At 47.3% G+C, this 67477-nt stretch overlaps 1 protein-coding gene across 1 annotated transcript; it reads left to right on the top strand.

Annotated features, from left to right (window-relative positions):
- Window positions 1–6995: 6995 nt before the first annotated feature.
- On the top strand, window positions 6996–61153 carry LOC308224757 (gamma-aminobutyric acid receptor subunit alpha-3-like; the record flags this gene model as incomplete). Its single annotated transcript, XM_080624942.1, has 9 exons — window positions 6996–7084; window positions 10807–10928; window positions 35228–35295; window positions 38815–39035; window positions 45120–45202; window positions 48918–49061; window positions 50659–50811; window positions 53020–53231; window positions 60824–61153. 9 exons carry the CDS (start codon window positions 6996–6998, stop codon window positions 61151–61153), a joined length of 1422 nt encoding a protein of 473 aa, XP_080481068.1.
- Window positions 61154–67477: the final 6324 nt, after the last annotated feature.

Here is a 67477-nt window from a genome sequence, read left to right as displayed (position 1 = left end):
AGCCATGTCTGCACTGGTTAGGGTGCTAGCTAGTTTTCCAAAGATGAGTGTGATTGATTGCAGACTGTGGGTACTGTCAGCACGGTTGTATTTCCAGTTGTGCTTGTGAGCCTGAGTCTGTCTGCAGTTGCTTTGATTGTGAGTCAGTCTGTCTGCAGTTGCAGTAGCTGTGAATCAGTGTCTGCCTGTAATTACGTGGGTGAATCAGTGTTGGCTTGTTACACTTTGAGTGCAAATGGTTTCCCATAGCGGTTGTGGGTGTGAATCACTCTACAATCCCTCTGGATGTGTTTTTTGAGTAGAGCGATGCAACACTGGGATTAATTTTGTTTTGATGGGGAAAAACTGTCAAGCAGCTTCTCGTTTTGAAAAATTAAGGCTGAGTTGGGAGTTGGGCACCGAGCTTGTTCCTCTGTCACCAGCTTTCTACTGAAGAGATCCGCTTTAAGGCCTGCTCCCAAGGTTTCCATGTTGATCTGAACCTTTAATTGGTTTAACTTGTGCCGCTGGTCCTGGGTGTCCTCTTCTGCTGGCATCTCTTGCAGAGCTGCAGACAACACATTTGGTAACCATCACGTGTGCCTCATACCTTGTGTGTGTGGCACATTCATGGGAAGGTTGTTTATGGCTTGTGCAGTGTGTGTGTTTATGGGGACAAGCTACTGTGTGTGCCCTTGGGTAGGTAAGCACAAACATTTTCATGCTTGTGAGTTGAAGACTACGTGGTTCCTTTGCCATATGCCTCTTGCTGTGAGCCAGGGCTATCTCTCTAAGTAGATTGTAAACAGCAAGTTTGATTCAGGTAGGTGGAGGTACTGCTGCTTGTCTCTTGTTCGTGCAAAACACTGTAGTAGCTTCTGGCTTTCAGCAGCATCTGTATGGCATAGAGCAGTGCTAAACTGAGAGGCAAGTCAGAGAAATTCAGGCTACATCAGATGATGGAAGCAGAGCACTTACCTTGGTCCAGGCTAACAAACTAAGCATCTGCTGTGCTGGCTAGTGCAGGTGGAGTGTGATGCTGGCAAGGCTGGACTGCTTCCAGGACACACTGACTTGGGTGTCTCTGCCTGTGTTGCGCAGTGTATGCCTGCACCCCATTTAGCTCATTTCAGAACAAAGGGATTCAAACAATCAGTAGGACAAGGGTTTTGCAAAACACCATTGTATCTTATGCCATCATTTTCAGGCTTCCAGATGAATCTTGTCTGCTCGTTGTTGCCCCTGCCCTCAAATAAAAAGAGGTTTATTCCAAGGGACCCTTCTTTAAGCTGAAGAAGTTGAGAACTGAAGCAAAACCTCCTCAACAGGGACACAGGGTAGCATGTACATTGCCTGCATTTACTGCCACTGCACTGAGGGCTTGCTGGCTGTCTGTATCTGCAGAGAGAGCTTGGAGCTTTACCTAAAGACGTGCTAGAAGAGGCATAGCTTTGATCACCACAAGGCTGGTGTGCTCATGGAGGACCGGTGATGGCTGGACAGAGTACAGCCTGTGCAGTGTGGATGATTTTGGAATCCCTGAAAGGTGCCAGAGGACCTCTCCTGATGCCTGGGACCTGTTTTGCAGAGGCTGTAGTGCAATGAGGAAGGGCTTGAAGGAGTTTCTTGTGCTGTGTAAGTGCACCTGACTTTGGGGGTAAATATGCAGGTGTTGTGAGGTCACCTACAGTGCTGTGCTCAGATGTGTTACTGCGCAGGTGGATGGATGTGTTTGTCATCCACAGGGTCAAGATCGCCCTCTTATCCCTGCATGGAAGTGCTTGTAGCTGGGCTCTTGCACTGAGGCTGCCTCTAATTTCCAGTTTGTTTTCCAGCTGCTTCCCAGCATCAGCTCCTCATTGCACAGCCCTCTCTGAGATACCTCAGTTGGCAAAGAAGTGGAGCAGCTGCAGGGGCTGGGGGCTGAGTGACAGCTTTGAGAGCTCAGCACTTCTTCAGCTGATGCCACTGGTGTTGGTTCATGGTGTGTGGGCATGCTGACCTACTGATGCTGCAGGTACACAGCATCTCTGGGTGCAGCGATGGGGTAAAAATGTCCTTTGGGCTGCTTCATGAATGCCGCCTGCATTATTAGACTGCTGCTAAGTGAATCAGATTGTTCCCTTGACTGTGCATGTTCCAAGGAGGCAATAATTTGAGAGAGGTATTGATGTGGCTCTCACAAGTGAACACAGGTGGGTTTATGTGTCTTTTCTTTCTTCATTCCCTCTCTGATGCTTGCTGTTCTCCCAGGTTTTATTGCAAACTTTACTTTTCTCCACCTCCAGAGCTCTATCTGTCTTTCCCTTGTCAGCAGCAAGCTTGTGCTAATCACTCATTCCTAAGAAGGCATTTCAGAATATCTAATCCTTATAGAATAAGGTTTTATGAAAAGATCAAGCTCATTATGACAAGTCGGGAGGTACCCTAGTAACTATGTTAACTTTGGGTACCATGCTGACCTGGAAGGTGTCATCACCTTCTTGGTTCCCAAACCCACCTCAGTAGGAACAGGGGCTGGAGCATGTTAGTGTCTTGAGGACGATAAAGGTTTTCCAAATCCTCATTCCAAAACTGCCCATCCAACAGGAAGGCTGTATTTCTGGGGAGTGTTGTTATGCTATGATGCTCTGGAGATTGGACAGACTGAGTGTGCTTGAGAGGAGTGGGTATGTTTATGATGCCTTTAGTATGTGGTTATAAAGACACCTGCCAAAATCCAGAGTGCACAGAATTGTAAACCTCAAGTATTGCTGGATTCCAGCTGCAAAGTGTTAGCTGGGCTCCTTAGAAAATCTGCATTGAATTCAGCTGTGGAGGTTACCAGCAACTGCAGAATTAGTGATGAATGCGTTCACTAACTGTGCCATTAAGAAATGAGCAATGGACAGATGGAAGAAGGAAGTGCAGAGCTCTTTCGAACACGAACAATCCCTATAGGCTCCATCTTGCATAGGCGTAGATGAGCACCAAAAGCTAGAGAGTGATGTTCTTTACCTTATGTGAAAGAGAGGTCAGTCTGAGTTGTATCACTGTTTTCCAAGCATATAAATCTTTGTATTCTGCTTTTTTTCTTAATGGATACTGTGCTTGGTTCCTTTCCACAAGACCTAGTAAGAAATCTTGGATTTTTTTTTCTTCTTTGAGACTATTGCCATCCAACTAACATTCCTAAACCCTCACTCATTTACATGCAGTTACGTGTGTGTTGCCTGCATCCTCCCCCCCTTCCAAGAGGATCAGAGGTCCCTGAAAGTATTCAGATCAAGACATTGTTTCAGTGCCTTCCTGAGTGGTAAGTGACAGCTGAATAGCATTTTGCTTAAGCACCTTCTGCAGGGGCAGCACCAGTTCATAGTTCAAGCTGGAGTAGCCCCAGTTTTCCTTTCCCTGGGTGTTTCCATTCCTTTCCTTTGCTCAAGATGGTGTTGCACACCAAGGGACCCCTTTCTCCCTGCAGTAACCGCTATGGGGCAGACAGACCTCTGCAAGGGTGACCTTTTAGTGCTGCAATCTAAGGAGCTCCATTACTGAGCTGTTGAAACCAGGACTGGTTTTACCAGCCTGCCAACCCAGAAACCTTTTTGTTAGAGAGGCTGTGTGGCCAGTAGCTATTAGGCTTATAAAGCCCTTGCTGTGACTGATATTTTTCATGTCCCTGTGGTTGGTGCTTGGCCTGGATAAGCAAAAGCCCCAGGAAAGGGGAGAGGTGATGCTGAGAACTGTTGTGCCGTGGGGACCACACTAGGCTCTGGCTATGGGGAACTTTGGAAGATCCTTTGAGCTGTATGAAGGGTGAAGCCACTTCCTTTGCAAAATCTTCCTTACATCCTTCAGAGAAATGCTTTCTGCCTGGCAATAGGGTAATGAGCATCAGTGCTGGAAAGGGGTTGTTCTTTCTGCTGCTGCCCTAGCACCCCCTAGCCAGCCCTGGCTCAGTATCACAAGGCTACCAGGGTTCATCACCAACAGTTTAAGCCCCTGTGTTAATCAGGAATGTCAATCACAGTCCTCAGGACCAGATCTGCTTCTTGAATCAAAGGAGGCAAAAGCCAGGAAAAATGCTGTGCATCCTCTTGTATCCAGCTCCCTGGGAAAAATACAAGAACCAAAGGAAAATGATAGGAAACAGTGCCAAGTTATTTTCCATGCTGTGTTGTCCTTCCCAAGTCCCTAAATGCAGCCATAGCAAACCAGCCATGCATGTACTCTCACACCCCATTTGGGGGGCATTCTGTGCACCAGCAAACTGAGCCATTGCTGGCAAAATAATCACTTGGGCAAGTAGTGAAACAAGATTTTTCCTCCCAGTGCAGGTGTACAGAACTGGTTCTGATGCTTGAAATAAGACTTAAGCATGTATTTAACTTTATTCGAGCAGCCCTGTTATCCTTGGCTAGCACCTTCCTCAATAGAATTATCCAAGTAGAAAATTAGCCCTTCATCTCCATATAATATTGAAGGAATTAAAAAAGGGTTTGGTAAGAATGTGGCTGTTTAGAGCTTCTTGGCACAGACAGGCACATCTTACACACACCTACATGGAAAGTGTGCTTCTGGCTTTTGTCATTGTTCCTGACCCTGTCTCTTTCTGAATTATCTTGCCGCTCTGTTTTCTGGTCCTCTTTTCTTCAGCTCCTCTGTCCCACCTTTGGTGTGTAATCTCCCCAGTCTCTGGTCTCACCAATCTAATAAAGATGCTCCAAAACGTTCTAGAGGAGTCAGAAGGGTTCCTGCAGAGCCAGGAGGCACCCGCTGCAAACCCAAAGAGTTCTTATTTGTGTGGGTATCTCTGCTCAAAAACTGCTGGCAGGGCAAATTCTGCCAAAACAAACTGTTTATTGAATTCAGCAATTGAATGGGAAAGTGTTGATTTCAGTGAGGTTTTTCAGTGGTGGTGTGGGCAGGGGAGAGGGAAACAGCAATGGTGGGATTTTGGCTTTTGGCTCATGTTTGAAATCGCCTTAATAAAAAAAAATCAAATCCTATTGTATAATTTGCAAGTATAAGTGAAATGAAAGGGAAACGTTGAAAGGAAATCTGTTGAGGAGCTTCTAATTGAAGGAGGTTTGAATTTGCCTTGTAGAAAACATCAACATTTTAGCTGTCCTTGTTGTGATTTGGAATGAGTCTCCCCAAACTGCTGGAATTTCCCACAGAACAGATGTTCAGCCTCTTAATTTGTGCTTCATCAGCAAATACGTGAATTTCCAAGGCTGTGTGTCCCTTCTCAGCTGGAGGGTGGCAGGAACCAGAGGAGGGCTTGTCTCACCAGAGGTGTAGGTGAGTCTTTGCCAGAAGGCTCCTGCAGCCTCTGGTGTATGCTGCTTTGGTGGGAAGGCTGCACTTCCCTAGGTAGCATCCGGATTAAATAAGGCCTGAGAACACCTACGAATGATCTCATGCACAAAATTAATCCATGCACTGATAGTTGCAAGGATTTTCGGTAATAGGGAGGAAGATAAAGGTAATGTGTCTGAAGTATGAATGTGCTTTATGCAAGGCAATGCTATTTTTTCCTTCTGTGCCTGCCATAAGTGAGCATATTGCCAGAACAAAAGCTGTGGTGGATGGATAAGGACTTGTAGTGTCTGGCTCTTTCCTTCTGCTTTTGTGGCAGCTTATGTCCTCCTGGAGCTGTACTGAGCTAAAAAGAAAGGATCAGACACAGCATCCAGAAGACTGTAAGGTCAAAATGATGTGGGTGACCAGGGTTAGCTAGTTGCAGAATCCTGCTTGGGGCTGAGCTCTCAGCTCTCTGCATGGGATTTATGCTGCAGGTTCCTGCCTCCAAGTCTGTCTGCAGAAGCCTCTGCTCACTGAGAGCACTTGCACTAAGATCTCACCTGCCCTCTTCATCCTGAGCACCCTCTGCCAGCTGAGAAATGCCCTTCAAGTGGTGGGGTTTGGCTTTCAACCCAGCATCTCCTTCCTTCGTGCTGGAAGTTGCTGCCTGAGGCTCTGCGATATTGGTGCCTATTGAGTGGGGAAATCCAGAAGTCAGCTTTGGCTGGCAACAACATCGTGCCCTTTCGTGATCAAAGAGAGCCTTCATTTATGGCTTTGGAGGCGCACACTGGCCATTTGTGCCTGGCTACCAAGGTGCTGCGCTGCTGCTGTGCTAAATCTCCTGTGTGCCAGACATGGTGTCGTGCTGGTGAGACGTCACGACAAGCTGTATTTATACAGGCTGTTGCTTGGCAGTGCTGTTCCAAGGTGCATCAACATAATGAGATACATAAAAGGGGAAGGCAGTTAAATGTGCAATAACATCACAATAAAAGTAAAACTGAGCATTAATGAAAAATCTGAGCACACTAAGTGCAGCACAGCCGAGCACTCCCACTACCTTGGGCCTCAGTGCCCGAACTTAATAATAATTTCTGGCAGTGTCATTACCAGAATTAAATGAGGGCCTAACTGCTCAGAAAAAGGCGTTTGGGGAAAAGTGGGTCTTGAGGCTTTGCAAGCGGTTCTGCTGTGTGGGTGTCCCCAAGGCAGCGCAGGTAGCAGGGAGCTGGGAACTGCTGCGAGGTGAGGGCAGTGACTGAGAGTATGGGTTGAGAAGGAAGAGATGGGTGGAAGAACCAACAGCGCTGTCATTTTGGAAGTGGAGCTCTGCACTCGCTGAAGTAACTGCGAAGCTGCCGGATGCTCTGTGAAGATGGGGTGAGGGTTTGTATGTGTATAAACATGCGTGGCTCTGACCCCACGCTGGGACTTCCCCAGGGCCAGGGCACTGCAGGGGATGCTGCTGCCCTTGGTCCTAGTGGGGTCTCTGGGATTTCAAATATTAAATATTCAATTAATTAATTAATGTTATTATTATTAATTAATAATAATTACCCCAGCAATACGAACTGCTGGTTAACATGGATAAACTGCTGCAAATAAACAAACTGAGCAGATTGCTTTTCTCCTAATAAATAAAACCTATTTTCTCTTCTGTCCTTCCCCTCTGTGCCTACCCTGGCAGGTCTTGGAGGCTAGTGTGATGTTCACTGCGTGCTGACACCATGGCGCTGAGGCTCCTGGAAATGGGCTCACTCTCCTTTGTTAGCCTTGGAGTCCTAGTCCTGGTTTTGGCTCTCCCTGCTGATGCTGGGTAAGGTGGTGAATGCTGAGGCTGTTGGGCAAAACTGCAGTCCTCTTGCTATGCTTAAATATCCCAGGTCCAGTACCTATGTGAAGCAGCCCAGGGCAAAGTGCTACGAAGAGTCTGTACTGTGTTTGACCCTCCACTTGTCCTCATCCCCATGCCTTTCACCCCAGGGATTGTACAGTACCTCATGGCTGAGCTGACTGATTACATTAGTGTTATTTGAGGTCTTCTCACTAAGGACAGTTGTCAGCATTTTTTGCAACAAAACCAGTTTTAAGATTTGGCCTCTTCACAGTTCACTCTGGGCAAGGACTTGGAAGGGAGATTCCACACCACCACCACCACCACCCCCGCCTTTAATTTCTGAATACTTTTAAAAAAAAGAAAATGAAACTGCTTCAGTTGTTGAGCTTTTTGTGGTATAAGGACCTGCGAGCAGCACACTTGATGTGCTGCAGTATGGGGCAGGATTCTGGCCAGCCCTGGCTGGGCACTCTGCACTGTGTCGAGGCTGTCCCGGCACAGGGAACGCTGCTGCCAGCCTCTGGGAGCTGTCAGGAGAAGACAAAGCCTGTTAGCCTTTGACAGGCTCTGCTGCCCTCCTCTGCATCCCACTGGAGCCTCTGCTGAGGCTTGGGGAGCTCAGAGAGCCCTTCAAGGCAGGGGAGCAAAGACACCACCAACACAACCACGGGGAGAGATGAGCTTTGCACAGAGGGGGAGAAATGCAAATAACACATGACTCCTATGAAAAATTTAGGAAAGCCTTTAGAGCACCAGGTATGGACGTTGAGGTGCTGCTGCTGCTGAGTTACAAGTCCAGCAGCAACCAGGGATTTCTATGCATGAAATGATGTTATTGCTGTCACTCATACTTCACCCCTCTGCGTGGAGCTGTTTACCCAGATGCATGCTCCTGCCTTGTCCTGCCCATCCCACTTCACCCGCTTGGATCTAACTCTGCATAAGCAAATGTGTCCCGAGCATGCCTTGACATGCCTCTGCCTCTCCCAGTGCTGCCCTTTTGCTTCCCATCACATAGTCACTGATGATGCTGCTGCTACCTCACTGCCTGCCATGTGGGTATCGCTCTTGTCCACAGGAAGATTTGCTTCCTAAATTGCATACAAGGGGACCTTTGTTTGGAGCTGGTGTGCTGATGTGGCAGCCAGCTCTCCAGAGAGCATGTGCACAGGGACGGGTGGTGAGGTAATGACTTTTCCTCAAGCCTATCCTAATTAAATTTGCTGTAAACCTCTGCCTTCTCTGCCTAAAGGCTTTTAATTATCTCTAAAACCATGATCCCCACATGTCTTTGGAATTCCTTTACACCTTACTACAGGGCAGCTTTAGCTTGATGTTAAGGTTACAGGTGAGCCAGCCCAGACCTTGGCTGGACTGGGGAATTAGCCGCAATCAGTGCCAGTCAGAGGTGCTGCCTGCACCCTTACCTTGCCCTGCCCATGCTGCTCTTTCCTCCTCAGTGAATTCCATGCTGCTCACACTGAAGTTGAAACCTCAAATGTCAGGCTAAGTAAAACGGCTTTGAAATTTGTAAACTCATTTTTCCCATCACCGCTGAGCCTCCGCCAGGAATTCCTTCACAAAAATCTGTCCTCCCGCTCTTTATATTGCGGGTGATTTTTAAAGATAGCTTATAAAACATTAATGAATGAGCTTTCATGAGCACCGTAGCTATTCATAAGTTATAGATGGTTTTATACCCATCAGCAGACACTGGTACAGATTGCTTTTAAGCATGACATCTATTGAAAGCTGTTACAATTGAAAGTCACTAATTACAGCAGGCATTTGTTAAATTCTTCAAAATTCTGCTTTTCTGCAGGGAGTTCAGCTATTTCAAATATTTCAAGTCCAGATGAAAACCAAAACCACTGTTTTGATTGGAATGCAAAGGCCTGAAGGCTGTGATGCAGTTTGTAGTATCAGTGATGGTTTGGTGGTTTTGATCTGACAAGTGGCATTAGGGTTGGGATGGGTGTTTTCTCTACCATACCTCACTCCCCATCCCCTATGGGAACTGCAGTTTAAGCACTTTATTACCCTCTTAGGCTCTTATAAAGCCAAGCTTACTGGCTTGACCTCTTCTCCCATGCTACCAGGTATTGGTTTGCTAAAACCAGAGGTTAAGGAGCCTTGTGGGAGATGGGATCCAATCCCTGGAGAAGTAAACCTCAAGCACTTGAAATGCAATTTCCCAGAGTGTTTGGTTATTGATGCCAACGCGAATTAATGTCAAAATTGCCCAAAATGGAATATTTCAATTAGCTGCCACATGCTGTATAGTATTGATTCAGCCTGGCTCTAAAAATACTCATACCCTGCTCTCGATTTTTCCTCTTTTGCTAGAAAACACTTTTTGCTCTAATTTATCTTGGACAAGTGGGGGTTTCTGCTAGGAGAACATTCTGATAGAGAACTCCAAGCCAGCTCTGCTACTTGTCACCCTACTGACCCTTCACAGGGTATTTACAAATAGACTCATAGTGTCACGGGCGATGTGTCTAACCAGATAGGATGCAGCAGGATTAAGCTTTAAACCCTATAAATGATATTCCTCTTTCTGTTTGGTTTTGTTTGCTTGGGGGGGGGGTTGTGGGGATTTTTTGTGGGGTTTTTTGTTTTGGGGTTGGTTTTTTTTTCCACCAATTACTTTCTGGGCACTTTTAAACCATTGGCTGCACACATCAACTGGAGCAAGAGAAAGGGGCAGGAGAAGGAAAGAAAGGTAGGAGGAGAAGGTAAGGGGTGGAAGAGTTAGAAACCAACAATTTAGGGGCTTCTCTTGCCCCAGCTGTGGGGAGTATTCCTTCAGTGCATCATAGGTGCCTCCCCTGGCAATTGCATCTACATCTCACACCACTAGAATGTTTCTAGTTTGCTGTGTCTGTGGTCTTCATATGGGCTCCCTCATCACCCATCTCTCTGTTTAGTGGCACAGGGCTGCTTTGCCAGTTGGGTTACCTGGTGCCATTGCTGAGGATCCCTCTGCTCTATCAGCCTTTCCTGCCTTGCCTGGTTGGGCTTCCTTAGCCATCCTGCTGCCCGTTTGTGCCTCTTAATCTCTCTTTGGCTTCATTGGTGTCTCTTTTATTTCCTCTTCCATTTTCCTTGCAATCTCTGCAATCTATAGATTTTTCTTTTGTTTTTTCTTACTTAATCTCCTGCTTTTCCATTTGTTTTGGTCCTAACAGCTATTTCTGCTGGGGAAAGCTGTGCTTAGAGCCACAGCACTGGTACTCTGTGTTGTCTGAAATCTCTTTTTGAGGAAAGCCAGTTTCAGAAGCATTCTCAGGCTCCTTCTCTGTTGATTGAAAGGGAGATGAGAAATGCAAATTATTGGCAAATATCAAATCAAATGTATTATTTGCGTCCCTTGGGCTTGCAAAACTGCATTGAGGATTTTGTTTAGGAAGATCAGCTTTTCTTGAGAAATTTACTACTTATTTTATTCCACCTGGGGCACCAAATGCCCCGAGGAAATCATCTTCTTTGGAGGATTCCAGGCTTCTTGCATTGAGCAGAGTTAGGAACATGAGAATTCATTTGGTTTCATTGCCTTATGAACATGCATGCACCACTGCAGCACAGGCTGGAGCATGAGCTGACATCCCTTCATTTCCAGTAACTGCTCAGAGCGTGGAAAGAGTAGGTTTCTCTTCTGATGATGTTTTTATCTCCTTTTTTCCCCTTTTACACACCAGGCTTTCTCAGAAACATGTTTCAGACGTCGTCGATGACAGCAAAGACAACATCACCATTTTCACCCGCATCCTGGACAGGCTGTTGGATGGATACGACAACCGCCTCAGACCCGGACTTGGAGGTCAGCTGGGACAGACAGATGATGTTTTCCACAGCTGTGTAGCTTTAGAAATGAGAGGTTGCACAGAAGACTTCTTACAAAGGCCGATGTGGTCAGGGGAGGTTGGTTCAGTGCCAGAGTCAGTCTGTTGCCAGTTTCCCCATTTTGAGTCTGTGCTACCTTTTTTGGTGGTTTGTGAGATGAGAGCTACAAGTCTGACTGCTGTGATCTTCTGTGACATTACATTGATAGGCCTGTAGATGGAGCAAATATAATTAAACTTATTTCTGCTTTTATAGGCATTACCACTTCAGAAATGATGAAACTACCAGTTTGCAGGACCTTCAACTCATGCTGTTGGTTGTTAGCCAGTGGGCTTTGCTATAGAGCTTCTATCTTGACATCTTCTCAGTTATTTCCCATGTAGCTGTCACTGGGCAAGGTCTTCTGTGTGCTCTGGTCTGGGCATCAGGCAGTCAGGCAGGCTTTGTTGCCCCCTGAGCTGCTTTTAACACTGCTGCTATCAGAGCTTCTGCTGCTGACTTGGTCTCCAAGCACCTACAGTTGTTTAAGATGCTTTAGAAAGCAAAATCACAGTAGTACCCTCCCTTCCTAATGCTTATGGCATACATGTAGTGGGACGTAAAGGGGCAGAAGCAACAGGGAGATCTGTGGGGAAGACAGACATGAGCTTACTTAGTGAGCTGGGGGAGTCATAAACTGTATGGTTTCTTGGTGAGCTGTTGTCAAGGAGTGTTGCTGTGGCAGAGATGATGACCCCTCTCAGGTGCTGGCAGCCCTGTGCCATGGGGGCTGCTGGGGTGATGTCTCCACACTGCTCTGAGCTTTCCTGCTCGGCTGCAAAGGTGTGCTGCTGGACCACGATTCCCACCCAAAGCTGCAGTCACTGTGTGCTCCACTCTTCTGGAAGGTCCAGCTGCCAAGGGAAGTTGGGAATGAGCTTTCCCAACCTCTTGCATGCTGATGGGGGCTCCAGTGATACAGTGCTAGCCTGGAATTGCCTCCACCATTCCTCTTGTCTCTTCCCAGGCCCATGTCCACCTCTGTGCCATGGCCCTCTGCCCTGCTAAAGTCCAGTACTTTGTTCCCAAACAGAAACCATGCAAAATATGGGAAGGAGGGCTTTTCCAGTGGGCACCTCACCTCTGATGGGCTGCGAGGACCCAAGCAGGAAAGGGTTACTGTGTCTGCATAAGCCACTCATCAGTTTTATTGCTTTTGTTGCTTATTTCTTTCCCCTAGAATTAACTGCAGTCCTGCTAATAGCTTTGCTTCCTCAAGTCTCCCCAATGGCTGTATTGATTTAACTGAAATGAGTTCTGAAAGGGGACTGAGGGGGCATTTATGTTCACTGTAGGCTTGGTTGCAGACAACCCCATGCAAAGTATTAACAAGAGGACTCCCAGGAGCCCCTTGCTGGAGGAGTTAAAGCCTTTGTTGGAATATCTCTACTCTGTTGCTTTAGATCATTTAATAACATGTTTAACATAATAAATTGCCTTTGCCTGGACCAGACATTGCATGTTTAGAGATTGCTTTCATCTCTGATTTCCCCTCATGGGGCACTCCTCTGGAACCAGGTGGGAAGTTTTAAAAAGGGCTACAGGTTTTGGGGGCTCTTGACTGGTAATGAGTTGTCTTCAGTGTGTAGTGTATGGGGCAGCCTGGTGACCCAGGCTTTCCCCACCTATAGCTGGACCTGTTTATTGCAGGTCTTTTATTCCTTGGAGCAGAAGGGCTGTCAGGGCTGCTATGAAGAAGAACATTAAAGGGAAAGACTTCCTAGTGTTGCCGGTGGCCAAAGAAGCAGAAATGGTCCTGCTGCAGACTTCAGACTTAGGGGTTAATCAAATGGCCTGGGGTGATAGACAGCAAGTGATGGGTTACATGAGATCTCTGAAAGGGATTGCTTTGCTTCAAATCAGCAGCTGTGCTGCTGGGTGATTCAGGGTATATTGGTTTTCCTGCGAGATCACTTGGCAGTCCCTGTAGACCCAGTGCTAGCTTTCTCCATTTGCATCAAGAATATCTTCCCTTTGCTTTTCTGAAGGTATCAGGTGAAAGCATCCATTAGCACCACACAGTCCTGCCTTGGTGTCTGTGGAAAGGACAGACTGGGTGGTATTGTACCCACACACACAATAGGTGTCTAAATTGTGGATCACAAGGAACCAGGACACGCAGCCCTCCTTCTTGGCCTCACTTTCCTTGCTCTGTATGAAACAGGTCCCCCCAAAACACTGGGTTGGGGTATGGAGGGCTGCAGCACATCTCAGGGCTGTGCAGTGCGGTGTGTGCCCAGGTGCCTGTCCCCAGCACTTGGCAGAGCCATTTCCTTGTGTACTGGGAACCGAGCAGTGTTTGTTTAGGCTTTGGGAAAAGAGACTGTGTAAGCAACAGAGTGTTGATGTGGTGACTTCTCCCCTCAAGATAGCCTCTTTGTATTTATTTTCTTATCCCCTCTGTTTTCACCATCTGCTGCCACCCACTCTAATAGCTCCCATGCCAGAGCTCCTCTTCCTACGAGGATGCTGCAGACACAAACTGAAGCAAACCAGTGACAAGGCTGCTCAGGAGTGCCCAGTGCTGCAGAGTCAGGCTCCAGGCAAGGATATTCCTGTGCCTTGCTGCTGCTCCTGCCTCCCGGAGCTCTCCAGCAAAGAGTCCTTGTAGTCTTGATGGCAAGTAGAGGTTCGTGAGCATACTCCAGGATAGCTTAGAAGAGGAAAGGTGGAGGGGAAAGGGGAAGGTGGCTTTCAGACCTCTCATTCTGCAGGTGTGCCACATAGTACACTACCATTGCTGTCACAGAAGTCTTCTGTGATTGGTAGGAGGTTTCTCCCTTTTTCTGCCAGGTGAGTGAGGACTGGCTTGGGTTTAGGGACAGAAGTTAGTCTTTTGTTTGGCCCCATACCACTAAAATAGAGTCTGGGCTTAGGGAAGGGGTAGCTGCATAAACATCATGTTATAGAACTCAGAGAGCCATCAGCAGATAACCCATGTTTGCCTTAGGAAAACACAAGGCAGATTGGTTATTAAGTCAGAAGAGGAACAGAAATGGAGCCCGAGGGGATGGAGGCATCTGTTGTCGTGGCCAACTTTGTAAGATAAGAAAATCTCCTATTGAGAGTGTTCTTACGGACAGCACTGGCCACCACTCCTGATCTGGAGCTGTGAAATTGCACAGATCCTCTGCCCAGCCCTGCAGGGGCTGTGATTAGGGGCATCTATTTATAGCTCTCAAATTCTCTTTGCTGGGGCTTCCTACAGAGCTGCTGTGTGGAGAGGCCTCACTCAGTTTTGAACCTGGAGCTTGCCTTGCTTGCAGAAGTAGGAGAGAGGAGATATGGCCAGGAGAAAGAGAGAAAACTGGCTGACAAAGAGAGAGACATCGTATACCCAAAAAGAAGAGATGCTCAAGGAGTGGGATGTGAGTGATGGAGCTATGAGTGATCCTCCAAGAATGACTGATGCACAAAAATACCTTGCATGTCTTTGTGCTGCTTACTCTGAAGAGTGAGTGGAGTTCTGCAATCCTTACACAGGCACCGTGATGCCCAGCACACGAGAGGTGTGGGTGGCTGGGTTGTCTGAGGTTCAGTGATGGTCCCTGTGCAGCTGTACCTCCTGCAGCCTTATTTCCTGTCTGATGAAGTTTGGGTCCATTGGGCTGCAACCCAAACACAACCACCTTGTGAGTGCCTGGGGAGGGAAAAGCGAGGAGGTTTCCAGACTTGCCCCAACCTTTTCTATCCTTACAGCCTCAAGAATCCTTTTAACATGCTTTGGCAATACAAAGCGACTGGGGAGCATCTTACTGCTCATGGAGGAGGCATAGGGTGCCTTTCTGTAGCTGTTCGCACAACAGGATAGGGATTTCTTCCAGTTCAGCCAGAGACTGACTGCGTCCTGGGGGACACGGTGTGTCTGAGGTGCTATTTAGCTTAAGAATGAGGAACCCAGAGGGCATCTGGAGCAGTGATGGACAAAGTCTCTGTATTGGGTGTCTGGGGAGACCTGTGCTCCAGAAAGCTGTTGGCCTTTTCCAGGGGATGCTGAGGAGGAAAAGATTTTTCACCAGGGAAGAGGAGGAGAGAGTAGGCTGCTCAGTTTTCTAAAAGATGGGCTGTGAACTTTCTAGGTAAGCTACTTTCTCCGACTCCAATTAAAAAGCAATTTGTACCATGTTAAGCAGCTAGGCGAGGATCAATCGGTGTTATCCCTCCTGGATGCAGCATTGCTTAGCTTACCACTCACAGTATTTCCTTGAAGCTTCTACCACATGTCTCTGGGGTCCCTAAATGGCTGACTCGGCCCCGCTGAGGGCTGGTGAGCATCCTGCTGGTCTGACTGCATGATGTGCTTCTGGACAGTTATGGGTTAGGAGCCTACTGAAGTTTTCAAAGCATGGGGTTTACTGAGACCAGCAAACAGAGGCAGCTGAATTAAAGCAATGCAATTTCCTGGGCAGAACAAGGCACTTGGCCCCTTTGGTTTATTCTTCCTTGAGGACAAGGCATGGTGCCTGATCCTTGTCCTCAGGGTTGGCACTAAGAGGGTCCTATGCAGGCAGAGGGGAAGCCACTGTTTGTACCTTCACAACTGGCATATCCAGAGAGTAAAAGCAATCCAGGCTGGTGGCTGCCTCCTCTTCCTCATCTCCACTGGGCTGCTCTTTGTGGCTTAGTGTCAGCTTCTCCCTGCCCACACTGGGGTCAAGCATATTTTGGTGCAGTCAGGCTCTGCTCACAATAAGACTCAAATCAGGGATGCCCAGCATGGACCTATGGTGCCTTTCGTCTGGCCTCACTATGTCAGCTCTGCCCTGCTAATGGTTTTGATCTGCTGCCACCTGTTAATATTTATCCTGCTGATGTATTCCCTTTATTCTTTAGTGAGTACTCCTTGGTTGGAGTTTTTCCTGTCTCTTCTTTCTGTGGTGCAGTGTTTCTTCCTGCTTTTCTAATGATGGTGTAGTTTGGCAGGATGGCTTCTGAGCAAGCGAGAAACATCTGTATCCCTGCCTTGCCACGTGTACATCACTGATGCAAGTGCTGATGGCCAGGAGGTTTTGGACTAGGTTCAGAGCAGCTCCCTTTAGGTTGAGATGTTGCTGTGAGGTGCTTGATGTATCACACTTCAGTGCATCTGTCACTTTGTCCTGACCTCCTGTAGATAAGGGCTTGGCTGTTATCATGTGAACATGAAGGCAGAGGGGCCGAAATAGTTGGAATAATTAAATTATAGAGCTGCCTTCTCTCTAAAGTACATTGCTCTTCTAAGCTGAAACAGTGAGAACTTACCTGCCTGGCAAGGAGAAATCTGACTGCAGTGAGAGTAACCTGTAATAGTGGTAGAAATTGTTAAATTGTTCAGATTGAAGAACTAAAATCTGGGCAGAATCTTGAAATTGTCCTTTTCTGCTGCAGATAGGTTGCAAAACCTTGGGGAAGGGACCCTCACAAGCCCTTCGGATGCATGCAAAGCCACAACAAGCAGCAGCCCAGCTTCTGGGTGCTCAGTGGAGGCAGGTCTGTTCTTGGTCCCTCAGCAGAATCATCAGGCACTGCCTGTTGCTGTGGGGACACCTGAGCAGTGGTGGCAGAGTCCTGCAGTGTGTCCTATTCCCCACTGCAGCATTGTCACCAGGAATCCATCTGGTCTTGAGCTCTTCTGCAGCTTTTTCACCTGTGCCTGATGAAGCTGCCTGCAGTTTGTCATGTACATCACCTATATCTGCTGTTAGTGCAAGAGAAATGTTAGATAACAAACGCAGTGGTCCTTTGTGGTGCGTTTTGATTTCCAGGGTTTCAGGACTGTGTTTAATCTGTTTCTATCTTAATGTTCCACCTCTCCTGACTTCTCATCTCTTCCCTCTGATCTGACTTCATGCCTTGTATTGATTACTCCAGGGAGGAATTTGATCCTTTCTTAGAAAAAACAAAATCCATGTCTCATCTCAGACAAAGACAAAAGCCGAGGTTCCTTGTTGAGTTTTAATTTGAAGCTTAGGCATTGCCTGAACAGCATTTTCTTCTATTTACCTTTCTGGGCAACAGGGACCCTGCTCTGTCTCATCAAACTTCTGAAGTTAATATCTATGAACAAATTAAAGGTTGTCTTCCCCTTGAGTGCAGCTCTCCAAAGGCAACTTTGCCATGGATTTGCCCAGCCCCACTGCTCTCCTCCCTTCCTCAGGAATCCCAGTTGTGCTGCTGTTTAAACCCACGATATACAGGGAGGGGAAGCTCTGTGTGAAAAGGCACGCACACATCAGAAGGCAACTGAGGAATATGAGCTTGACAGCTATGCCTAAGGGTGAAAGTCTTCTCTTAAATAAGTCATGAATTTGCTTAGGGCAACAAGACTGTATCAAAGCTTCAGGGATATCACAAACACTCCGGAGGGGCCAGAAACCCATTGTGAAAAGAAAATCATAGCTTTTGGTGTGAAACGGTGCCTGGGCTTCAGGTCAGCACCAGGTCCTCTGAGGGCTGTCTGTGCCCTTGCAGTGCCATGGGAAGGGGTGGGCTGCCACCATGGGTCCCTGCCCAGCCACCCTTTACATGGAGCAGTTGTGTTGCCAGTCACCAGCAATGAGGCTGTCCTTGGGCTGTGCTCTTCAGAGGGGCTGCAATCATGTCCCCAGGCTGCCAGGGTTGTGGAGGGGAAGGTGTTTCCTTGGATGCCTTTTTTAAGGTGGTGCCCTCGCTTGCTGTGTGTGTTTCCATGAGGACTCCACATATCCACACATGTAGGCAAGAAGTAAGGCTTTTCCCAAAGGATGAGATTTTTTTTTTCTAGGAAAGTGAATCCATTTGGAGGAATTTTTTGTATTGGAGTAACATCCCACAGCTTGAATGGTAGGTAAGGCCTGCAGTGAATCAGTGTGACTGTTAGGCAGGTGATTGCTGCCCAAGGGGAAGCTGTCAGAGGTGGGATGATGCTATTTGTTTATAACAACTTTGGCAGCAGGCAGCTGATGTTTAAGCATGTTGAAGATGTGTTACATATCTGTAAGAATATTAGTAGATGATGTTAGAGATGGCTCTAAACTTCTTGTAAGGATGTCTTTATTGATTTGCTGGACCACAGCAGCTACTCATCAGAATTTCTGTTCATTTAGTCCTTAGTGTAAAGGATTTATAGCTTGTCTTTTTGGATTGTGAAATAAGATTTTTATTATTATTATTGTTATATATTATAGAGCTTAAAACCAATGTTAGTTGCTTTATTCTGGGAAGTTGGTGGTAAAACAGCCCTCCAAATATTGAGGAAACAGCATTTATTTTATTCGTTGTGCTAGAGGATAAAACGTTTTCATCAGTTCATGTGCCTATACAGAGGCACTGATTATGTCTGATGAGGTAAAGTCATTGATCATGTTGGTGGTGAATTTTAGCCCTGTTCCATCTGGAAGAAGCAATCAAATCACATCTACCTGGGCCCCCTGTGGTGTAGGGATTAATGCTGCTGATTCAGACCTGTTAGCTTGTTAATGCCGTTTCATTTATTTAAAGGTTATTGTTTGATTAAATAAAAATATTGGAGTGTTCATGAGGCTCTGAGAGACGCATGGGGCTTTGGGGACTGAGATGCTGCAGGATTATGAGGCTAAATCATGCAGCGTGCCTTAACCAAGTGCTGTTAAAAGTCAGAGTGAAATTCTCACCCTATTGCAATAAATGGCAAAACTCTCACTGAAGTGGGGCAGGAATTTCGTGTAATGATTGCTTTGTCTTTACACACAACCTGCAGCTTTAGGTGTTTGTCCCTCTGAGGCAGTCTTTATTTTTATTAAAAAATAAAGGTTTTGTGGAGTGCTGGCAATTTTAAGCATAAAGAACAGCCTAGAGAGAGTTTGTAATCTGCTCCACACACTGTGAGAAAAGGACACCCCATTCACTTTACCTTCTCAAAGAGCATCATTCAAACCAAAGTGATGAAAACAACTGGCACGGAAAAAGCATATGATTTATTTTGCTTCCCCCCAAACCTGCTGGAAAATCCTGTTGATGACAAAGTTCAGACTGAATTAGTAGACAGAATGATTCATGACTGGAGTAAAATCACGTCTGAAAACTCAGGACACTATTTTCAACGTTGCAAAAGTCATTTCAGATGCCTCTTGTTTGGAAGGATCAGTTCTGATACAAAAGGCTCCAAGGAAAGAATTTGATGACCATAAAAAAACCCCAAACCAGCAAACAAAAACCGATGCAGCAATTTGCAAAGGGGAAGGTGGCAGAGGCTCTGCACAAGGCTTACTGCACCCATCTGGGTTCTGGTCGAGGAAGCTGTGTGTATCCAAATAGGATACATCAGATTTCTGCAGCCCTGCATTCCTGTTATGTACCTGAAGACATCTCCTGGAGAGCTGTGGATGTCACTTTAGCCAGTTAAAGCCCCTGTCTTGCAAAAAATGAAGATCAAACTTCTTTCCACAAGTTGTGTTTTCTGTAAAGGGTCATGAGGGAACTGAATTGGAGACTTTTATGCTTGAAAGATTAATGCTCTTCCCTTTGGAGAGATGAACCTGGGCTTGCCTGAGAATTAGAAAAAGCCTTTTCCTAGAAAAGAGCCATTTTTGCTTACGAGGGGAAGAGTTAAAGAACAAAAGGATGAAATCCCCTTTCTTCTTTCCTGATCAATCTAACCATTGTTATGAGGGAAGCTTTCTGATAGTTTCTCTTTGTCATGTAACATTAATACCACTAAGTCCACTTAGCAAGGGAAGCGATGTATAATTAATTTGCAAATCAGAGAAGTGGATGTGATTTTTATACAGAAGAGAAGGTCTTTAACTGCAGAAGGCACTGTGTGGGCATGGCCATGCTGAAGATGGGATCTCTGCTCTCAGGCTGAGCAGGAATCCTCCTTGAGCGTCCCCCTCTCAGCAGTGATGTTGAGACCCGGAGGTCCTGGTTCAGGCTGGTTCTCCGGGGTGCCCCTCTCTGTGTATACACCTTCAGTGGGTCCTAGTTTGCTGCCAGGCAGAAAAGAGACTGAATAGAACAAGAGTGGAGTCAGATGGGGAAGGGGTGAGGTATGCAAGTGCCTCTGAATACTTGCAAGTTGGTTGAGCCAGGCAAAAGCATCTTTAAGGCTCCCTCCATCCACTGCATACTTTTGGTGTTTTGATTTTATTTTTTTAAGCCTTAGCTCTATTAGAATTATTACTATTTTGATGCAGGGTGCATTAAAAAGGGAAAAGGAGAAAAACTCAAACCCTATCTAGACTGATTTGTTCCCAGAAAGATGCTTAATTTTGTATGTATAATTGAAAGGGGCTAAATATAGCTGTATTAATATTTATGGGCCTTATGTTGGAGTCAATACAAGGGTTGCTGTTCAAGGCAATTAAGCTTTACCTTTTCACGTCTAGGATTTCAGCATTTGGAGATGACATTAGTTGTGTGACCTGCATCCGAGAGAGAAAAAACATAAAAGCATACCATTATCCATTGAATATGATACCCTGTATTTAATGCTGTTTATGACAGGCAGTTTGTCTCCAGCAAGGATGATCTCTCAGAAGCAGGACTGCTCTCTTCATAGGAGGGAAATCAGTAAGCTCAGAGGCTTTCAAAACTATCCCTGCAGCTGATGCTGTGTTTTGGGAGGAACTGAGTGACTGGACTGTCTCATGGCATCAGAAAGTGGGCATTGCTCACCTCTGTTGCATTTGCAGCTGCTGGGAATGAAGGGGAAACGATTACAGTGGCACCTCATGGACTCCAGTAGTCTTCATATACCCTGGAGCTGCAAGAGTAGGAAACATCACCCTCAGCAGCTCATGAGCAGGAGTGCTCGGTGCGGGGGGGGGGGGGGGGGGGGGGGGGAGAGGCTGTTTGCACCCTATTCCTGGGCTCAGGCTATCTGTGCATGCCCGCAGGGCTAGTCACAACCTTCATGTCATTAAAGCACAGGGAAAGCAAATCCTGTCCAGAGATCTGAGCAGCTGTAGGGAGCGTGTTCACGGGGAATTAGGTCGAGGCTGTAACGATGAAAACAAGTCAGTTTGCGTTAATAACAAAGGCAGAATGATGATGCGCTTGATTTCTAAAGCACTGCCTTTCATGAGAAGGGTATCACCAGGATAATGTGACAAGAGTCCTGGCAGTGCTTGAATTGGCCTGCATTGCTGCTCTTTGGAAGCTGCAGCTCCTCACTGCTCCAGTTAACAAAGAGGCTGTTAGGCACTGTGAAATCTCTCACTGATAAGGACTGTCTGAATCCTGCCTCTCTACTAAATTTGATCAATGTGTCAGATTTTGCCTTTCTTCAGTCTGGACTCTAATAACTGCCTGTGAGGAGGAAGACTGCATTGAGGAGCATCGGTGACTGCTCTGCTCTGCAGCCTCCTTTGGGAGCAAGGGGTTAATGTGCCAGCCACAGGGCAGATGCTCACGGCCAGGGCTGTGGATGGAGGTTGTCTCAGTGAGGATGAGCTTGGTGCTCATCTCTGCTCCAAGGACTCACGTGCCCCACAAAATCTGAAGCTTTGTGGGGTTGTGTTTCGGTTCCTTCACTGGTGCATTGTGTATTTTAGTAGCTGGAAGCCTTTTAACCCCCTTCAGCAAGCAGTAGGGGAATGTGTTTTCTGATGGCTTTCATTAGCTTTTGCTATTGGAGCAAAACAGGAAGGGAAAAGCAGAAACCAAATGCCACACCAGTGGAGACAGAAATGATAGCCACGCTCTTAGTGGCTGGGAATGAGATTTTGGCTCCAAATGGCCTTTCTGCGTCCAGCTTCGGCTCTGGGGGTTCACACCCAGTGACGCTGATCCCAGCAGACCGGTGCATTTCCAATTACAGGTGACAGTATCCTCGCCGCACAGTGCTGGCTTGATAGCAAACGGTTGTTCCTTGCTGTGCCTGAGGATGGGCCAGTGCAGGGCTGAATCCCACCTCTTATCTGTTCAAGAACAAGGGCAAGCCAAGCTATATATTAAGGAACAAGGAAATTGCACCAGTTAAATTTAAAAAACTCATTTAGCTAAAGCAGCACAAGCTCCCATGAATATTTATCTGATATTATGGAAGCATGTGGACTCCCACCTACTTTATTAAATTGATTTCCAATAAAAATGCAAGTGGAAGATGTTTGATTAATGGCTGCTGGGATGGTGCAATTATTGTGAAGTCTGGAGTCAGCAAGAAGTGTCCCCGGAGCCTCTGTGTCCCTGCTGGAGGCTGGGCTAAGAAAATGTTTCTAAACGTTCTCTGAGAGACAACAGCAATGTTTGTCCATGTCATTTCCAGGATGGGGTGAGCAGGAGCTGCCTTTTGGCTGATGCATGATGGCTGATGTCCTGACCTTGAGGCTGGTCTGTGGCTTTTGCTCCCAGTGCTTTGCCTTTTCCTCTGCTTTTCACACCCCCCCGAGCAGGCTGCACCTGAGAATTAAGCACAGCAGTGAGCTTCAGAGATCATGTCGGGTTTGAGTGAGGCTCCCTGGGCCTTTGAATTTAAACATGCCTGGGATTAGCTGCATCAGCCTGTGGATCCGCTCAGCTCCTACCAATTTACCTGGATTTGTCTCCTGAAGGAAGGTAATTTGAGGCTGTAACGTTACAGCTCTTTTAAAGAGCTGTAGGATGCTTTCCCACTGGGACACCTGCCATGGCTGGCGCTGCATCTTTCCAATTAGCTGTCAGGAGCTTGGGTGGGAGACGCTGAGTGCGGTGCAAGTGAGGGTCATGGGCGCTGAGGAACCCGCTGAGCTGGGGAGCCTGGAAATCCCTGTGGTGAGGAGGAATTCTGTGCTCCTGGAAGGCAGCAGGGCTGGAGGCTGCCTGCACAGCCTGAATAGAAACTGTACTGGGGGGTCTTCCAAAAACTCTTTAGGAGCTGCTGTGGATGGGATGTTACGTGTCACTTTCTCTGCAGGGGTGTTCTGAGCCAGAGATGTAGGGGGTTTGGGTGTGATGGTGAGGTGAGGACTGTGCAGGAGTGGAGGGAGGTGGGTGGTGTGCCTTGGTGCCATAGGGAAGGCAGAGTGTGAGGCAGGTCCATCTCAGCATCCCTCAGCTTCACACCCATGGAGCCCAGAGAGGTACCACAATGCTGTGAACCACTGCAACAGCGGTGCCCAAGTGGCACCAGATAACCAAGACGTGGCTCACAAATCCTTCCCGCAGCCAGTGTGGGAGCCTCATGCACAGGGAGCAGGATCAGTGCTCTGAAGTTCTCACCCTGTCTTAGAGGGCACATGACGCCCAGTGGGCTATGGGCATATGGCACATGGAAAGCAGCTGGGTGCAAAGACAGTGCAAATGCTCTTGATGCTGCCTTTGGAGGCTGACAGGATCTTGTAGTGGTCTCTATTTTGCAGTATTTCTGATTTTTCTCTGCATGTAAATGTATAATGTGCCCATGATGTGTCTCTGCCTGCAGGAGAAGAAGGGGTCTCTGCACAGCACCCATGCCAGCAGGAAGTGAATGGGTGCAAATACTTCCAGCATGCTTTGAATTGGTTGGGCATTCCCCTGCTGCATTACTGGGGAGCGGGGCTGGTAATGGGCTCGGGGGAAAAGGGAATAGAACAGAAGGGAATTAGGAACACTAAAAAGGGGAGCGGGTGCTGGATAATATGTATGTGGCAGAAAAAGAGAGACAAGTTCTGATTGAAAACAGAAGCTGAGAAAAGGCAGATTGGCAGGCAGCATATTCCTGAAGACAGCTTTCTCCTCTGTAGGCTGAGTCACCTAAGAAACGTGTCAATAAAGCACACTCGCAGGCACTGTCTCTAATAAATATATATTTAAGAGAGACATTTCTTCAAAACTTCTGCTGGGAGATGTCTAATTCTGAAAGGATGGCACGAAAAATGACATCTCCAGTGGAAGCAGGGAGTTGCCATGGGAACTGGAACGCTTTGAACGCACATCGCTAAAACAAGAAAACATTCTCCCCAGCAAAGGAAATTAAAAATTACATCTGGAGGCACCTGCTCTCCTCTTGTCTCTGGGAGTATCGGGGTGTTGTGCAGTGTATCATAAGTCATGTAGTGGGCAGAAGAGAAAATGTGATCTTGGTGCTTGGATTTTTTGTGAGTAACTGTGATATAAAGCTTTTCTGTCCACAGGACGGATGATGCTTGTGTCTGAATGGTGCTGGGGAGGGGAAGGTTTAGAGCCATAATGGAATTTCCTCTAAAAGGGTTTTGCTCACCTGGGGATAAAACAACGGCCCAAGGACACAAATAAGCCCATCTCGCTGTGAGTGGATCACCCCGCTGCTCCCAGGGTTTGCTGTTCCCATTTGCCAGCCAAGGACTTCCCAGGGGGGATAGGGAAACCAGGTGAGAAGAGATGTGATAGAGGGGCATGGTCTGTGTACAGGGATTTATCCTGTGCTTTGGAGAGTCTCCATTTACCCTTGCACGTCTGGGACAGCAAGCACAGGAGGGGTTATTCCTGCATGGCAGAGGTGGACCTCAGTATGTGCTGTCTAACGAGTTCCTTGGTGTATTGGCAGCAAAGGGGGCACAAAGAGCTGGGTGAGCCAGTGGTGAGTGCTTGTGCTGTACAGCAGGACTCCAGCACCAGAGGAAGTGCTAAATTGACCAGCGCAAGGCCATGTGAATTAAATACGTTGATTTGTATGATGTTTTATTGGCATTGCTGAGAAGTAAATGAGCGGTGGCCATGCAGACCAGTGACCTGTGCATGATGGGGAAGAGACAGCTCGGTGAGGACCTTGGCTCTGCACACAGCACTCACACAGGCAAGGACCAGTTGCGGTGTGTAAAGAAGGGAAAGCATTTGTCTGCATTGCCCTGGGGGTGGTGGTGAAGGATGCCAGCAGCGTCACCGGAGGAACACTGTCACAGGAGCTGATTAAGTTCTCTCACTGAAGGAAATGCCAGCCAGGAGCTAAGGGATAAGGGAACCAGAGTGCAAATTACTGTGTTGCTCCCTGCTATGGTTTTCTTGTATCTTTGCCTCAGTACCTGGCATTGGCCTCAAGGGACAAGCTTGCAAATTAAAGGGACCCTTCCTTGCAGCTCTACCACATACCCCAGTCACCACTCTTTTTCTCTTTTACACGTTACAGTCCATCATGCGGTCTGGCATTCCTCAGCCTGCAGAGCAGCCTGGAACACTAGATATAGCCAGAGGCATGGGAAGGCAGCGCTGAGGCTAAAAGGCAGATGGGGAAACTTAGGCACAGCAGAAACACATTGCATGCTCAGTGCCATAGTGCAGATTAGCATCAGTGATGGGTTGGAGCTCAGAGCTCTGCCTGCAAACTTCATGCATTTGATTGAGACATCTTGTTTATTCTTTCTCCTTCCACAATGACATAAAGTTGATGCAAAGCAGTGTGTCTCTCATTTGATTTTTCTTGCATTTCCTTGCTTGCTTCCTGGCTTTCCAATCTTTCCAGATGTTTCCCATGTATCAATGATTAACAGGTTGGCAATTGCAGTTCTGTATTGCACCCTTGTGCTTATCTTTTTCCTGGGGATATGCCTTGATCTGTGATGAATTACAGAGCTCAGTAATTGCTTTACAAATGCTAAGGATTTTACTGTCACTGATCCGAAGTTTTTGCAGCTCTTCTTCAAGCACACGTGGCCTGTTGGGAGGTGATGGTTTCTGTTAAGGAAAGGCTTGCTGAGAATGAGGGAACAAAAGGTTCAGTGTTTTTAGGAAATGGAGTAAGCAATAACCAGCTGGGGGCGGTCTGCAGGCTCCCTGATGGAAAAGCTTTAGAGGTGCACCATGTCCATGCATGTTCTGGATAAGCCTGGCTGAAGGACTGACTCTCTTGGCCAAGTTACACACATGTGAAGGGGTACAGCAAAGGCAGCAGTCTGATGGCTGCTGTGTTCTGGTGCCTTCTCTCTTTTGTATATGTGCATGGTCAGTCACAGTGCTGGAGGACAGGACCTGCTGCAGTCTTCCCCTGAGGGTGCTGTGCACCAAAATCCCTTGCTGTGGTCAACAGAAACATCTTCACTGACCCCTAAAGAGAGAAATGAACTGCAGATGAGGTCAGGAAGGCAGGTCCAACACAAAACAAGGGTGTTCCGTAGGGAACATGGAGAGGTTTGCTTGATGCTGAAGCACCAGTCTGGCATTTTCGCCCTCATCTCATTGCTCCCTCCCACATGTACAGCCATGCAAGCAGCCTGCAGGACTGTGGTCAGCAAAATTCCCCTGGCTTTGATTTCATTACAGCCACAGCCATGTGTACGAGCCAGCAACACGGCGTTGTTTAAATGCTCTTCCCGTGTCCACTGGGAGCAGCAGGGATTCCCTTTCCTCAGTGCTTCTGGCATAGCCATCAAGGACAGCTTTAATACTGAATATGTTAAATTATGCATGCTAATTCATATTCACACATTTTCTCATTGTATTTATAATATGTAACAAACATGTTGCATCTCTCTTCCATTACCACAGGGTCTCAAAGCTCTGTAGAACCTCTGAAAGCATTCTCATACATATATATTCCTCCTCTGTCTTTGTGGCATCTGAGGGTGTCCTAAGTCCTTAAAATAGTAACTACAGTAGCTTTGTTCATTCTGTCTTTTCTGTCTGTAGTAAAAATAGCACAAGTAATTTGTAGTCTCTGTTTGTAGTCTGTATGTGTGAGAATGAGGGATGTGTGTAAAGCCTCCATGAGTGCAAACCCTCCAGCAATTGCTCTTTCTGACTCTCTTCTATTCGACTCTCCTGTTCTGCTTGGACTTTACAATTGCACCACATCCTGATTCTAACCTCTGGATGTGTGTTCTCTGTCACTTAATGCAGTAATAAGAATACATGCATATTCATGCCTGCATGTGGCAATGAGAGAAAGCTAAATTAAGCTACATGAGCCAAATGCATAGCTCTTTTGGGTCGTGCAGTAAGGGGTTTTTTTGTCTGGGCTCCTAATGAAGTAAAGCTTCTCATATCTTTCCTTCTGCCTTTTGTCTTCCAAAAGCTTTTGAGCTTGTTGTCTGATCTGAACACAACCTGACAGAAAGGTATCGCAGAGATTTCAAGTCCCTGCAAGATTTGAGGAATTATGCAGCTGAGTGGAAAAAGACCCAAAGTAGAGAGAAGTAACTGGATGGGATGAAGTGGTGCTAGGCATCAGGAAAACAGGCAGGAAAAGTTGATCTGTGGGAAAGCAGGGTTTGTTGGGCCCGCTACTGTTAAAGCAGCATCTCTCTTAGGCTGTTTTGCTGGACAGAGCTCTAACCTGCATCCCCTACCCTTGAAAAATGTGAGATAACGCTCACTTGGAAGCAAGGAGGAACAAGGTGTGCCCGACTCCTCTGCTTTCACTGTAATTATGCCTTGATCCCAACTCCATAGCCAACGTGGTACATAGGCATGCAAAGAGCTCAGACCTGGATCAGAGCACATGGATAGTGCATTTGGAGACAGCTTAGGGGTTGTTTTAATTCCATGAACTAAGCTGATCTTCCTTCAAGGAGTTTGTGCCTCAGGCGACTTCTGCCTCAGGGCTCACCTAGGAATTAGACATCTATCTAGGCATTACAGTGTGCCATAAATCCTAGACAAGCCATGCTCAAGTGATAATTGGGTCATTTCATGGTCCCGCATCTAGTTTCTGCAGAGGACTCTGGATGCAGTCGCATTAGAAAGCTGCGTATGCGGCATGCTGTGTGAGACAGGGAATAAATCTCTTCATTGCATCAGCTCTCCCATGGCCGTGCTGAGAAAGAGAGCCAGGGCAGCAGGCTGTCTCCTTGAGGGATTTGACAGGCATCATCTCACTTCATCTGGGCTCAGAAGTTAAGCACGTGTAATTGTAGACCATGCTGATCTCTCTTATCATGTGTGAGTGGTTTTGTTGTCTCTTGAGAGAGACCCTGAAATTATTTAGGACTTCTTGCTCCCCTATGCTGAAATATCCGAGCTGGGGGGAGAAAGGAGAGAGGACACAGCTGGAAGTGATAGCACATGCATATCTGTGTTTACAGATTCACTGACTTCTCTCTAGTCTGGCTGGAGGACATGCAATTGTAGACATTGATGTACTATCACACTAGAGAGAAGGTAGTGATTAATCACTGTGGCTTACAGAGCAGCAACTTGGGAACTGGCTGTACAGAAAATGCTGGCAGTCCCAGGGGATCTGAGCAATAGCAGTGGGGAATAAGCCAGTCCCTGTGAAAAGATGCCTCAGCGCCCCAGGACAGGAGGGAAAGGCTGGATGCTTTCATGGAGAGCAGCAGATAGCCTTCTTTCCTGTGTAAATGTGACGCCTTTTTGATCATCACTCTGCAGAAGTCACTGGGAGTGTAACTGAGGTGGTCAGATCTGTTACATGGACTGAGTTATTTCAGTTTTACGAGTAAGACAGGGAAAGCACTTCTGCAAGCAAGCAAACAGCCAAGCAAAGCTGCATTAGACAAATAGTTTTTGACACATAGGCACAGCTAGATAAGGATCCGATCCAAAGGTCTTGCTTACAACCCCCTGCAGGCTTTTACTCACCTCTGCTTTTGCTGAGATAAGACATTTGTTTCAGATGCTTGTATTGTTTCTTTCCTTACTATGTAGTTTATTCTGTGGAGTACAAATTTCCCAGTGTTATGTCCCTGGCTGACCCCACTTTGCAATAGATGAGTATCCTGTCATCTTTAACCATGTTGTCCCAGGTAGGAGCATGAGGCTAAGGGCAGCCTTCATCCATGGGTCCCTGGTCACCCTCATCTTTATGCTCACAAGAGACAGGCAAGTACCATCAGTCAGTCAGGGTGGGCTGACCTATCTCTGGGGTTACTCTTCCCCATAGACAAAATGGGGCCAATGAGGTCTGTGCTGTGTCTTGATGCTTCTGCCCAAGTGCATTTTCCTGGAGACATGTTGGTGTTTAAGGAAGTTTGGGGAATTTAAATCTGATGCTGCTATTTGCTCTGCCTGGCCTGCAAAAGACTGGGCCAGCTGCCAGCCCTCCTGGTGACACTCTTGGCCGTGACCACTACCATTCAGCATTGACTTCTATGGGCTGTGTAGTGACCTACCAAAAAGCCTTTGCTTCTTACTGATTTGAACTGCTTCAGTTCTATATATACAGGCTGTTACAATTTATTCCTATGTAAGGAAGGCTGCTGACAGGACCAAGAGACCCTGTGTATGTTCTGGCTTATTCTTCTTCTAAGAACACATGCATGCTGCTGTCCATTTTTGGGCAAGATGAACTTGTCAAACATGGGTGAATGTCTGTGATATGAGACTTGGCTTTTGCTTTTGAACAAATAATCTCATATTCAAGGATCTGAGTCACTAAAGGCAAGCCAATATGTATCTTCAGTTTGGAATGGGAGTTTGAAGAGGTTGACTGTGACCTCTCTGTATGTTGTCTAAGATCCCCAAGTCAAATCAATTGAGGAGAGAGAAGTGGTGGTGCTGAGACCTGCCCAGATCAATCTGCGCTCCAGCTCTATTCTCCCTTTCACAGATGCTGGAGGAACTGCCGATACCTCCTTGGGTTTCTTTGCTGTCTCTGTTCCCCAGCCTTCCTCTCCTGACCCGTGCACAGCCTCTTCTCCAAGGATACTTGCTGTGAAAGCATCCCAGGTGCAGTAGGGATGTTTGTGGTCCTGACATTAGCAATAGCTCATGCTGCTTTCTTGGCATTTGGGTGGCAGGAGCTCCATCAGCCTATGTCCTTGGAGTCAGCTTGATCCCCTGGCTGGGCTGGGCAAGCCTACAAGGCATGAACTGCACTGCAGTGATGCTCACTGAAATGTTTCCTTCTATTCCTGAGCTCCCTAGCAAAAAATGTAAGAAAAGCATCATATGTGAGAGCCTTGATGGCCCCACGGCAGGAGAGCAGCAGTGAAGCTACATCAGGGGTTTCTTGTGTGCGGATGGTGATGTAGAAAATGATGTGGCTCTGTTTCTGCACCTCTTTCAAGGGAAGTTGTGGAGAGAGGCAAGGATACCCGCTCCCCTCAGGCGCCTACCCCTCTCCCAGTACTGGCATGGCAGTCCCAAGGGCAAAGTCACAGAGAGGGTGCTGCATGCCACCCGTCCAGAGATGTGCCCTTCATTCTTCAATGCCTCTGTGCTCACTTAAAGGAGACACAACTGAGCTCCCACTTCCCAAAAAAAGGCAACACCACGGGTTAAAGGGTCACCTGGAAACCAAGGTAGGAGCTTGGCAAGGTAGGGACCAAGGCAAAGGCAGCAGCCCTGGTGTGATGGAACTGAAGCTGTCAGAGGGGAGTGAACAGAGGATGGAGTTTCTGGCTGGGGGCTGCATTGTGCCACCTCCAAAGGCAAAGGCTGGCTTGGGTTGTGGTGCAGCTTGGCTCCAGAGGGCTCATGAGGCGTGCAGTAAAGGTCATGGAAGCCTCTTTTGTTCCAGAGGCTAAAATTGGAAGGAAAATTAAGTTACCCCAGTGAAAGGCTGAGAATCAAAGAATGAAACACCAGAAAAGCTTCCATTTACAGATGCAAAAATTACCTTCTGCTGCTTATTAATAGGCATGGCAGGGATTTGGCAGAAGGCACGAGGTGGCATTTGGTAGTACAAACCAATTTCTTGTGTTTCCCTTCTCAGGGATGCTGGGCCAGCTGTAAAGCACCATCCTGTCCAGTGTGTTTGCTTTGTGTTTGGGAAAGAGCTATGCAGCATCCCTGCTCTCTTCACAGTGACACTACCCTCACTGCAGGCTAGTGGGAGTCCTTCCCAAAGGATATTGTACATTTGATGGGACACTGGATAGGTCCTTGGAAAAGGATCACTGAAATAAGGGGATCTCATCAAACTGAGAAACCCTTGAGCTGAGGCTAAACGCATTTGCAGTTTAGAAGGGTGTTAAGGGGTATTATCAATCTGTTAATGCACTTGTAAGTTTGGAGATAGGATATTGGGCTGGCTGGAATCCAGAGCAGGTTATAGGGAGCCCAGTGTGGAAACATCTACCTCTAGGAGCTGGCTTGGGGCAGATTGAGGGTTTGAACCCCTGGGTGCAGAAGAGCCTGAACAGCACTGTCCTCCTTTCTAGTCTCAGCCATGCCATCACACACACAAACACCAGTACAGATGGGCTCGTTGCCTCTGAGCAACCTCAGGTCCCTGCACATCCCTGGGGCAGAGCTGGAGCACTACCACGAGGAGCACAGACTCCAGGAGGTCCCCATCCCTTCCCTTATCCAGCTCATCTCCAAGATAAGGCTGTGCAGCCTCTCTGACGTCAGCACAGCAGCCAGGAATCCCCTGCATGAAGCCGCAGTGGCTTTGCCCCTGTTTTAATAGTGCACATGGTTTGAGAGCCTCCAGCGCTTGGATGCAGGCACATCATTTGTGCCAGCTTGCGGCATAGCCTCTGGGAACCCCTGCCTGGGAAACGTGACCGTGTTCAGCACATCCGCAAACCTCAAGAGCTGAAACACAATCGGCCGAGTCGATTATATTACAGCTGAGATTCTTAAATAAACAGCACTTGATGAGTGCAGCGGGATGTTTTATAAGAGCCTCCTCAGCCCCTCGCGCCCCCCGCCTCTCATAATCACTTGTAGAGGCAGCCCTACCATCCACAGCTGGCGAGGGGAGAGGCAGTGAGGCAGTGTGATTTGTATTCCAGCTCTGCTAATGCTCCTAGTGCTTCCAAGAAGCAAGTAAAAATAGCACTCCGTCATTGTGTAAATAATAGCTATCTCCTCATGGGCGCAGGGAGTCACGAGCACTTAAAAGGGAGATTGCGGGAAGAGGGGATGTCTGCCTTGAGCCAGGGCCAGGAAGATGGGACAAGGGGACTTGGAGTAGGGAAGAGAGGATGAAATGGAAACCCTGAAGCACCTCAGCAACAACAACTGCTGCTTTACACCTTCCGCATGCACAAGGGAAGCAATTGATGCTGCTGGTGTGGGATCCTGGTGGCAGGATCTGCCCTCTGCAGAGCTAATAGGGATGTTTATTGCCTGCTCCAGCAGCTAGATCTGGCATAACAAATTGTTGGAGGAGAGGGGTAGCTTTTAAAGCGCGGGCAGGTGTAGGGAGTGCCATGGTAACACTGTGGGAAGGGATGTTACAGCTTTTGTTGTACATTTGCATTGCAGATCTGCCCAGCTGTGGGGGATTTCTGCAGGCAGGAGCAAGGCAGCATTGCCTGGCAGGGACTGGGCTTTGGGCTGTGTTGGGAGAGTGGCGGCTCTGACTGACCTGCAGCACCTTGTTCCTGCTCACACGCTTGCTCCAGATGGTTTTAGAAAGAAAGCTGTGCTGAAGCTTGGCGATAAACTGAGCCTATAAATGGGAAAAGGGAATCAGCCTCAGACAAATGGCTTGGGAACATGGCATGCCCTTTGGGTCTCTAAATTCTGCCTATATTTAAACACTGAACCTGAAAATCTCTTGTTTTGTGACAGTCTCCAGGTGGCAGCAACTTGGGCCATGGTGAGATGTAGCAATGCACCATTCCCTGCAGCAGTCAGAGGTGGGCTCTGGTCCTTGCTCCGCTCCAGCTTCCCACCTGAACCAAGTCTCTCCTGTTTTTGTTTCTCCACTTATAAAACAGGACTGGCAGCACCTGCCTGCCACTCCAGCAGGCTCGAATGCTCAACTCACTTGTGCATGTAAAAAACTTTGAATCACAGAGAAGGATGATGCTAGGAGAAGAAAATGACATTTAATGTTCTTCAGCAGGTCTAGGGAAAGTGCCTAATTCTCTACTGTACAGTCCGTAACTATTAAATCTTTAGTGAGAACTGGGCAAGACAACCAAGTTGCAGTGAGAGTGGCTGTGGATGGAGAAGGATGAGTATTTCCCTGCCGTGTCTCTGAGCAGAGGCAGGAGATGCTCCTCTCTACCTTGCTCTTGCTGCAGTAGATGCAGTTTCTTCTTGTTTAGGCTCCGGGTGTGTAGGTGTGAGGGTAAGGAGAGGGGAGGCCGGCTGGGGAGCTCCTGATTTCTCTGGAGGAGATCACCTCACTAATACAGAGCTCGGGCAGAGCTGCAAGCAGTGCAGGTGCTCTTTGGCTGTAGGATCACAAAGGAAGCACATCTCTGAGGCCGGAGCTTGCTCTGTTCTGCTGGTGTTTCACTTACCTCTGGATTTCCCAGCTCTGCTGAAATCTCCACCTGCGCAGCAGCGATTGAATTTCAGAAATCCCTCCAGATCCCAACCCAATCCTGCCCTTAGTAGCACATATTAATAGGGAAAGTTCAGTCTGGCTTTTGCCGTGAAAGGCCCTACAAAAGAGTCCCACCGAGTTTAGCAGGTTTGCATGGCCTGGCCCAGGGGGAACATCTGCAGTCTGGAAACGAGGATCCTCTTCAGACCTGGGCTGTAATTAGTAAATTAATGGTATTTATTAATGCCATTATCTTTGATTGGATTTGCCAATTGATTGAATGTAAAGTGTCTCTCAAGCTCTGTGGCAGCAGGATACGGACATAAAGGCTCAGGTAAAGATAGCAGCATTGTATCAAAGGATGTCCAAAACTAGTTCTGCCTTTTTACCTCCTCATCATTTCCTGAATCCCTTCCCTTGGATCCCAAGGATCACACTGTAAAGCATGAGTCCTGTCATGGATCCCTCTGCCCCCTCAGGTGCAGTGGTCAATCATTCTGCACCTCACAAGGACTGGCTTCAATGGCTATGGACAACCATGGATCCTGATCTGATAACCATGGCTGTAGATTATTATCTTGGTTAAACTGAATGCCAAGAAGGGAGGAGGGGAAGGGAGAGAGAGTTTGTGTTTTCTCTAAAACATAATTAGCTTTCTCTCACTGCATGTGTTAGCAGAAAGAGCTTCGCTTCACTAAATGTTCTTGTCTGCTGTGTATCTCATTTGGGGACTTATTTGGAGATGGAGAGAATACCCTGAGTGTTTTAAGTCTTTCAAAAGTAACTAATTTTGTTCAGGATGATGTCTTGTCGGCTTCTGGGTGTTTCAGAAAGTGTACTGCATACATATTTCTCTTTAACCTCCTTTTTGTCACATCAAGACGAAATCAAGGGTTACTTATATAGCACAGTAATATCAGCCAAAGGCTGCGTCAGAAGCTTTCCAGCCATAATAACTAAAGGCATGTATATGATTATTTTAGCCATTAAGGAGAAAACCCTGCCAGAATGCATTATCTTATTTTTGGATACAAAACTTTGAAGCACAAAACTAAGCTTCATAGTACTGCAAAATAACTGTCAGGGGACAGAAGGATTTCCTTAACTGAATTCAGCAACGGGCCATCCAGGCTACTTGCAAAGCTGCTGCAGTGGCTAAAATGAGGTAATGTGCATAAACCATGAATTCTTTGGGACTCTAAATTGGCTCTTTCATTGGGAAAGCAGCTCTGAGCCAGCAAATGCAATGCAGAAGGCACATAATGGCATGAACTATCCCTAAAGTGATGAGGATTTATGGTAAAGTCAATGCACCTCATCCATCATTTTTTCAGCACAACCTAGTGGGCAGAGTGTAGGAATCTGGCAACTCACTGTGCCTTGATTTCCCTGCAAAATGGGACAGCAGCAGAGATTTCAATTAGGAAACATGCCAAAATTGTAATGAAGTCAAGAATAAGAGCTGGTATGTGCTATTCAGCTCTCACGCTGGTGGCTGTGTTCTGCAAAGTACTTCAGTTTATCTTTACCTGAAGGCCTGTGATTAAGATTTCACCTGGGTTTTAGTGCTTGGGCTCTGCAGTTTGACTGGGGCAGGGAGGCTGCTGCTCAGCATCCATGAGGGCTGCACATGCTGGGATGCAGGGGAGAGTGTGATGCAGGCGAGCAGCAGCTTTGCAAGAGCAGTCGCTCACCAGAGCAAGGCTTTTAGGAGAGCAGCAAACACGATGGCAGTGAAAGGCAATCAGAATATTGATTCTTTTTACATACTGATAAGCCTGAAGCTGTAACAAACCCAGGGTTTCCTGAAACTGCTGGTACATTGCTAGGCTGTTTATCGGGCTGGGAGACACAAAGGGATTTCAGATTAAAAGGCGTTTCAAAGCATCAGGGCTTACCTCTGTATTGAAAATGAGTGGCTCTGTACCATGTTATGTACCATGTAGACACATACAATTTGTAAATGTGTATTGTCTGGCTGTGCAGGGCATATTCATCCTCAGTGTAAGCATGGAAGGGAGCAGAGCTACATCAGAGATTAATTTGCCCAATTAGGAGTGATAAAATTGGCCATTGTTCAGGGCACAGCAGAGAGCAGGATGCCAGCTTGCTGAGGGCTCACCAGAGAGGCGCCTGGCAGGAAAACCTGCCATGTAACACAACCAAACCCTTTCCTTGTACAAGCAAATTCAGTTTTCTAATTGCTTTTTTTCCCTCTTTTCTCTTGTTCTTTGTCCCAGACAGTGTAACTGAAGTCAAGACAGACATTTACGTGACGAGTTTCGGCCCTGTCTCAGACACAGATATGGTAGGTGCCACTGGCTGATTGCCTCATGGGGGATGATGGTTTCTCCTGCAGCATCAACGGACATGTCTCATCCTCATCCATGGACGATCTGGACAAAAGTGGGATTTTCCTAACTAACAAAAACATGAGCAAGCATCCCAGCTGTCTGCCCAGGCACGAGTGCTCCTCATCATCTACTTGAAGGCCAGAAATCCGGGTGGTAGACTAGGGTTGTTTCTCAGATGCTTTTGGTCTTTCAGAGCCCAGCCTTGGAGGGTCAATGCCTTTGTAACACTCAAGCACATGTTGCAGTTTTGGGTCTTTTTCTTTCTTGCAAGTGCAACCTAATGAAATGGGGAGGTCTGCCCACAGGATCAAGACCCGTGTGTCGCATGCACCACCCATTACATGCCTTGATGAACACCTACACTGTGGCCAGCTTTCTTTGACCTGACTGTGTAGAGGAAGGAAGGCGCTACCTGGGAAGAGGGGAAGATGTCAGGACCTGGGCTGTTTTGCTGGTGGTGCCAGAAAAGAACAGTTCACCATCAAAGTGTCCTTCGTGCTTGAACTAAAAGGGAGGCAAAAGAGAAAAAAAAGGAAAAGAGTGAACTGATTGCAATATTTTGACATGTTCGGGGAAAATTATTAATGAAAAGGCCTGAGGTCTGAATTTAGGCTTGTATTCCCACAACGGTTTGTCTCCTAATTAAAACAGGACTGTGGAGCATAATTAATAGTGAGCTTTCTCAAGAGTGTTTCTTGAGGCTTACATTCCACATGCTGTGTGCCCAGGCGCACAGAGTTGGCTGTGCCTTCAGGACTGAGAGCCTCCTGCACATCCAGCCCCAGACGTGACCTGGTGCTGGCATAGCCCAGAGCAGCTCCGGGCAGTCCTGGCCTTGGAAGAAGCACGCTTTGGGAAAGGGAGCAGGCATTGCTCTCAGCAGCAGGCTCAGGAAAATGAACTGGATGATCTTCTTTGGAAAGACCACTCCCTCCAGAGTTAAAAGTTCATGTCAGTGTAGCCAAGAGCATTAATCTCATCTCAGTTCCCTCTCCATCTCGTTTGCTTTCCTACTGCAGCAGAGACCCATAATATATTCAGCAATCTTAGCCCTTGGGGAGTATCTGATAATTACTTCCAAGGTGGAGCATATTTGATTAAGGGAGTGTGCATAATGAACTGTGAAGAAGAAATATGAGGTATTGAAGAGAGGAAGGTATTCTCTGCAATGTGATTTGACAAAATGAATTTGAAATCAGGAAGACAGTTAAAGAATAATAAATTATTTCCCCTTCGTGTGCTTTAGTTCCATGTATTTTACAAATGCATAGCAAATGTGCTTTAGACTGCCATTCTGGTACTAAATACATTCAGAAACATGAGAAAGAGAAACTTTAGGAGGCATGGAGAGAGCCTGCTCTTCTTCAGTGGTTCCTTTCATCTGGGAAGTGGGGAAGTTCCTCCTTCCCTGGTCTCCTCTGCCTGGTGATCCTGCTCCCGTCCCTCCCACAGCCATTACTCACTGTGATGGAAAGCCACTCCTGCACATCTTGATGCAGACAGAGACTGTAATTATGATGATGGAGGAGAGGCAGGTAAAGCTGCTGTGGAGAGCGGAGGAGAGCAGCTGGTTTTGAAGCATGGAGGAGGACGTGTAGACCTTCTCCCTGAGATGCTCCAAGCGACTTCTAATCTCTCTTTCAGTTTGGTTTGAAAAATAGAGCCTGGTAGGACTTGACACATACCTGAATCTTCGGTACTGAGCTCTTGCAGCTTTGCCTCAGCCCACAGAAAATTGAAAGGGAAAAACCAAGTTCAAGGGAGTTTTATACTTTGGTGGATGGACTCTGGAGACAGACTAGGTCTTGATGTTTCTGATCGCTTCTATAAGGTGGAGAAGAGCATAAAGTAGAACAAAATGTGCTTCTTGGAAGGGGTAACTTGGGAATGATGCTCTGATGGAAAGAAGTATAGGAAAGAGGGAAGAATCTGAATATGACTTCTTTTTTTCTTTGGGAATAATTTCTTAGCATAAAAGAAGAAAAACAGACCCTGGGAAGTTGTTATGAAAGTTTTGCTTCTTTGTTTGTTTGTTTGTTTAATTGGAACAGGGAGTTAAGAATAAGTTGGTTTTTCTGATAAAGACCTTTCCCAAGCCTACTTCCTGGGACTGCACACAAGCTCATTCCTTTGGTTTCATTCCTTTACTGAGCTTAAAACCACAAAGCGAAGATCACTTCCATGAAGGGCAGAATACCTTATCTAGGGCACAGCCTGTGGGAATGGAGGATCTTCTCTTTTCTTCCCCCAGCCAGGCTTCAGAAACTTCACATTTGAGCAGCAGTGGCTCTGTGGCCTGGGAGCAAGGATGAATTTCTTCACCAAGATGCTTTCATTCAGCTACCATCTGCTGCAAAACCTGTAGGAATTCCTCTGACCTGTAGGAAACTGATGCGCAGCAGCTTTTAAATGCTGCTGAGAAGAGCTGCAGGAAAGAAATCACTCACAATGATAAGTTTAGTCGGTCCTGCAGCCTCCAGGAACCCGTAAATAAAGACTATGAGTCTGCAACGGGAGGGGAAGAACAGCTGGGACGCACAGATCGGCTGAAACTCCTGTCTCTCCCTGAAAGCCTCATGAGCTAATGAGCTCCTTCATTAGCAAGAGGAGGTGTGTGCCGCAGAGGTGGGCAGTGCTGCAGCCCGTGCTGACAGGCAAAGTCTTTCCTTCAAGTGACATGAAACCTCAAATGGCACTGGATGGCTCATAGGGAACAGCAGCTCCTGAAGCCAGGCACTGGGCAGATGGGTTTCATTTTGCCCTGGGGTGGCTGTGGAGCTGGTAGTGCCTTTGCTGCTTGGGCAAGCGTTTGCTGAGGCTGCATGTACTGAGCAAGAGGCTGGCCTCGGCCATATCTCAATGAGATGACTTTCAGTCGCCCCAGCTGGAATTTGGCCTGGGAAATGGGTTTCTACACCAGCTGAAAAGAAGAAAAAGGGGAAGAAAAGGAAAGAGGAAAAAGAAAATAAATAAGAAAGAGGGGAAAAAGTAGGGAAAAAAGAAAAGCCACAGGATCTTGTAATGCAAGTTTGTGAGGTCCTTGATTCGTTGCTTTTCTAGAGGTGGTCTGGGGACCAAAATAACATTAAGGCAGTGTCATGACACTTCCTCCCCTGAAACATCTGGATAAAGGTGGTGATGCATCAGGGCTACCCCAGGACTGACTATTGGCCAGTGGAGGATGTATTGCTGCTTGTCTGCCATGGTCAGAAACGCTGAAAGACAAATGCTGGCATCATATGTAAGTCATTATACAAAGTGTGGTAAAGGCCCTCTCTCCTCCACAGATTTCTCTGCTACCACTAATCCCTGCTTCTTATTGTATCACACTTCATGTCAACCAAAGTGTGCTAAAACAGTGTCAATGACCAAACACAAGCTCTATGACCAAAGAGATGTATCATTTCTTGAAGCAGCTTGTTTGCAATGAAGAGCTGAGTAAAACAAGATTTGTTTTTCCTTTCTCCACAAAGGAATACACTATTGATGTCTTTTTCCGGCAATCCTGGAGAGATGAAAGGCTGAAGTTTGATGGTCCCATGAAAATACTTCCCTTGAACAACCTGCTGGCCAGTAAGATCTGGACTCCTGATACCTTCTTCCACAACGGGAAGAAATCTGTTGCTCATAACATGACAACACCCAACAAGCTGCTGCGCCTGGTGGACAACGGCACCCTCCTGTACACCATGAGGTAAGTTTGTATCTCCTAGGCCAGGGTCTTCTAGGTCCATATGCACATGCACGCAAGGATGGGACCTCAGGGTCTCTGCTGCATTACAGCAGGGTTTGTGCAGACTTCCACTGAGTCTGTTAACACATTTAAGTCTCGTGTTGCTGCTTTGCTGGCTATCCTTGCTTCCTACCTATGTAGCATCACTGATCCTCAACTTAAGGATGTTTTTACAGGTAGCTTTTTCCTCACTGTTCATGTTGGGTTTTCTCTTTTATGTGATGAAGTAGAAGAGTTGGGATCTATAGTTTGTGGAGTTGATGCACCACCCAGTTTCTGTTTGTTCCTGAGCTCTGATGAGATATGAAGTCAGGTTTCCAGTACTGGTAAGGGAACATCAGGATGGGAGAATTTGTTATTCTCCTGCAGCTAAATTTGTTCAGCATGTTACACCAGAGCTATTTGAAACATCTAATGAGACCAAGCTTGCTTGTTTGAACAATGGGGGGGGGGGGGGGTGTTTCCTATTTCATGGAATCAAAAATCCAAATCTGTGTAATGAATGCACATCGTTAGGAAAAAATCACTGAGCATTCAGTGGGAGCCCCGAACATGAGGTTGCCTTGCAGCATGAGACCCCAGGCAGTGATACAGCCTGCACAGCCCCACTGTGAGCTCCAGCAACTGGGGCATTCCTTCTAAAAGATGAGTCACTTGGGGAACCATGCTTGGGCAGTCATCTTCTCTAGATTTCTCACGAACAGCCCTGGTACATGCATCTACCACTAAGCTGCAATAGATGGAGAACATTAAGAGAAATGCCTTTGGGTTAATTGTATGTTTGTTCTGCAACTATTCAGATACTTCTGTGTGCTTGTAAAGTCTTCACCCATGTAAATACTGTTTGCTACCTGGGGTTGATGCACTAATTTGCCTTCCAAGGTAAATGGGCTTATAAATGAAACAGCGAGCTGCTCATAGATGCACAAGAAAGGTACTGAGTTGGTTTTGGGAAGGTGTAAAGCTTTATTTTCATAATTATTTTCTCTGCCTTTGTCTTCAAGCTGATCCTACTAATAACAGGCTTCACTATGGATTCTGTGCGCTGAGATGCTGCACTTTCACCTCTGTTTTTGGAGGACCAGGCAGAATTTCATCTCTTCATAGTCAAGCTGGCTGTGAATCTACATAGCGTCAGCAAGTTTTGCAGCCTACATTGATAAACAGTGTTCTGCTTTTGTGCAGCAGTTCTCAAATATGAGCTAATCCTGCCAGTGCCCTGGGGGGTTAGGTCTCCACACATCAGTGATCTCACGTTACTGAGGCAGATGGGGTAAATGAAGGGAGAAGTCCAACTTGACTTTAGGGCTCGGTTCTGCTCCCGGCTCTCTGACCTGCATGTGGATGACTAACACTCCCCCGTTTGTATCTTTGTCTAACTGTAAAGTATTATAGGAGCTACTGGCATAAAACAGCGGAAAAAGGACTCAATTTCAGGGCTTTCACATCATTTCACTTCTTTATTCAGCAAACAGCCATTAGCTTCAGCAAGCTTTGTGTGACTGAGAAAGAATTGCATTTACTTCTCCGCTTAGGACTGGGCAGGTGCCAGGATGGCAGCAGCATCACAAGGCTCTTGGGAATGAGCTTCTTGAAGAAAATGGAGTCATGGATTTTTTAGATAAATGCAACTCATCCTTCAGTTTCACTGTTTCCCAGAGAAGGGGGGGATGAAGGAGAATCTGAGCTCCCTTTGCAGGTGCCCCTTAAATCTACTTCTAAGGCTTTGTAAGAAATGAAAAGCCCACTCAGAGATGCCCAAGGGTTGAGGATTGGATATGAGGCCTTTTGTCACGTATGGCACAGTACCAGGAGCTGTAGTGCATTAAGATTTGCTCCTTACTCAGAACGTGCTGCTGCTGTGCAGGTGTGTGTGAAGATCCAAGCAGTATTGGACCGGCCTGATGCATGGAGATGTGGTTAGGGGTAGCCAGATGATCATCTGGAAAGCACTGCCCACTGCACAGGACAGTGTGTTGGGGTAAAGCACGGCTCCTCTGTGTTTACAGTTCAACACATCCTGGATATCTGTCCTGGTACATCTGATATTTGCCCTTCTCTCTGCTGCTGACGTAAATGCCTGCTCAGGGTCACAAAGGGTCCTTTAATGGGGTTCAGAGAGGAAGATGCAAGGGCAAAGACTGCATCATCCAGGACTGTGCATCAGGCTGAGGCTCAGAGACCACATCCTACCTGGCTCTGCCACTCCTAGGCACTCACACCTCAATTCCCCTGCTAAACGATGATGATGACAGAATCATCCTTGCTTGTTAAGTGCTTTGAAACCTCCTCCCAGGAAAGGGCTGAGAGGAGACTCATGTTTTATGTCCAAGTGGTACATTTGCCGTTCTCCTCCATGCCCAGGGATATCTCGTGTCCTTCTCAAGGGAAGGAGCAGGACCATGAAGCCAATCTCAGCCCCACAGAGCTGACATCGAGCAAAGTGCAAATCCCAAGGAGGCACAGTCTGTTCTGCTGACTAGGGAGTGAATTTGAATTGCGCCAGGTTTCCCCTGCATTGAGAAGGCTGCCCAGGTGATGCTCTGCAGGCTCAGTCTAGACTGGTACATTGCCATGCAGTTTGACTTCTGAGACGCATCCTTCTCCTTTACCTTGTACCAGCCAATATCCTTGAGGGATCAGTTCTGCTGATGTGCAATTAGAGGCATGTCTCTTCCTATTTATCCTGCTGCGAAAGCCAACTTCTCTTAGTCAAGGCTTACATTTATAGATGAAGTTGCTCTGGTGGAACAGCAACTCTGACGCATGCGTCCAGCAGAATTACACCTGTGTGACAATATTTATAGCTCCCAGAGAGAGCCTCTTTATCACTGACCTGAGCTTCAAGGAGTCACACACCAGCTGTAGCTGAGCATCCAGAGATTTCCTTTAGGCACGGCAGGGATTGGTGCAACATCGCGGTGCAAGCATCTGATCACTGGCTCAGGCATTGGCAGCTGGGTAACGAGATGGCCTTTGTGACCGCAGCACAAAATTACATTGCTCTATTCCCATCCTTCTGACTGCTGAGGAATGAACAGGTTTACTGATCCGTCTGCCTCTTCCCTGCTGCTTCAGCTGCCTTAGAAGGCATGGGCAACACAGTGTTATCATCTGGCCCTGCCACTGCAGTCTTGTTTGTGGAGCTCAGACAAGATCCAAGTAGCCCACAAAAGCCCAACTAGGGCATCAAAGCTCTGGTGTCATACCTGAGTACAGCAAACTGGGAATTGTGCGTGGGTTTACATAAGACAGACAACAACTCAGCTGCTGCAGCAATCTCTGGACATACTCTCTGGCTCCAATTGTGTGGGGCACATAGATAATGTTCTGGTTCTTCCTGGCCTTGAAGCATATGGAAATAGTGAAAGGCTAATGCTATGCTGATGGGATTCAACTCTGTGAATCCAGGCTTTTAAGAGCTCTCCTGCTCTTCATAGGCACGGTCAGAGTGGCATGTTGAGGATTGGTAGCCATTGTCAGAGCAGTTCCAAGACAATATGTGCTCAAGTTATGCACTTGAAGGATGTTTTCGTTAGCTGTCAGGCTGACACATTCAGCTGCATACCCAAAGGCTTTGCCTCAGGAACCTGTATTGCTAAAGACAATGTGAAGTCCTTAGCGGCAGTGCGTGAGCACTTGGGGAGGACGGTGGGTGAACCCCTGGGTGAGGCAGAGGCAGAGCAGGAAGGAAAGCTGGGTAAAGGCACCCAGGACTCGTGCAGTCCTTCTGGGGCTGTTGAGCCCCAGATAACAAGTGCTGTACCTACTGCAGCGTGCTCAGGGCCTTGAGTTTCCCAGGCTGCTTTTTGAAATCACAGTTTCACAGTGTGTCTCCCAGCAAAGGCTTTGGGTTGTTGTTTCAGCCTTTAACCCCAGGCAGCTTGTGAGAGATTGCAAGCTGGAGCTTGCAGAGTTCTTCCACACGATGGAGGTACAACCATCATTCTCCTTTCTGCAAGAGCAGCAGCTGGGACATCCCAGCACTAGCTCCTCTGGGTAGAACAGACTGGCAGCTATTTGGCTGCGTCCCACATCAGGTCTGATCCTAGACAACAGACCTAAGCACACCAAAATTAAACTGCTAAACATGCAAGCATATGAATAGGAAAGATGAAATTTGCACAGGCTGCTTTTCCCTGTCTTACAGGTTCCAGAGTGGATCCAAAGGCAGAAATGCTCTGTGTTTCCAGACTTGCTTTTGTGCAGGCAGACTTTTGTAAGGAAGCTGTCCCAGGAGGGAGAGATCTTCAGAGATCACCTTATCTCGATGCATTTCTGCCATCATGGGCTGAAATCTCCAGGGACTGGGGGAGGATGCAAACTGAATTCAGTGCTTTCAGATCCAGCACAAGGATCCTAGAAGCAATTTGGCTTTCAAGCTCAAACCCCAGCAATTAAACCTAACCTAGATTCATACAGCCTAAACCATAAACACTATCTGGCCTGACTGTGGCTATTAATGCATCTCCTAGAGGAGAAGTCAGGACAAAACTCAAGCAATATCCCTGGCATAAACAAAGTCGGTTCTGCTGTGCAGGGTGCTGTCATGTTTCTGTACCACACAGACACCGAGGGATTATTACATTTGCGTCCCAGAAATTGGACTGAGACTCTCGCTCATCCTGCAGCACAACGCAGGTAACGACAGGGGCTCTAATGACACATCAAAGGCTTCGCTAAGCTCCTGGTAACCATGAGAACGAAGCTGAAGTGGTTTGCTGTACAGTCAGCCCTGGGAGAGGTATGTTTAGCCTGATTCACACTTCTTGCCATTGTGTTGAGCAGTTCAAAGGACTTCCTGTGACTTAAAAGAGAAAAACATGGTTTCTCTCCTGGATGTTCCACTTTTGGTGCCATTGTGCCAGCAGAGTGAAAACTCGAGGAGTTGGGGTTTGATTTCAAGAGAGTTCTACAGAAGTTATTGCTAGCGCCTGGGACAGATGAGCCAAAGGATACAACAGCTGGATCATATGATTGCTGGCAGCTTGGCTATTTTTCACATGCTTTTTTAGGCTTTATAATGACGTTTCAGGGCTCAGATGCCTGGACCTGAACAGGCCATCTGAGCAATGAAACAAGCCTTTGTGGCTGTCTGGCCATAAAGCTCCCTTGCCCAGGGTAAGGAGTAAAGGTGAGAGTTTCTGCAACAGGTTCTTTACCCCAGTGCTGCAGCGGCAGTGGTAATTGTCTAGAAAGTGAAGTACATTCCTCTTGGTTTGACATTTTGATGTTTCATTAGGCAAAGCATATGGTGCTGAGGAGTCCTTCACCAGCAGCAGGAGGTGATGAGGAAGGCCAGAGGGGAGGGGGGAGCAGAAGGGAATGTGGGCACTCTCCTGAGTGATGATTGATTCCACAGCTCACTTAAATATCTAATTAGAGCCAGCACACTCTGGCATGCACAGGGGCAAAGCAGAGAGGTTTCAGGCAAGGGAGGAGACCTGGGAGGGGGAATGCCTGTATTGCTTCCCCTTTGGCTGGGAATCCAGCTCCCTTCACTCATTACCTGTGAACATGATGACTTCTGGCTGGCTGAAGTTGCGGGGACTTCATGGGTCTGACTGACTTTGTTCCACAAGCCCAGTAGCACTGTGGCTTCCTGACTGAATAACCTGCCTGCCCTTGGCAACTTCCAGACCACCAGGAAAAGCAGGCCATGTTCCCTGGAAGCCCTTTCCCTCTGCTTTCCAGCATGGTCCATGAGACATCCCCTGGCCCCAGGCATTAATGAGCTCTTTGTGCACAGTGCATAAACAAACAGAAGACTTGGGCTTTGGCAGATACTCTGATTGCACTGAGTGGATAAAGATGAACTCAGTCAGTAGGGTTGGGTTTATACACTGGGACAGATTGCCAGATCTGTGTGTCTGCTGGTCCCTCCAAAGGTGATGGCCTTCTGCCTGGAGACCTAGAGGTGAGTGAACACACTGAGGCCTTTGTCACCTTTGATGGACTCATGTCAAAAGACACCGTGGCAGAAGGGCCGGGTGGGAGCCTCCACAGGAGTGTGTTTCTGATCATACCCTGCGTTTTGTCTTGTAGGCTAACAATTCATGCAGAGTGCCCTATGCACCTGGAGGACTTCCCAATGGATGTGCATGCTTGCCCGCTGAAATTTGGGAGCTGTAAGTACTCTGATCAATCTCTGCAAGGAGGTGGGTAGAGAGCTAAAGAACAGTCTTTTGAATGGCTGATGTTTTCCTGTATTTTGGTGGCAGTGTTATTAATTATTGCTAAAGATAATGTGACAGGAATTTGTTTCTGGTATTTCCTACATGCAAATCCTGCCATTGTCAGAAACGGGCAGCAGCAAATACGTGGCCAGTTCAGGCCCACAGGATGAGTTGGACACCTCTGGTTTTGCAGTAAGTTTATTAGGGAAGTGGGAAGAGCAGCTTCCCATTGCCTCTGCCTTGGGTGGGCAGTGCTGCCTCTCCTGTACTGCCAGCCTCAGCAGGACTGGAAAACTCATTGAAAAACTCAGAGATGCTTTCCCTTCATCACAAGGTGATCCTGGGAGGGCAGATTTGGGAAGATAGCAAAGCCAGCTACTAGGTGTCCTGTCCAGCTTCCCTGCACCACAACTGCCCATCTGGGGAGAGCCTGAAATCTCTGATTGCTCTGGCTCCATGCTCCAATGGAGCTTACAAACCCCTGGCTCCTTTTCTGTCTGTCAGGCAGGCTGGTCTCAAGTAAAAGGCTTGGAAACTCTGGGAATCTCAGTCCCAACACCCAAGGGTCCTGGTTTGCAGAAGGTTTGGAGGCTGCTGGTGAGTTGAAAGCAGTCCCAGCCTTGCAGGCTTGCAGCTGCTCCTCTGCTTGGGCTTTTCATACCCTGCCTGGGAACAAGTTCCCTTTTCTCCCCCATATGCAAGTTAAATTTCTCTTGGTTTTGTTCCTAAAGTGAGTGAGAACCAAATTCCAAGCCTTTGGTTCACAATAATGTAGGGATAAACTCCTAGTCGCATTTTGCCTGGAGTTTTCTCCAGGTCCAATGAACTGAGCACCACTCCCAGTCTGTGTTAGATGGAAGAGTCATCCATCTCTGACTAAAGAATTAGCCCCCAGCAGCAAGCTCCCTTTTGAACTCTAAGGAAACAGAGGAATCACAGCCTTTCTAAACTGATACTTCCTTCCTGTAACCATTTGGGAGTTAACTAAGGAGCAAGTCGAAAAGTTTGATTGACACCGGGAGAAATAATTTTTATCATGTGCATTTGCCCCTCTGCCTTATCACAAAATGCATCCATGGAACTGGATTACTCAGAAGTACAGTACTAAAATAAAGTTATTTCTTAGGCAGCACCTAATTAAATGTAGAACTCATGGCCACAAGACATCACTAAGGCCAGTAAAATAGAGAGCCTTAGAGAAGAATGAATTATTAATGTTAATTGACCTTGTGAGGAAGGATATAAAGTCTCATACCTCAGGTCTAAATTCTGGGATTATTACAAGACTTGCAGGAAGGCAGATTACTCCACATTTAATTGCTTATAATGTTTCTTGGTGAGGAAAAGAGATTAATGTACATATTTCTGCTACATGCCTGGGGGTTCTTCTGAGTTCTTACTGATTTGGCCTCTGAATGATGGAAGTTTTGACACAAACAGCTCAGAGAGCTGCCCCTGATTAACATTATCATGGCTCTTTCTGAAGTACCCATGCACAAAGCATCTGAGCTCACCCCTCCTGTGTTGAAGTAGGATTAAACTAGTGTTTGAACCAAAAATCCATCAGCAGCTGGAAGCTGCTCATTTGTAGGAAGCTTAGAGTGGGTCAGATTTGCAAGTAGAAGGACAATGCCAGGGCCAGACACATGCTGTTCGAAGGATAGACAAATTTGCCTCAGTGACCATCTTCCAGTGACCCCCACAAGCTGAAGGGCTCATCAGTTGCCTTCTGTCCCTGTGCCACCATGGTAACCACCCACAGTGGGAAGGCAGAGAGCTGCAAAAGAAGCGAGGACATCAGGCATTTCAGATGCAGCCCACCTGCATCATTCCTTGGACACAGTGCAGTGAAGGCGATGGCTTTACCTATCACATGCTCCCTAGAAGATGGATGTATGCAGCAAAGAACAACTGTTTCTAAACCAGTCATAGGACATCTGTACAGCAGCTGTCTGAGACCAGGCTAGCAGGAGGTGTTGCTGAGGTTACCAGCTCCACTAAATGTCAAAGAGCTGTCCTTGTTTGGATTGGACAGGATTGCATTGCAAGAAAGGGACTGAGCTGAACCAAAACAGCTTCATGGAATTAAATACGTTTCAAGTGCTCACGCCATGCCTCCATGACTCCAGACACACTGCCCCAGCTGACCAGTTATGTAGACAACTGGGTTTTCAGAGATGATGGCAATGAAACTGTGGGCAGGTTTCCTTCATAGACTGAGGGGGGTGGTGGGTGAATCCTTCTGCTAGAGCAGAAGGTGGGTGCCCATCAAGGAGGAAGAGCATTGCCAGAGCTGTACAAAGCTAAGCCTGAAGGGGGATGGAGGTCTCCAGAAGCATGCTGAGAGCTGGAAGGAGGGGTTGGAAAAGCAGAATGTTGCACATTGGATGAGAGGAGCCAGCCTGCATCACAAGTGCTTAGACAGCGGGCTGGCGTGCTGAGAAACACTGGCTGATCATCAAAGCCACTCCCTTCACTTTGCACAGCACCTGCTTAGTTTTGGTTTGCCAGAACCTTCAGCGCAGGGACAACAGTAGTTGTTTGAAAAAGATCAGAGAAATCTGGCTATCTCAGGACACAATCTTCTACAAAGCAGATGAGACATTTCTGTAGTAGACCTGACCTGTTGCTTGACCTGACCCCAGACAAAGAATTCCTTAATGTCTAATAGGAGAAGCAGGTGATAAAAATGAATTAAAACATTGGTTTAGTGAACTTTGCTCTTGCCAAAAAAAGACAGTGCAGAATGATTATGGACAGGAAGCTCAGCCATTATGTGGACAAGGAGCTCCTAGTAGAGTTTAGAGAGACTCAGTTTCTGGATACCACAGGACTGGCAAAGCCAAGAGCACGCAGGCACTGTTGGGAAAGCTATGAGGACAAGCAGGGGTTTGATCACAACAGCTTGTGAAGGTGATGGTGATGGTGTGAGTTAGAGAGGTGTTTGCGTATGGGGAGTTGGGCAGGTGGGGTAGAGAGGAGAACTCACAGGTTCCTGGAAGGATGCCCTGGCCCCAGGCCCACTGCTACCCTAAGCAGCAGCTCCAGCAGCACTTGCCTGCTGTCTCTTTTGTGATGTGTGAACAGGCTTTCTCAGTCCTGCCCTCCCTCCCTGCCTGGTGGCTTGGCCTGGAGGCAGGCAAACACAGGGTCGTGCAGGGGAAGAAGCATCTTGGTGGGAGGGCACGCCAACGTCCAAAGCTGAGGGGCTTGCAGGGGGTTTGCTTCTGAGTGAGGGTAGAGATTTGTAACTTTTTAACCTAAAATTCAACCCCATCTGTGTTTAGCTTTTCTCACCAGCTGCTGCCAGATCCCTGGCACGGCAGGGCTGTGGCTGTCCTGCTGCCCTAGCAGCCTGCTGGTCTGGACGCCTTCCTATCTTGTCTCTGCTTGGAGCCAGCCCTTGCAGGGTCAGCATGACAAGGGGACAGCGTGTCTTTCAGCAGCCATGTTCTGCCCTGTTCCAGCTCCCTTCCGAAAACCCAAGCTCCCTTTTGGTCATTTGATTTAACAGTTGCTGAACAGCCCTGGTTTCAGGCCATGCTTGGCTTTGCTCAGCCATGTGGCTCTGAGGAATGCGCAGCAGGGACTAATTTGGCTACAGGCTAATTTTGGTATATTTTAGGTCAGCAGAAGCACAAACCTCATTCTTCATTCTCCTCCATAGATGCCTACACAAAGACGGAGGTGATCTACACCTGGACACTGGGGAAGGATAAATCAGTGGAAGTAGCGAAGGGTGGATCTCGCCTGAACCAGTATGACCTGCTGGGCCATGTTGTTGGAACGGAGATGGTTCGATCCAGCACAGGTACTTGTGGGACCATAATGCGATGCATGGGCTGAGCACACCAGGACCCATGGCCTTTGAATGCCACGATTTGGCATTATTATAGAGGCAGCACCTGTGGGCAGTGAGCACCCAAGTATTTCTCAAACCACATCTGGGAGAATATGGCTGGGGGACGTCTGGAGCAGTCCCTAAGAGGCAGTAAAGGGTTTAGCTTTTAGAAAGAGCCTTATTGCCTGTACCCTCTAGAAAACTGATTTCAAGCATGTAAGAATGATGTGTTGTGTGGAAAACTTGCCCACCTTGCCCAGCTGGTTCTTGATACTGCAGGTTCATTTGTCCTGAATCCCATTCCAGCCCTTGGGAATTGCATTGCATTGCTGGCAGCGGAGGTGAATGCAACATGATATTCAGTGGGATTTTCACCGCATCTGCTCACACAAATATTATCATAGCTAATAAAAGATTATCCCAAACTAATTTTTTCTCTGATTAATGACCAATATTAACCATCTTTCTCTCCCATCTGCTGCTCCTCCCTTCCCCTCTGAATCCAGGTACTGACAGCTTCTGTTACCTCATGTGTGTCTCTCATCTTTTTTCTTTTATTTTCCTCTCTGTATGCATCAGTAGTTCTTTCATTTGAGGATATTTCCTCCCTGGTCCATGTGATTTTAATAGTGTCTGTCTGTAACAACTCATAGCATCTCCCTTGGGGAAATGTGGGGAGTCCAGGGAACTAAATGTCATAATATCTGGCTGATCTCCCTACTTAAGTTGCAGTAAAATGTACAAATGAATAACCTGAATTGACAAGAAAGCTGCTAAAGTCTCCTGTGTGTAATGATTTAGCAGAACCAAGCTCACAACAAAAAGGCACAATAATCCAGCAAAATATCCAGAGCTTTGAGTGGAGGAATAGGGCACTGAAGGAAAACAGGGATGGCTGCTTCTGTGATTTACAGCCCAGACCTTTAATAACAGAGCTTGCCCTGATTTCTGAGATGGTTACAGTTGGGAAAGGTGGAATATTTTCAGAATTGTCAGAGAAAACACAATCTTTTGCTCTGGAATTCTACTGAAGCACTGTTAGGATGTCTCTAGGCTTAAGGGATCTTACCCACAGTGTAGCTCCCTGGGCTGGAGCAGAAAAGGGATGGGAACTGGGTTGGGAGAGGCGTCTTGTGCCAGGGATAAAACAGGGAAGGCCTCTTGCCATGTTCTTTATTGGCATTGATTTGCCTTTGTCCCATAACCATTTTGTAGTGAATTAAAGAAGTCTCCAGAGAAGTGTTTTGAAAGGATAAATGCTGTGCAGTAGTCACTGAAGCTACACTGGGGTGCACACCTGGTTTTGTATGCAGGACGTGCAGAGTCAGTGCCAACAGCATGCTGCAGCATCCATACTTCCTTTGCACTGCTGTTAGGGTGGCCTGCAGTACCACAGGATACCAGGGCATGTCAACCAGGAGCAGGACACACACGCTGACATTTCATCTAAGAACTTGCAAGTTTGTTCAGGATGGATCTTTAATGGTTTAGAGATGGATTGGTGGCCAACTGGCCCCATCCTGGAAAGTACCAGTGGCTCAGCATCTCTAACTGGCTGTCTCCACAGGGGAGTATGTCGTCATGACCACACACTTCCACCTCAAGAGGAAGATCGGGTACTTTGTGATCCAGACCTACCTACCCTGCATTATGACGGTCATCCTGTCCCAGGTCTCCTTCTGGCTTAACAGGGAGTCTGTCCCTGCCCGAACAGTTTTTGGTGAGTCCAGGAGCATGGGGCACCCTCTCAGGTTGGAGAGAAAGGCACCACAAATGATGGCAAATACAGCGAGCAGCAGAGCTGGCCTTCTCCAGGCCTTGACCAGCATCAGTGAAACTGCTGCCATGTCCCAGAATAGCTCTCGGTGTCTCCCCAGTGCCCCTGCTTCCACTGAATCACTGCAAAAAATACTCTTGTCCGTGTTTCTGCTACAAGCCAAGCCATAAATATTAACAGTAATCAAGGTATTGATCATCTAATTATATGCAATTGTCTGTGTCTGCTTGTCTATATTGGCTTCTGAGTTGAGGAGAGGACAGATACATGGGGAGGCATTTAAAGCTCTACTTCTGAAATTGCTATCATGCCCCTGGTCAGAGCTCCACATAACAAGTTCCTGGTCTGAGGCAGTAGAACTGCTTGGTAAATGTATTGTTATTATTTCCTGCTGCAGATTTCAGATCTTCTCTCCAAGGCAAAGTGTCAGGCTGGCATTGCTCATACATTAATAGCTTTTACAAACATTAAATAACAGAATTGCTTCATGCTTTCCTGCCAAGACCTTTCTCTCAGGATCTACACACACATGTTCACAGACCAGGTGTGATGCTGTAGGTTCGTATTTCCTAGAAAAAACATTGCCCAGCAGATACCACTTAACAGAGAGTATATTGAACAAAAATCACCAGGCAGAGAGGGGATACATGGTACCACCTGCTCCTGGTTCTGAATAAGGCAGAAAGTGGTACAGCTTCAAAGATCATGAAGCATTTTCTTTGTAGCAAGGGTCATGATAGTACTGCCACAAACCCACAAGGCTACTGTCTTCCTTTCTGGACCCTCTCCACAAGACCTTGTTCCCCTGCTGCAGACTGGAATGTGATGCAGAGAGGGTCACAGGTGGCTCTGCACCCTCCTAAATGAACTAGAAGGGAATCATTATGGGTTTTGTGTTTAGTGGGGCTTGTGAAATGCGGGTCATGAACAAGCTCTATAATTTACAGTTGACCCCAGCTTCTCCTGTTAGCATCAGATTGCTTTCCCTTCCCTGGTGAGGCAAATCCTACAGCAATTCCCAGGGAGCTAGATGGTTAGTATGACCAAGCTGGTATGCATGATGCAGAATGCAGGAGCTGCATTGAACAGTAAGAACAGTGAAGAAGAGAGTGTACAGCCCCTTAGCACCTACTTTTTGGTGTTTTCATCCAACAGAATGGAAAAGGGGGAAGCTCAGAGAGAAATCACATGGAAAATAGGACCAGTTCAGACATACAGAGTCATTGATGAACTTTCCTCACCCTTTGAATCACTTGCAACTAAACCCCAGACTACACACCAGACCCCATGTCTGTTCATGCCCCCAGTGGGCTCTTACATCTGCATTGGTTCTGGAGTATCCTCTACTCCCAACACTGGGGGAGAGCCCTCCTCTGAGGGTATTTGATTCCCTCCTATGTTTGTCTGAGATTTGCAATTAGACAGGTTTCCTCAAGCAGCAGCTCAGATTGACAAATGGCTGAAAAATTAAAACCTACCTTTGTGAAGAATGTCTTTGCTCCCAAATTGCCTTGCTTTCCTATTAAGAGAATAATGAGAACTCCAATTGTTTATTCCTGGGTTTTTGCCTCTCGGAAAGTATTGTCAACAATGTTATTGAAACTCTTCAATTACCAGGAGTATGGCTTAAGGGAAGTGAAAATTAGTCAATATTTTTATAATGTTTTTAATGCATTTTTAATTGAAAAGCACATTATTGGGGAAAATGGATAGCAATGGTTGCTTGCTTTAATGAAAAAAGCTTTAAAAGGCATTTTGCAACAGATCATCTTTTAAAGATAAATCATTGTGACACTGATTCTGGCAGCTTGGGCTACTAATGGGGTCCTGGCTGTGTTCATCCATGCAGGTCAAGAGACACTCTTTCCACAGTGTTAAGAGAACCACATTGGATGTGTGGCCAGTTTCTGCTCCTCCATGAGGTTCCCAACCATCTAGCTGTTATTGTATTATATATTATTCTATGAATTGCATCACAGACTTGTGCTGGGTAAGGCTCTCTCAATCACAAGGAGAATATGGGCCACACAGCTTAGGCTTTAGCTCCTAAATCTACATGATGGAAATGCCAGCTGCGTGGTTTCAGAAGAAACTGGGTGGGTACAAGTGTATGGTCTCACACCATCTTTGTCTCCTGCTGTGTTTCCACAGGTGTCACCACTGTCCTCACCATGACCACACTAAGCATCAGCGCAAGAAACTCGTTACCTAAAGTGGCGTACGCGACGGCCATGGACTGGTTCATAGCCGTCTGTTATGCCTTTGTGTTTTCTGCGCTGATCGAATTTGCCACTGTCAACTACTTCACCAAGCGCAGCTGGGCTTGGGATGGCAAGAAGGTGCTGGAAGCCCAAGAGATGAAGGTCAGCCCTGTGGCCAAGGAGGGAAGGGGATGGTGAAGAAACGCTGCATGAGAGAACTGTGCCAGGGCCAGGAGTGGGTAACATGCAGCACCAAAGCTATTCCGGAGGCTGGATGCTACCTACTGGGGTCCCCAGCTCAGGTCTCAACTGGAGTGGTTCTTGAGGGAGGAGGGGCTTGGAGGACTGTTTGCTGTGCTTAGCTGGAGGAAAACATCCAGGCATGACTGCCCACTTTCCCCTTTGTCCTTCTGCATGACCATTTACTGGTGGAAACATGAATGTGTGCATGCAATGGTCCTGCACTGCTGGTGGTCTTCTCCCTTCAACCCATAAATGCCCCGCTCCATGTTGCTAGCATGCCACACAAACCCAAATATGCCACTCCTCACCAGTGGAGATGTTTCCGCTCTGCTGTGTCCCCTGTGGCTGGTACCCCTGACTGTAGGTCTCTTCCGACACAGGCAAGCACGGTGCAGTGATGGGGAGGTCCAACGCTCGTACTGTTGCCCACATCTGTTGCTTTGTAAGCTCGGGCAAAGAGGGTGGGTGGGAAGCAAGCAATCAGAAACAGCAACTGGCAGTAAATTAGTGCCTGGCATCACCCACGTTTTCCCTTCTTGCTTGGGATCAGCTTTTTTGGCAGCTTCCTTCCTGACAGCCACTGCTACCCCTGCTCGTGCACCCTCCTTCCTAACTGATTTAGTCTCGGCTGCACAGAGAAATCACTTACTGTAGCATGCTGTTCCTTGTTTATATTTATTGAATCAATTTGAAAATCAGCTTTGCCCTTGTTCCTGGTTCTGGAGCCTTTACATTTTTCTCCTTTGCATTTTAATGTGTTGTTTAAAATTGTGGTGGGGCTGTATGCAAATACCTGGCAGAATTGCAGTAACTTCTGAGAAGACAACAACCAACCGGTCATCTCTCTGGTATGAAGGTCAAAGCAGGAGAACAGAGGCCTTCTGGAGAACCACAGCCATCACAGGGTGCTGAATGTCTCTCTTGTGTTTCTTGGACTCTCTCTATCCATTTGCTTTTGCAGCCATTGTCTGAGAAACAGATTCATGGCAAAAGGCTCCAGAGGAGGCCAGTTGATGGCCTTCCACTTCCATTGGGAACAATAAGGCTAATCTGGCCTCTAAAGATAAGAAAAGCCTTTTCCAGGTCACTGGCATGAGTGAAGGATCAGAACAGGTCTTCAAAGCAACCACGTTACTTTCAGGGATGGGCAAATCAGCAAAAAGTCAGGATTCACACAGCTTTGGGCAATTATATGAACTGGGCACAGCTGGAAAAGCAGCAAAGGCTCAAAAGCTTCAGTTTGTCACAGAAGCAGTGCGCTCCTTGATTTATTCAATGACCCAGCACTGCAAGGCTAATAGTGCTGAAGCAATAGGATAAGAGCATGCAGAATGCTTGCTCACATGGTAATCAAACAAGAAAACAAAGCAGGACCAGAAATGTTTCAGAGGGGGTGTTTCCTGTGAGTTTGCTGCAATTGGTGTCAGGCTGGAGAATCAGGAAGGACCCCGAATTCATGGATGCTTTTTCAAGCTAACCCTGATCTTTACCTTAGAAGGCTAACCCACTCCCAGTCTCTGCAGCTCAGAGAGCTCCTTGAAGAGTGGTGGGATTTCAGGGAGCTTGGGAATATGATGTGTCACCATATTTGCTTTTCATCTTTATTCAATTGAACATTTCCAAGCAATGAAATTGCTATGCAATGAAGATGCCTCATTGGCTCAGTTTCAGCCTTTAATTGGCTCTTGAAGCGATTGACAAGCCAGGTGGTTGAAACCACAAAAGAAAGAGGAGGCAAAAGAGTAACTATTGGCATTTTAAAGTGTTTGTACCAGGAGTAAAACTGTCAGTGACAAGCCCAGGCTGAGCCCTCATCTCTGGAAAGCCTTCGTCACAGCCAAAAAGCATGTTCTTCATTGATGTAATGGCAAGGATCCTCACTCCAGGTTTGATTGTTTCCTTACATGAACATGGAAAAAAAACAAATCAATAAGCATCAGCCCTTCCCTCACCTCAAATGTAGGCACCAGCAATGCTTCCCATCCCTTTGGAGAGAAATCACTACCTTGCAAAAGCTGCTGGTTTCTACAGGTACCCCCAGTGTGTTCACTCTCTCAGGTTGGTTCCATTCTTTCCTTCTCCCCTTCAGCCAACCCATTGATTTAGGTGGAACAGACCGTTTTTTCAGGTAGAATCTAACATGATGGGCTGATCTTGATGAATCACCGATCTCTGCATCAGAAATGATCATGATGATGCTCTGGCTATAGCTACAGCTGAATTCTGGTTCTGGGAGCTACTGAAAGGCAGGCAGATGTCACCATAGATGTCACAAAAAACTCTCACTAGTGCACACTCTGATAAGATTTTACTGATGTTTCTTGGACCCAAAGATTTTCCAAGCCTTTCCTGCCTGCCATCAGTAATTGCTAATTGTGGATGAAGGATTTCTTCTCTTTTTGTACAGCAGAGTGCTGCAACCAACCTGGAGGTGCAGATCAAACTGGGGGAGAAGTTTCTGGATCCAGTGTGGAAAACCTGTTAGTAAACAGGGTATTTTTAAATCATCATCAGGAGGAAGGTGGGAGATGGCAGTAGCTGGGGGAGAGTGAGAGGCCAAAGGCTTTGAAAGGTGAGTGTTTCAGTAGCCAGCAAAGCTCCCTATCTCTAATGTCCTCAAAATATCCTGTTAAAAAGGTCCACATCAGGACAGAAGGGCTGTGTCTGAACAGAGTGAGATCCATCCCACCCATCCCAACCGTAGGGAGCCAACAAGGTCACTCTCCGAGTGGCTGTGAGAGTGAGAAACCAGAAAGCCAACTATTAACATCGTGACTTCGACACTGGGAAACTCATGAAGTCTGCCAGGATGACTTTTGCCAGGGAATTCCCTGCAAAGAAAAGTTTCTGTTCCTCAGGATGGAAGATGCTTTGGATCTTTGGAAGATGCTTACTTAAATCTGCCTGCAACGCCATGTCTATGCATAAATCTGCTTTAGCTCTGTATCTGTGGTTGTATGACATTGCCCTAAATCCTAGGTGGCAAGAAGCAACAAAAGCAATCAAGTAGCTGCAGTCAGACACATGAAAACGGTAGATGGAGAAATAGTCCTGGATCTTTATCCTTTTCATCCTTAAGACAATAATCCTGTAGTGCGTAGCAAGAAGGTTAGGTCCAGGCTATTCATGTACTTTTCATATGTCTTTTCGCTAACAGAAAGTCACTACAAAGCATCCTCCAAATGCTTCTGTAGATATTATCATTGTGACCTTCTTTCTTGTATTTTGAAAGTGACAGACACGTTCACCACTTGCACTAGGTGCCTTTTCCACTGATTAAAGCCTAATTTTTCGTCCAACCCACCCTTCAGCAGTTACAAAGTTTGCCCTCGATCCAGGGGATAATTCTTCTTCCTTCTTTGTTTCTTTCCTGTTGTGGCATCTTTGATTCAATCCCCTTTGACAACAGAGAGGAACTAGAACCAACCTTGACAGGCCACCATTTTCAACCAGTTTGAAGTCTTACAGACTCATATGGTGGTCCAGGCTCATCTTTTTTTCTGCCTCACTATAGTAAATATGCTTTGGGTGGCACTTTCCCTTGCTGACCATGCTCTGCAGCCCATGTATTCTTTCTCCTACTGCAACTGCAATCACCTGTAGCCCTCCATAGCACTGTAAGTGATTTATGTTCTCAGCACCTTCACTAGAGTCCATGTATCATTCTTCAACAACGTTTCACCTTCTTTCTCTCAACACTATCTGTCTGGTGTGTTGGGCTGATTACTGACTCCATCCAACTTCTGAGTCTTTGTATGGTGATCCAGGGAGCATAAGATCACTGGGCTCAGTCCCACATAATCTGATAACAATGGAGAGATGGGAGGGATGAGTGATGCCAAAGGTTACACCAGCAGCTGACAGCAACCTGGCATTGATCGAGCCTGTTTGTTAATGCAAGATTGTATTGTTTAGAGCCTTTGGCTCTGCTCAGGGTACAGGCATCACAGTATAAAACACTTTGCTGCTGTTCTCTGATAGGATCAAGTCTCTGGCACACTGCAGAGGGGAACTTTGGCTGGCATGAGGAAGGAGTGACATGTTTGCTGGAACAGCAACTGCAGTTGCTGGGCTTTGAATTGCAGGATTCAAGTATGTCAGAAACTAGAGCTGTTTGGAGGTCATTAAAGTGACTTTTCTCTAGAATGGTAAGTGGTAGATACCTTGCATTTCTCAAGTACTGCGCATATTAGTGATGGTGACCTTCAATGGCCTGTCAGAGGAATAGTGCTTCCATCCCAATTTCTTGTCAAGGAGCAGTGCAGAGAACTTAATCTCCAGCAGATCACAGGCAAAACCTGTAGTTCCCCTAACTTAGAGGTTCAGCTATTAGCTCCTCGATAGAGAGGCTTGAAGACAACAATATTTAACAAAAATGTTATTCATTTCCAGTATGTGTGTTGTGGGAGAACTTGTCAGACCGCAATCTCCAGGGAACATACTGATCTCTAGACCAGCTTTCCCCTCAGGAGAGCAGCGCAGGGACAGCTTTGTGCAGCAATTCCACTGCCCTGTGCTTGAGCTGGACTATAAACACAGGCATTGCTTTGCAACATCGATGTTTTACATTGGACGAGTCTTCAAAGCAAATGTGGGGTTTCCTTCTGTTCCTCCACTCTTCCCTTCTGTTTCAATAAGACGTGGCGCTCCTCACAGATGAAGGTGCAGGGGGAAGGCTGGGGGCTACTTCACAGCTGACAGCAATAAGCACATTTTGCTCTGTTTGATTGTCAAAATCTTGCCTGAAACACTTATTTGTAAAGCACAGCCCAGTAAACTTCAGGCTGAACCCATTTCTCCTGACATCTCAGGGGCAGAGCAGATCCGGAGCACACACATGTGCCTTGGTGTAGGAGTGAGTGCTCTGGTTGTTTCTCAATGTCTTTCCAGGCTCCCAGCTCTGATCAGGGCAGAAGACTTCACAGGCAGGTGGAGAAAAGGCCCTGGCTGCAGGCTCCCAAGCCTCTGCACTACCTGAACAGCCTGATCTGAGGTCCAGAGAAGCCCAGGTTGATGCTTGAGGGCTCTGGATCACACTAATAGGAGCAGCGGCTTGCTATCACCACCCACAGCATTCATATTCATCTGAATTTACTCTGTTTCAGCCTGCTGTTTCCTAATGCCTTTGATCAGGCAAGACAGATCCACTTTCCACGCTCTGGGGCAGAAAAGCTAGCCAGGTTGAAAATGTCATGTCACTTGTAGTAATCGTATTCCTGTAACAAGTAACGTGGCTGATTAATACTAAAATAATCACAGAGCACTTCAGATTGCATTCTAGAACAACAGTCTTTTTCATTTCATTACTGATTATCAATTGCTTTATTACCTCCCATAGCTGTGTTAATAAGTAATCATACTTAAGCATATTTAAATATTTTATAAGGTGAAACCTCTTTAGCCCTTTATTTGCTTCTTGTCAGCTCTTTAGCAGGAAAAGTTCACCTGCTGTGCAGGGGGTACAAGTTAACGTGTCTCTAATGACTGCAGAAATCAGTCAGTTAATCATCAAAGATCATGGCACCCTCTCCCATAAAAGACCATGAATATGATCTGACCAGTGGCTTAGTCTGGTCTGCAGTCTGAAGATATTTAGACCTCCTTCTAACAGCAAGTTAATTTCTGTAATTGCTGGCATTATTACAAGGCTGCAGGCCTGGTTATGATATTATTGGAGAGGGGTTTAAAGATTGCACAGAAGTCTGGTTTTAGTGTCCCTCTGAAAATCACTGTAGGAAATTCATTTCCTAAGGTAACTAGAAATATCCATGGTGATTGTGGGCACATTAAAAATGGAAGTACCGAATGAAAGCTAAAGCCCTTGGAGTATCTCTGCAGAGCAGGCTGGGCAGATCTGTCCTTTCCAGCTCCCAGTGCTACCCAGTGATGCTGCCTGCTGCTTAACCCAGGCTTGGGTAGGGAGATGGACAGGTCCTGCTGGCTGCACACTCTTCCATTCTCCTGATGATCACTTTGCGTATGGTTCTCTCATGCAAGACCATGCCACGTACCCCTGGGAAGTGCCTGCATGAGTCTTACCTTGTGTCTCAGTTGCTTTTGAATAAAAAATGAGATCCAAAGTCACACCTTGTTCTGAGCTTAGATATTTGATTCCCACCATGAGTCATTACTGTGTCTCATAATGGCTCTTGGTGTAATTACAGTGGACACCTGTATGGAGTACCTGAGTGCTAGGATGAGTAGGGTGCCTGGTGGCTGCTTATTAACGGATTTCATTCAATGAGCTTCTCCCGATAGACCTGGATTGCTTTATATGATATGACATGAAATCACCTATCGTGATTGCTTAGCTTCATCTTCCTGACTACTTATCTTCGTTAACATCTGAACTGTTTTCAGCGTCTTCCATCATCCCTCAGTACATCATGTCTGATATGTGACATTTGCTATGCAAGCTCTCCTCCCTTCAGCATGGACAGCATGGCTGTCCCTGGAGCCTTGTGGGAGATGTGCACTTATCTCCTTTGATTTACAGCAACCCCTAGATACAAAGACAAGATGAAAGGCTTCCCTCTGCCATATAGTACCATGTTGAGCAATCCTGAAATCCAGGGCTAGTGCAAATGCTTTCTGTCTGTTCTGTATCTTACTTGGGTAGGTCATGAGGTGCTCTAAAGTGTCCAGAGGCATTTTGGACATCATGATATTGAATTGTGAAGTATTCCTGTGAGGTATTCAGGGCACTGATGCAGTGTATTTTATGGCCTTGTAATATGGTGCAAAATATTGCAATGCTGTCACCCAAATTCTTAAAGCCACTGGATTTCTGCAACAAACTCCCCAAGAACTATAATCTTCTGTGATGTTGCCTCCTCTCACCTGGCCCAGGAAGCAGGCCAGCAAAGCAGAAAATCAAGCTCTTCCATCAGGATGGCCAGACAGGGTGCTGTTCTTTGCTAACACTTCATTCCTGCATTGTCTCTCCATGGCTGAACCTTACATACAGCAGAAAACATTGCCCAACTGAGAGAGAAAACAGCGAGTCTGTATAGTTCGAGCCTACATTCGCTTGTACTGATCTGGCAATACACAAAATGGACCTGGTAGCACTCTGCCAGTCAAGGAGAGACCTGTCTGGGGCAGATACTACTCAAATGCAGCTGCACACACCTTTTTATACCACTGCAAGGCTGCAAGGAGGCAACCAACTCAGTTATGTGGCTTCAGTTATTTGGCTTGCAGCAGGACACAGCTGCCAGGCCAGGACCTCTTTGATGTATGCTGGGCTTACATGGAGTAGCAGGTCCACCGTAGTCCAGCACATCTGTATGCTGCAGCAGCCCTCAAGTGGCCAGACATCATGGGTTCTGGCCATCTTCTCACCACATCTTCTCTCCCCTCCACAATGCCGCCTTCTTGATCTCTTGCTCCTCGCACCCTTTTCCATCTCCTCATCTGGACAAGCAGGTAAATTCAGAGGACAAAATGTTCTCCATGCAGTTCTACAGTCGCTTCATCTCTATTTTGCTTTTTTCTTCCACCTCCCCTAGAAAAAAGAACCAGTGGCGCTAGCGAAGAAAACCAACAACACCTACAACATTGTTGGCACCACATATGCCCTCAACATTGCCAAGGACCCTGGCCTGCCCACCATCTCCAAGAGTGCTGGTGCCACTGCTACTGCCACCAACATACCCCCCAAGATGCCCCGCACAGAGGAGAAGCTCCCAGAGAGTAAGAAGACATACAACAGCGTCAGCAAGGTAGACAAGATGTCCCGCATCGTCTTTCCAGTCCTGTTTGCCATCTTCAACTTAGTCTACTGGGCCACGTACGTAAACCGGGAGTCAGCTATCAAGGGAATGATCCCCAAACAATAAAACCGGTCACATAAACCTTCCATCAGTGAGCACCATCCAAGCAGGAATTTTCCAGGGCTTTCTTCTTTCCTGTTTTGCTAATTATTATTGTTTATTTGATATTATTATTATTCCTATTAGATTGTTCTTTTATAATGTAAACAAAACTGTGATTTCAATTTCACCCCCTCTTATGCTTTAATTTCCTTTTACTTTGTCTCTAATGATGAAAGGAAAAAAAAAAGAATCATAACAAGTTGTGCCTCTAACATCGTGAGTCTGATGTTCCCCATCTGCCCGAGTCACCTTGTGCTTCCCTCTCCCTGACTCCATCTCCTGCCATTCCCACAGTCTGCATGCCACTACTGTTCCACACTCTGCTCTGCTGGGGGCTGCTGCCATGGTCCACTCCCTTCTTTCTCTTCTGTGATGGACTGCCCTAGTGTGATGGATGCTCATGGTGGCCTGGGCTCAGGGATGTGGAGGCCTCCAGCATCAGTCACATCTTCAGTGCCTGGTGCTTTGTGCTCAGTGGTATTCCCTGGGCTGTGGATGAAGGTGAGCAGTGCAGCAGGGGCCAGCTTGTAGCCCAGTGCTGGTGGTGAACCCACCACTGCTGTGGTCTGTGGAACCATTGCAGGGGTGGAACAGGGTGGCCGCATCTTGTAGGTATCTACAGGGTTTCTTCCTCTGTGTTCACCCAACCCAGCTGCTGGTTTCCTCCATGTCTCTCCCTAGACAAAAGCAGATAAGAAAGGTCTTGTCTGTCTGCCACCCTGCACTCTTGAGGCAATTCATGTTAGAGAACGAGATAGTTCTTACCAGAGAAATAGGTTTTCTCAGGATCAGTCAGGAAGTCAAGACAGGAGCCTTGGAGGAGACAGTGGCTGTAAGGCTACATGCATTCAGCATCAGGACTGGAAGCCATAGAGTTCATGTTCAGATACGTTAAGATCGCTTTCTCTTGGCCCCATCCACTTACCCTTCCTGACATCTCCTCTCTCCCCCAGCACCTTCTTCCAGCTCCCCATTCATCTTTGTCTGGCTACTCAGCAGGCACCTGTAACATCTCACTGCTCACTGGCCGATGTAGTCAGAGAAGCCCCTACCTCTCAGGTAAGGCACACTGACAAGGAGGAGCACAGCCTGGGCAAGTCCAGCTCATGGTGCATCCCTGCTCCAGTGCATTAGAGCAGCAGTGATGCTGGTTCCTATGGGACACACCAGGGGCCACTCTGCCAGCTGTGGGTGTGAGTTAGCGGATGGCTGGTCCCCGAGCACCTCCCTGACCCTATTGAACCTTGCTGAGCATCCTCAGCACCAACAGAGGACAGCAGAAGGGGCTTTTTGAAACATCAGGGTGATACTGCTGTCCCAGAGAACCATGTGAGCCAGATACCATCCCACAAAGCCATTGAGGTAACAACCAGTTCTTAAGTGTTCCAAGGAAAGCCCTCCAGTGCCTTGGAGAGAGGCTTTTTCTCCTTTCCTGGCCACCATAGTCAAGGACCCAAAACAGTGGTTGTGCCCTTCTCAGCTGCAGCACAAGATGGTGGTATCCAAGCCATTTGTCTTCCCTTCCTGGTGCCCGGACCCATGGACACACTGTCCTGCTACAAGGAAGGACATCCTGTGCCTGGTAAGTTCTCTTTCCCAGCCCATGGGGACCACTGATCCTGCCCGCAGCCCTGTTCCCAGGATGGGATGCATCCCCTAATTCTGAACCTTCCTCTTACCCTCTGGCTGAGCTGCCCCAGCATGTTTTGGGTGCATGCAGCAAGACCAAGGTGATGCCTTCATCACCTTAAAGGTGATGTCTTCAGCATTGCTTTGAGCTGCTGTGCCAAGCTTACTTTCCGCCTGCCCATGCAGGAGCAGGGCTGAGCATGAGGCATAGGATTTGCCCCACCTGGAATATTCATGGGGACAACAGGACAGAGCAGGGAAGGCCAGGGCACTTTATCCTGCAGTATGGGTGGCATTGGTGCATGTCTTGCCTGTCCCTCACCAAACTTGCTGGCTCAACAGCAGTGCAGTCACTCCCCCTGCCTACAGCTGCAATAGGAGTGGAGCTCAGGGACGTTTATCTCAGCTCCCAGTGCATTCGGTCCATAAGCACATCCACACCAGTGGGCAGTATTAGGCATGCCCCTCAAGCTGATGCTAAAGAAACTGGTTCTATCCCCATTCTCCTCCATAACATCAACACCCCAAAACATTCCAACAGCGCCTTTCATCCCCAAGGGCCCCTGCTGGGTGGCAAGGAGAAGAAAGCTTGGGAGCTCTCCGCTTTGCACCCAGCATCAGGTTGGAGGAGCAGAGGGAGAGTTCACCATCCCCAGCCCTTCTGCTGGGCAAGGGGGACATCCCTGTTGCTTTTGCACTCCTTGGCACTGGCCTGCTGCTGCTGCTGCAGCCACTGTATTCTGACAGCCTGGCCTCCCCAGCAGAGCCCACTGTGTCCCCAGACCCCTCACCACCGAGACCCCTGTGCTCCCTCCACACCAGCACCATCCCCTTTAGCAGTGAGTGTCATTGTGCTGCCCTTCTGCTCCTTAGGCTTTCCATCGGGAAGTTCCACACTGACCGGCCATGAGTCTGTTTTGGAAACTACTTGGGTGTCATTTTCTTAAATAAGGTAGATGAAGCGTATCTCATAAAACATTCATGTCTCTATAACACTCAGGCCTAAGTGAATGGAATAGAGACACTTAAAAAGCAAACCAAACACAATAAAACGGTAACAAAAAGCATATTGTGTTTACAAACAGAATTACATCAAAGGCAAGTTCAAATACAGGATCAGTGCCTTGGCTGATTTGAGCTGGCCCTGGTGCAGAGGTGGTCTCCTGCTAGCCTGGGCATTCCCCAAAGTCCCCTTCACCCCAAAGGCCACATCCTACCATGCATCACCCGCTACATGATCCTGGTCTCTTGGTGCCAGCTTCGCAGAGCTCTTCATGAAGTCAGGTCTTACCATTGCTCCTCAGCAGCTGCTGCCTTTGTGCCGCAGGGTGATGCTCAAGGTGCTGGGGCTGGATCTCTCTGTGGTGCTGGGAACAGCATCAGGACAGCATCTGAGCTTCCTCCCTCTTGTGGGTGATCCGATCTGTCATGGTGCATCTCCTGCCTGTATCTTCCCCCAGTCTTTCCCTCCCTGTGATACCAAGGCTGTTGTCCCTCCCCAGGACACATCCCATCAATCTGGCTTGCTGGTGACACCCGTCTGCTGGCTCATCTTTGCTCTTCCTGACTCCAAAAACTTTGCTCTCTACCTGATAAAAGGCTGCCTTCCTGGATCTGCGTTAACAAGCCTTGAAAGCCAAGTCTATTCCCACCAAAGCCTGGCACTGGCTCCAGATCTTTTTGCCAGCTGGAAGCAGAAATACCAGCATCCTTTGGTTAAAGACAACAAACCAAACAGGATTTGTAGTTTGGCTCCCAAGCAGGGAAGCATTTTGAGAAGATGGTTATAAATAAGTGGTTTAACATCTCCTGCCAGCAGACATCACAGAGAAGATAATGTTCTTTTTTTTATGAATCTGTCAGCGGCTCAAATTGGGACATTTCCTTCCCAACTAACACGAGGTTGCTGATGGAGGAGGCTTCCTCTAAGAGCACGCCAGAGCTAACCTGGTACCAGCCACGGGGGTTCTCTGCTTGCTGTGATAGTATCTAGGGGCTCCATTTTTATAACTAGCCATGTATAGGAATAGGTCTGTACGTGGCCACTGATAGTGTAATCCATACTTGTGCACAGCATGGGCGCTTCATTTCGCTGTGAACCTTAATACTCCAATACTCTTTGTCTTCTGGCAAGGCCCAAAGCCTCCCTGACTTGATGAGAGTTTCCTAGGTAGGAATTACAAGTCTTTGAGAGTGATTAAAGTGACCCTTTTGGTCTGTGTTTCTGATCTGTATCTTCCACCACCTGGAACAAGCACTGCAGGCCAAGCCTGCAGTGACATTCCTCCTGAAAACATCAGAGGGACTTTTTGGCGCTTGAAGCTTGCTCATTCCTTCCTCTGACAACACAAATGGGCAAAGCCCTGGGGAGGTGAGAGCTGGTTCGGCAGCAGAGGCAGCGCATGGTCACTGCAAGTGCCATGTCAGTGTGGGATGACATGCAAGGGAGAGGGAAGATATGGTCCCTTGGTGCCACCCATTCCAAAGGGCTCATGGAGTTACCCCCATATAACATGTCAAGAACTTCTTGAACATCATCCAGCAGGACTGTGACACTCAAGACAGAGCTTCCCGGTTCTCCTCTGTGCACTAAACTCAACATAAGCAAATCTAGCTTTGTATTCCCTATGTTTTACAGGCAAGTGCTGTGGCCAACACAGCTCACCCGCATCTTGATCTCTACCAGCTCGGAGGCACTGGCAGGGTCCTACCTAATTCATTTGCTGTAGGACATCCCCTGTGCAAGCAGACCCCATGCTTGCTGTTCCCAGACACAAGCCGTGCGTGCAAACAAGGTCACAACCAGCCTGTTTCTGCAAATCTATCCTATGGACACAGGGTGCATTCTTTCTTCATCCACTGCCTTGAGTTCTTCTGTCCATATCTTGGATTCCTTTCAGCCATTGGGACGATTATAGGGCTGCATCACATAGCAGGAAGGGATTTCTCTTGCTCCAGATCACTTTGCATGGGAAGACCCTTTGCTCCTCTATAACCTCGTGGAGACCTTCAGAAACCTGGAGCTGTTGCCTCTCCCGAAGGGTGCTGCAGAAGCACCTCTTAGCAGCTGCGGAAGGAACAGAGCAGTTAAACACACACTGCTGTTAATGGAAGGATCATGGTCAAACGTGAGTGGCTATTGAGGACAGCTACTGTGGTTTCCCAGCTTGCCATAGCATGCCATGAGCAGGAGAGGACCACGCAGTCTCAATGGGCTCACATGAGGAACATGCTAGTACCCTTCCTACCACCTGCTTGGGTGGTGGAGAGCCCGTGTGGGTCTGTGGGACTGGGTTGTTGCACCGTGCAGCATCAGGCCAGCCCTTACCCCAAGCCCTCTCCCACAAACAGTATGCTTCTGGGGCCACACTTTAACCCACATGATCAAATATCCATGAGGATATGGCAGACTGGAGAGAAATACCATTTCCCTGACTGCCTGGTGACTGCTGGGGCTGGGGAGGGCTCAGCCAGGGTGAGAGGCACATTCATGAGAATCTAAATGCTCTATTAATGTCAAAGCAGGGAGAAAAAACCCTCAAACAATTCACCAATCTTCTCTCCATATCAAGCTAAACTGCTCCTGAAGGCATTTTTGGCAAGAGGCCACAGCACAGATGAGATTGATGGCTTCCAGGTATAAATATTTACTGTTTGACCTTGTTATTGTTCAGTCAGCCAAAGGTTTTTACATATATATATGCGCGTGTGTGTATATTTATGCTCACAACCTCTTTGTATCTAAAAGTCAAACCTCTTTCTCTTTGAAGGGGAAAATGGCCACTTTCAATTGTTTTACTTCCCTCTCATTGTCTTTGCTAAATCTTCTGGAAGGATGTGCATCCATCTCTGCTGGTCCTCAGATGGCTTAGAGTGGCACAGGGAACAAAGGAAGCAAGGAAGAAGAGCCTTGCTCCAACCTGGGGTCTCAATGCAGGATTGCCTGGATGAAGGTCACTGCTGGCAGCACTGCCCAGCACCAATCAGGAATGTGAATGCCACAAGCAATTAGTCCTCCCTCCATAGCACTACCAGTGAATGTATAGCTGAGCTTTGCAAAGAGGTTTGAGGTTTCCACCCTCAACCTGCTTCAGGAGGGAGCACAAAGCCTGGTGGGATCCATTCCAGCTGTGCCTGGCCAGTAACACTGCAGGTAGCAGTTGTGCTTCTGCTTGGGCTCTTCTGCAAAGGGAAGTGCTGGCACTTGGCCACTGCTTGCTGCTCATTCAGGTGGGATGTGCTGATATGTGATTATGTGCTAATTGTGGGAGGGGTCAGCAAAACATAGGCCTTTGCTGCTGCTGTATCCTGGACCTGCATTTGATCTCACCCCAGCACAAGCAGGACCAAAGACAGATGCTGGGCAGCCCATGGTAAGTGGGCAATGTGCAGCCCCTAGCAGTGGTACCCAGCGTCAGCTTTCCTCAAGTGTCAGCCTTTTGTCTCCCCCTGTCTTAGAAGAAACGTTTAAGCAGTGATCCTGCAGCATTTGTAGCTCCTATATTGCTTCCTCTGCTGCTGGAGAAAGGCTGTGGTCAGTGGCACCACTGCATTGTAGTGTCCCAGCCACAAAAATGAAGGATGTTACCACCCATAAGTAAACAAAGCTGGTTCTTTCTGCAACTATGCCTGCTTACCCACCATGAGGATCTGTGCTGC

Source organism: Psittacula echo (genome assembly GCF_963264785.1).
Source record: "Psittacula echo genome assembly, chromosome: 8".
Lineage (NCBI taxonomy): Eukaryota > Metazoa > Chordata > Aves > Psittaciformes > Psittacidae > Psittacula > Psittacula echo.
The sequence above is the reverse complement of the archived record's forward strand: the minus strand, read 5'-3'. Positions and strand labels throughout refer to the sequence as shown.